Below are 72,089 nucleotides of genomic sequence, written 5' to 3'. Positions count from 1 at the left end.
GGCAAGGCTTGAGAAGCAAAGTTGGAGGCTGCCCATTGGTAATCTTGGTGTGGACAAGCTAGAGAGACAATACTTGGGGTCCTAGGTGCTTCCTAAATGTGCCAATTGCATCCATAGTGTATCAAAGAGGTTAGTGCTCAAACTCCTCTTTTAAACTAGGATTTAAATGAATTAATTTGTTAATTCACAATCTTGAATGGTAAACATAGATCCTAATACATATTAAAAGTGTTTTAATATACAATTGAGCATTGAAATTAATTAGGCACATAAGAGATGTGGCATGATGCATAAAACCCTAGAAAAAAATTTTTGAAATTCAATGCTCTAATGAACCAGTCACCATGCTTCCACTCCTTCAGGACCAAGATGTATAGAACCTTGAAAGAGCATTATTGGTGGAATGGGATGAAGAAAGAGATAGCAGAGTTTGTATCCAAATGCCTAACTTGTCAGCAAGTAAAGGTAGAACACTAAGTGCCAGCGAGATTAATACATCCATAGCCAGTTCCCGAGTGGAAATGGAAAAGAATAACAATGGATTTTGTGATAGGACTTTCGAAAACGCAGAAGAATCATGATCCAGTGTGGGTCATAGTGGACAGATTGATCAAGTCTGCTTACTTTCTGCCAGTTAGGATGGACTACAGTCTGGACAGATTTGCTAAACTGTACATTGATGAGCTTGTGAGACTACATGGGGTGCCAGTGTCAATTGTGTCAGACAAAGATCCAAGGTTCACTTCTAGATTCTGGGGTAATTTACAGAAAGTCCTAGGAACTAGATTGAACTTCAGCATGGCATTCCACCCACAGATAGACTGTAACACCCTCATTGTAACGATTCAGTACATTTTACTGTTCTGGTGACCGGTGTCGATCCGGACAGCTAGAACGTCTGGAAAAATATTTAGGCTAGAGTGAGGAGTCATAAATAGACCAAATAATAGTAAGAAAAATGTAGAAAAAATTTTTGAAATAAAATACAACTAAGTTAAATGAGCTAGTGCCCTAGCGATGAGTAACCCAGTGAGAAGTTGCGGTCCTTGCAACTAGGAGCCCTAGAACCTGGAGAAAATTTATAAAATAATTTTTGGGACTCCAGAGAAGAGTCATTGAGGGTTTTATGGCATTAGAATGCCAAGAAAAGGTTTAGAAAAAATTTTCAATTGGTACAGATAATTTTAGTCTATTAAGCCAAATGGAGGGCATTTTAGTCATTTCGTATTCAGAGATGATTTTTGGCCTACTTGTTTAGTTAAGTAAATAATTACTATGATTTAAAATATGAATAAATATTGCTAAAAATTGAATTGAAAATGAGTAGAAAAGAAAAGAAAAGAAAAATGAAGAAAATTAGAATTTTGACATCACATGATGTCATTAAGAAGGCCTCCACCAATCACAACACAACAAGTATATTCAAAGTTATTAAAAAGAGATAAAATGGGATAAAATGAAACAATAATCTGCATCTCATCTTCTTCATCTAGCCATTTCTCTCTTTTCTTTCCTCACACCATTTTCATGCAAACTTCTCACTAGAAATTCTCTTGAAAAATCACCATAAATCCCTAACTTGACTTCACTAAATTTGATTCTCACACCTTAGAACACCTCTAGGCAGTAAAAAAAAAAGAGAAGAAAAGGAAGATTTGGAAACTTGGAAGAGTGATCAATTGAGGTTAGTGCCTTATTGTTCTCTTTTACATCTTTATTTCTTGTTAGAACAACAAATTAAGTAATGAAATGAAAAAAAAAATTTAAGCAAACTATACATATTAGGGTTTGAGTTAATTTTGTTACCTTGGTGATATGGCTTGAGATTGATCTTGTTGAGGCTGTTTGTTGATCATTTGAAGTGTTATGAGTGATAAATTGTAGTTGGGAGTAAGGAGGATGGAATATTGGAAGTGATGTTTCATGTGCAGGAAATTTAGGCCTATGAGTCCAGGGTTTTGTTTGACCTATAACTGAAGTTGTGTGACTCCAATTGGTATGAGGCCAATTGTAGGTGAAACAAGATTCAAAATACCCCATTTTTCATGAAGAAACCCTGCCCAAATTATGTCCATAAGTTGACCAATTTGCTGGTCCAATTCGGAAATCCAAACACTGAACCCAGAAAATTGACCAAATGACATTTGGCCATAACTTCCTCTAGACATGTCCAAATGACCTGATTTTTGTGTCATTGGAAAGATTAGACATAGGACTACAACTTTCATTGAGAACAACAAGCCCAGAAATGCCTCTAACCAAATGCAATTGCTGGCCCAAGTGTGGGCACCAAACTAACTAGAACCATTCTGCCTAGAATTTCCTGGACTAAAGCTCACCCGATCAGTTTTGGCAAAATGGCCATAACTTGGTCTATAAATTCCAAATACAACGAAACCAATGGAAAACGTTTTATCAGACATAGGCCTACAATATTAGTCTTTTGGCCAAAACCCAAAACCCAAAGGAATTAGGTCAAATGCTTAAAAGAACTTGGTACATCTAAACCTATAAATTTGCTCAATTTTATCTGACCCCGGATTAGTTTTTATAGCATATCTTTCACTAGACAACTCCATTTGGGATGAGCCATACCTTTCCAGAAACATAAGACACAGGGCCCCAAGTTTGTTTTAGAAACCTTCCTCAAATTATGAATGTAAGAACCTTAAAAATCCACTTGCAGTCACTGACTTGAACCTGGACTAGGAAGACACAGGGTACGGGAGTCTAAGCCAAGTAAATTGGTATAATTAATTCTACAAAACTTGAAAAATTATAATTAAAATTTTTAAGTGACTATAAGACATAAAAAAACAAATTATATGAAGGATGCTAGGCCTAAAAGTAGCTACAACATGTCCAATTAAATTAGAAAAAGGTAATGCCAAAATCTGCCTAACTAAAGAGACAGAATTAGGAAATGAACCAGTTATGGTTATTTGGCCATAACATGGGTTGTGTAGGTTCAATTAGTGCAAGTCTAATTAGACATGAAACTAGACACATAATGGCATAACTTTTGTGTAGAAACCCTGCTCAGAAAATCAAACCAAATTGACCTAAAAATTGCCTTAATTCGGGTGACTTGCATTCTGCCTAGGCAAAATGACCAAATGAACAGTGTTTATTCATTTGGTCATAACTCAATGTAAAAAGGTCCAATTGACCTAAAATTTTACCAGAAGATAATTGAGATATAGACCTACAACTTTCATGAAGAAGCCAAACCTAAATTTTGATCATAACATATTCAAAAATTGACCTGCAATTAGTGTACAAAACATTGTAGATTTGGTTCTGTCTAGAAAATCTGAAAAATTTGCAATCCGGCCAATTATGGTGTTTAGGTCATAACTTGAGCTACAAAACTCCAAATGGAGTGATTCAAAAAAAGAAATATAACTAAACACAATAAGAAACAACTTTCATGAAGAAAATTTTGCCAAATTTCTACTGTACAAATGACCAATGAAATAGTAAACTTAGTTCTTGAAATCTGAAAATTGTAAAGTAACCAATACTAAGCTTTGAAATGGTATTGGCAACCAATACCAATAACTTTAGAATGCAAAATGTGGTATCTTGGTGAACTTAGGTTCAATAAATTTATTATGTATTAAAAAGTCAACAATTTGAGTGAATAGTAATATGAATAGTAATACAAAGACACAAAGTATAAGAACTATATTATTAAAGGGAAATTAAGGCCATAAATTTGAAATTCATGAAATGTTCATGGATTGCTTGAAATATGAAAAGTAAACCACCTAATTGATGTGAATAGGTAGTTAGGGCTTATATGCCCATCACAAATAGAATTCATAAAATGAATAAATGAGAAAGGAAAAAATATTTTGAATACAATGGTACATGTGAACCATTGTTTTGAATAGTGATTAATATGAATGACATAATGAATAAATAAATGAATCATATTAATGTATGAATGAGATATTAGTTCTCATTATTATAGAAAGGAAAAGTACTTTGAGTACAATGGTATAAAAGGATAATTGATGTGAATTGTGATCATATAAATGATCAAATGAATGTATGAATTATAATTGAAATTTATTATGAAATAATGAATTCATAAAACACAATATATCAATATTTAATGATATTAAGTGCCCTTGTATTGCCTAGACATGTGTGTCAGATTGAATAGTTTGACATGCCAATAGGGTATTGTTTTAGCAGTACTGAGAAAGGTTTTATGCCTGTATTCATGGCTTTATGCCCGCACTCATGGCTTTTATGCCTGATTATGTGTTATCATGGCTTTTTAGCCATACTGACTGTATACGTGGTTAACGTTCCGCGTCCCATGGTATGACGGCCCGAGGCACCGCGGTGTCCAGTGCCAACGACCCGTTATCCAGTTTAGTCAGCCTGTCATAGTTTACCTGAGCAATGTAAATTATTAAAATTATTTAAGAACATTAGTAATTAAAAATATTAGAAAGTATTAAATAAAATGAGAAAAAAAAAGATTAGCAATGGAAACATAATTAAATCAAGTAGGACAAATGAAATTTTCAAAATTGTAGGAACCGAAAATACAATACTCCTAGAATTAATCTGTATATCGAATATTATTACTGTATAAACCCAGTACTTCCAAAGAGGAACAAATTAGCATATAAGATAGATAATACTAGAAACATCATAGTAAATCAAATTGATTCCTGAATACTTAAATTATGCTCAATTTTTTTCTTTATTTGTATATATTATTTTCTTGTTATATTATTGCACCACTAAGCAGCAATGCTTAGCACGATGGATTTGTTTCCTCGCGCAGGTACTTTGACTGAGATTTTTGGAGTCCAAATCTGCAGAAGTGTCAGAAGTGTTCAAGTTGTCACCTCCTCAGCAATGCATGTAGATGGGCTCACAAAAGTTATTTTATGTATTTATAATTAGTTATCATGTTGAAATATAAATTATGAAATTCTAATTAATTTGTGTATTATGTAAATTGTAAATTATGTAATTAATGGAAATTTGAAATTTTTTATATATGAAATGAGCATGAATGAATATGCATGGTAATGAATAAGAATCGAAATGTATGGACACTGTAAGAAATGATGATGCATGAAATGATGAGATGATTATGAGAATTATTGATGAGATTTTTATTTTAAAATATTATTGAAAATTTCAAGTAGATGAATAGTGAAATACGTAAAACGTTAATAAAATAGGGGAAACTCCGTTAGTTTTCTGTCAAAAAATAATTAATATTAAAAGATAATAACTTGAAAATGATTAAAGGAATAAAGAAAGATAAGATAGGGTGCTCGGGCACCGAATGTAGCACACTTTGCTTGGCTACATTATAGTCAGGTAAGGGGTGTCACACAGACGGCCAGTTTGAAAGGGTGATTCAGATATTAGAGGATATACTATGGGCTTGTGTGATTGAATTTGAAGGTAGTTGGGATACACACTTGCCTTTGATTGAGTTTGCTTACAACAACAGCTACCAATCAAGCATTGGGATGCCTCCATATAAAGTTTTGTATGGCAGGAAGTGTGAACTCCTCTGTGTTGGGATGAAGTGGGTGAAAGAAAATTGATTGGCCTAGAAATTATTCAGCAGACCGAGGAAAAGATTAAACTTATCAGAGATCGACTCAAGGCTGCATTAGACTGGCAGAAGTCCTATAATTATTTTAAGAGGAGAGACATTAAGTACACAGTGGGTGATAAAGTATTCCTCAAGGTTTCCCCTTGGAAGAAAATTATGAGATTTGGCAGAAAGGGGAAACTAAGTCCTTACTTTATTGGACCATATGAGGTTCTAGAGAGAATGGGTCCTTTGGCATACCAACTAGCACTACCTTCAGAATTGGAAAAGATACATAATGTCTTTCATATATCTATGTTGAGGAGGTATAGATCCAACCCATCTCATGTTCTACTTGTTGAAGAGATGAAAGTAAATCCATACCTCTCATATGAGAAAGAACCCATAGAGATTCTGGCATATGAGGTGAAGCAGCTAAGGAATAACCAGATACCACTGGTAAAAGTGCTGTGGAACCATCATTCAGGCCAAGAAGCTACTTGGGAACTAGAAAAGGATATGAGAAGTCAGCACCCATAGCTATTCAGAAACTAAAATTAGGTAAAATTTCGGGACGAAATTTTTTTTAAGGGGGGGAGAATTGTAACACCCCTATGTTCATTAGTTCTATACATTTTACTGTTCCTGTAATTAGTGCCGGTCTGGACAGTCAAGAGGCTTAGAATCATATTTAAGTCCCCTAAAAAAGCTATAAACAAAAATTAATAGAAATTATATGAAGGAAAAATTGAAATGAGAAAAACAGAGCATAAAAGGTTAAATGAGCTGGGGTCACAACGATGGGTAACCGTACCGGGAAGTGTCTGCGAGCTCAGTCAAAATCCTAAATTTGTATGGGACATTGTGACACTGCAAGCCTAGGAATAATTGCGAAGCTAGAGGAAATGAGAGAATCACAGAAAAGAATTGAGAATTAGGTCAAATAATTAGGTCAGGATTTAGGAAGAAATATAGTATTCTTGGAAAATCGGATCAGACCGGTGAGGGACAATTTGGTCAATTCACCCTTAGAGGTGACTCTTGGCTTAAATGTCAAATAAAATGTAGGAAATTAATATTTTGAAAGGTGAATTTAAATTGAAGAGGTGAGTGAAAGAAAATGAAAAAGAAAAGAAAAGAAAATTGAAAAAAATAAATTATGACATCATCAAGCTTATGCAAGCATGACACCATTTACAAATTTAATTTCTAATTAATTAATTATGGGATAAATATAAATATGGATAATTACCATTTAAAAACATAAAAAAAAATTAAATTTTGGTCTTCTTCTCTTTTGAAAGCCGTCCCTCTCCTTTCCCATATCTCTTGTAACATCCCCACAGTACGTGTTCTGTACGTTCTGTTGCTCCAGTGGCCAAATAACAGTCCAAGTAAGTCAGGATGTCTGGAACTACACTTCAGTGATAGTGAACAGACATATAATGATGAAATAAATAAAAAGAAAATACAAGAAAAATCAAAGAAAAATAAAAGAGAGAAAATGAAGCTAAGTTAAGCAATGGCACTACAATGATGGGTGACCGCATGGGAAAGGTCATTCTTGACCCGAGATCGCGGGGAACCCTCGAAATTTAATTTCGGGACGTAAGTAAAGGTCTATTGAAATATAATTAACACTAGAATTATCAAAGAAAAATTAATAAATTAGTACAAAGAAAAAATGAAAAATCGAGAAATAGACAAAAATCGGTGTTATCGAAAAATTTGGAATGTAACCCGAAGTGAAACATTTTGATCATTTGACACCAAGAGCTACCTTTGACCTCAATGTCCATTAAAAATAAATGATATTGCACTTAGGAAATATCATGAAAAATTAAAATGGGATACAATATGTAAATAGTAAAAGAATTTAGCTAAATGTGCAAATAGTGAAACTTTAACTAATTAACCATTAAACTATTACCTAGTGCTCCACTAACTCCTAATTTGGGACAGCTATACAAGTCATTTGTGGATAGAAATCATCATCTTCAACCTTGAGAAATAACCAGCCGAGAGAACTCCATTGAAGTCCACCATGGCCAAATGAGTTCAATCACCATGCACCATTGATTTAGCCATTATTTCCACTTGGTTCCTTCATGAAACCTTGCATACTCAGCTTGGGGAAGAGAAGTTTAGTAAGGTTTGAGCAAGCTACAAAAATAGATAAGTGTTCAAAACCTCTCCCTTGCTTTAGTAAACCTTGTGTTTAGGTTGAGGTGAGCATTTTGGTGAAGAGAAATGAAGAGAATAGTGAGAAATGAAATGGTTTATTTTCGACAGCCATGAGTATGTATTGTATTTGAGTTTTTCTTACCTCTAATGGATAAAAATTAAGGTTGATTAACTCAAATGGGAGATGTAGTAAGTTAAAATCTAAGTATGTGCATATAGGGCTTGAATTAAGGGTGTGAAATAGAATCTTAATACTTTGAGCAAACTGCCATGTTTGGCAGCCCATAATAGCATGAATTTGTGTATGAATATGAAGTTTATTAATAAAATATGATAGTGTTAAATTGTGGGCAGCATGTGTAAGTGATATTGAAGTATGAGTATGTTGAAGTGTATGTGTAATATTGACATTGAGATATGTTGAATTTTGGTGGAAGTGAATGTTGAACTTAATGGTGAATTGTGTGCATTGAGCACTTGAAGGTTCTGCCCAAAAATTGTTGCTGGAATTGTGTACAATATATATATGGAAGTGTAATGACTTGAATATTGAAGTAATGAAGAGGAGAAGGAATATCAAATTGAAAGTGTATGTGTTTTGTGCAGGTTGTGTATTGATGGCAGTACTTAAATTAGGTCATAAATGCCAAACTGTAAACCCAATTGGTATGAGGCCAATGGGAAGTGAAACTATACACCAAATAAGCCAACTTTCATGTAGAAATGTTACCAAAATTATGCCTAAAAATTGACCTTAAAAATGACTAAATCCGGAATAGCAACCTTGCAACCCAGATTTTTGACCATATGAATAGTAATCATTAGGATGACCATAACTTACTCAAAACAGGTCCAATTGACAAGAAATTTTTTACCATGAATAGCTTAGATATAGAGCTACATTTCTTATGAAGACACCAAAGCCCAGAAATGACCAGAACCAAGTCAAATAGCTTGCACAAGTTCGGGTACCAAAACTGCCAGGACGAAAAGTGACATAAAATTGACCAAATTTTACACTAAATGTGCAATCTATCTAGTTTTAGTAAATTGACCATATCTTGGTCTATACTACTCAAAATAACCTGAAATTTTGCCCCACGTGCAATAAGACATAGAGCTACAATTTTGCTTCTTTGACCAGAAGCTAAAAACTAAGAGAAATAGGACTTTAAGCTAGACCAATCTAACACACCAAAAATTGAGAATTTCACATTTACATACAATGATGCTTGAAGCACTTTTGCAATGAATGCCAACTTGTAAAAATGATAAATTACACTATATTGGCAGCATATTGAATTATAATATGTGACATGTTGATGCTAGAAACCACTTATCCATAGTACCTAAAAAGGTCAACATATGCATTGACTTATAAATTACATAATAGTTAGTAAACTCTAAAAATTGAAGAATTAAATAATTAATTTATAATGTGTAATAGTTTGCCTAGTTGACTAGTTTGAATAGGTTGACATGCCAATAGGATTCTGACAGCTATTCTGTAAATGATTTCATGCCATACTGTATTTTTACGGCTTATTATGCCGCACTGTGACTTTAATAGCCTACGGCTATACATCTTGTGTATTTATTTTTGGCTTATTGCCAGATTGACTATATGGCTTTTTAGCCACGCTATTTGCACACCAGGAGACACTTTGTGACCGATGGTGTGACGGCCCGAGGTACTAGGTACCCAATGCCAGTATATCCGTTTATCCAATCTAGTCAGTATATAGGCTACACGGGCAGTAATTCAAGTACTATTAAATTCAAATACCTAAATCTAGTCTACCGACATATAGCACCACTAAAAATTCGTAAACACTTTATTTACTTTATTTTAGTGTATATTTTTTTATATTTGGCACCACTAAGTAAAATTGCTTAGCGCGTTGCTTTTGTAACGCGTAAGTATTGGAGACACAGCTGGGGAGCCCAATAGACCTACGACCGGGTGAGACATCAGATCTGCATAGGGGTCCAGAGTCATTTGCACTGCATTGCATACATGGTAGGACTTAGGATATCTTATTTTTTTATACTTTTGTTGTATTTTTGAAATTCGGCCCTGTATTTTGTAATATTATGAAAGCTCTAAAGTTTGTAATATCTTGTACATATTAAATAACATGGAGATTTTTTGGATATATTTGAATTATTATAGACTGCATTATAGAACTATTTAATGACTGTAAAAGTCTATTGACTTTACTGAGAAATAGAGATTGTGAAATATTTGAGATTTTGATATTATCATATTAAACTGTTTTCAATAGGTGTGGAAGGACAGTTTGTCTGAAATATAGACGGCACCTTGCCAAATTTTTATTACCAATCTTGAAACACTAATTTTATCAAAGTATGAAAATAGTATTAGTATGATATGAATATTACATAAAAGACTTCTTAAAATCAAATTGAGCTCAGGAAATGAAATAATCATAGACTAGGTGTTCCGGCACTCTGTGTAGCATGCCTTGCTCGGCTATTCTGTAGACGGGTGAGGGTTGTTACATCTCTCTCATCTCTCTCTCATAAAATCTACCATGAAAGCTTATTACCAAGCTTTCTAAACCCCAAATTAAATCATAAATCCTTTGTGAAAAATAGTAGAAACCTCAAATTGAATCTCAAGAAGAAGATTGAAGGAGAAAGTAGAAGGAAAATTTGAAGAATTTAGGAGATAGAAAAGCTTCACCTAAGGTTAGTGAAAAACTTCGCTATTTCTTTCTTTGAATGTGTAAATGGACATTTAAATTGAGTAGAACTTGAGGAAAATAAAATAAAATGATAGGTTAGGGAACTCCATGAAATTCGGCTGCTATGGTGGTTAAGGGAAATGATGTGTTTTGGTTTGATAAATCATGTACACAAGTTCAATTAAGTGTGTAGATATGAATTGTGCACTTTGATGTCATGAATGGAAGCAAGTGGTGAGTTAGGGTTCTTGACCCTTAGGAAAATTGGGAAAAAATTTGGGGTTTTTTGAAATTGATGTAATTTGACCTAATTGAGACTCAATTTGGTCAATTGGTGGGAATTAGAGTGTGATTGAATGATTGAATAAAAAATGGAGTTATGAATGATGAAGACCAATCTAGACAGCCTGACAATGGTCCACTTAAAGGACCAAAATTGAAATTCTGTTACTCCAATTGGTGTGAAGCTAATTGAAGATAAAAATTAAGACATAATGCAACAATTTTTATGTAGAAATCCTGTCCTAAAAATGACCATAAGCTAGTGTAAAATTAGGTTAAATCCGGATTAGACACACTAGCCCTGTACAAAACTGATCATATGAACAGTACTTATTCAAATGATCATAACTTGGTGTAGACAGGTCCAAATGACCTGATTTTTATATCATTGGAAATCTATGACAGAGTAGAACAACTTTCATGAAGAATACAACTCAAATTTTGACCATAACCAAATCAATTTGTTACCCAAACTTAAGTCACAAAAACTACCAGAACCTAGAATTTTGCCCAGAATTATGGAATTGGTTAATCTAGCCAGTTATGGTTAAATAGCTATAACTTGAGTTACGAAACTCCAAATGAAGTGATTCAAAAAGAGAATTAAAGTTAAGACATTAAGGAACAACTTTGATAAAGGAAAGTTAGCTAAACTTCTACTGTAGAGGGTCTAATGGAACGGTAGAAGTGAGTGACCCAAAACTGAAAATTTGCAATTTCTCCTAGGAAACTTTGAATTTAGAGTGGCAATCAATGCCAATAAATTTGACACTCAAAATGTGGTATGTAAATGCATTTAGGACTAACATACCTATTAAAGATGAAAAAGTCAACATTTTGACTTGAATAGTACAATGAATAGTACCTTCATAAATAAAAATATAAAGGATCCGAATTTATAAATCGTAGTGGGTAGAATAAGTCTGCAAAAATTTAATTGTTGGAATTTCTTATTAGAAATTATTTAAATAAGTACTGAAACACTTTAAATTATGGGTTTTAGTAGAAAAAGACACTGGAAAGGACAAAGAAAAAGTGAGTCAAGGCCAAGAGGCAACTTATAAAAGGTTTGTGCACAATAGTTACTTACTTTTTGATTTTCAATTGAAATTTTGATTGGATTGTGAATTAAATTTATGACCTTCTTTATATCCAAAACAATTTTGAATGACACAATTTGTATGCTATTAGTTTAAATATTGGGAAATTAGTTTGAATGCAATTTGATGGATACTTAATGCTTGGAAAAATTGCAAAATGGTTTGAAACCACAAAAATCATAAATGTTTGATTGAATTCCTCACTAGCTTGTCTAGTGGGATGAATTGATTTTGAATTCCTTCTCTAGCTGAAGTGTTGAGGTGTATGCCAGTTGAGGACGAATAGGATGAGTACTCAAATATTTTGCTAGCTAGTTATGGTATTCCTCATTAGCCTTTGGCTATTGGGATGAATTGAACATTGGTGTCATGATTAAGCTGTATGACTTGTTAAAAATATTATTTGATGAATTATGAAGTGAAATTTGATTTCTTTAAGAAATTTTCTGTCTTTTGAAATTAAGTATGATTTTATGTGTTAACACATCAAGTGGTTTACTTGTGATTTATTTGTTGTTTAAATTATCATTCTCTTAATGTTGTGTACCACTAAGACATTGGCTCAGCGATGGCTTTTCATTACTGTCGCAGGTAGAGAGACAGATGAAGCAGCAGAGTAGGCTGCTTGTGGCTAGAAGTGACTGCACTTTTGAATTTTGTCTGGTATATAGATTATACCCCTTGTAAACTTTTTATTTTAATGTATATGAACTGTATGCATGTACTGTAACTGGTATTGAGCAGTTGTATAATAAAGTTTGCAAATTATTATAATCTGTAAAAATGTTATAATATAAGCCTCTTATTTTAATTTATGAAATGCTCAGTTATGTTGAGGTTTGTTTTTATAAATTGCTGGGAATGGTATTGAATTGAATTTGAATTGTGTTGTTGAATTGAGTTGAATTGAACTATATTGGAGTTTGGGATTGAGGTAAAAATATTAGGAGTGCTTTTACAGGTTTTTGGAAGAACTGTTTTTTAAAATTATAGACGGCACTCTGCCGAAATTTTTACAAAAATTACAGAGATTTTAAATTAATCAATAATTTTGATTTTGAGATAAATTCCAGTTTGAGGATACTAATAATCAAGAAATATGAACCACCATTTTAAATTAAAAGGAAAAAAAAGGTTTAAAATCCCTTGTAGTGTATTTAATTGGTTAACGGTATGGTATATTAGGTATATTACGGGATAATGTTATGCCTTAAAAAGAGGTAAGGTGTGACACAACGAGTAAAATTAGTTCTATCAAAATGCTCCAGTTTGAAGACATTAGAATTGACAATTTTGTTGAAAGCAAAATTAGAAACACTGGTACTAGAAGCTTCCATTATTAATTAATTCTCTTAAGATTGTTATAAAAATAACAATAACAATAGGAATAGACTTCGATTTTGTAGTCACTCTCCTTAAGAAAATTATGCTCCCACTATGTTGCTGTTGGGTAATTTAAGCGGATCCCTCCAATATAACAAAATCAAAACAGAATTCTAGACAATAATTCTAGAATCTCCCATGAACGAATTAAAAAATAATAATATTAATTGTTAGTAGAAATAAAGAGAAAAGATAGAAGAGAAAGAGATAATAAATATTTATGCTAAAAAAAACTATCGCTATTTTCAAAGCATTTATACTTCTTTTAAGTAGATATAACAGTTCACCTTATATCTATTAGAATAATCATATCTGTTTATTTATAACTTTTATAATATATATAATAATTCACTTCACATATCTTAGAAAAATTATATCTATTCACTTATATATTTTAAAATAGAATAATTATATCAATTCATATATACCTCTTATAAAAGATACAATTATTAATAATGAATAATTTTTCTTGATGCTTTTTAATGAACATATATAATTATTTTAATGTGAGATAGTTTTTATATCTAATGAAAATAAAAATTAATATATTATTATTAATAAAATATTAATAAATAAAAATTGTACGTACTAATACATTTTAGATATAAATTTTCAAAGCAGGAAAATAATATATTCTAAAAGGAAAAAGTAGGAAAATAGTAAACCACAAAGGTTATATGTTTAATCTTTTCCTTTGAAATAATTATGGGGATAATAATAACGTGGCGGCGACTTTGGTGTGTATATGGATGGACCGATGGAGACATACAATCATTTCTCCGAGAACAAAAACCTTCTCTTTCTTCTTAAGTCCCACTTTTAGGTCTTTGCCCAGAAATTCCTGCAGCATGTTCCTCTGATTCTAGCTAAAGGAGCGGGCTGTACCCTACAGATCATTCAATCCGATCCTTATTTTGTCTTCGATATCTTGAAGTCCTAATTTTCTACTTCCTAACCCTAATTTCCCAATATTTTTTTCAAGCTCTGTCATCCACTAGGAAGGCATATCGGATCTCAAATCAGGAGCGGATCTTTTGGAGTTATGGAAAAGGTTTGTCGTGATCTTGGTACATTTAATCAGAAAGAAATTCGATTTTTTTAGGAATCGGGGTTTTATATCTGTGTGGTTGGTGTGCGATAAAATTGTTTTCTTGGCTTTTAGTGCAGAAATTTTAGCTATGCTGTTTGTTTCATTTCGCTAATCGCTCTTTGTTATATTGCAGAGGAGGATAACCTTATTCTCCTAGTTGCTTTATTCATGATTTCTTTTTCTCCTTTAAAAATTTGCTTTGAGAAGTTATAATAAAATTTTCAGGAGATAAATGTTATTTGTATTTAATTTAGAGATGAGAGAGCCTATTGTTTCTTGAATTTGATAATAGCTTCAATTACTACTGCTTGGAATGCTTGTGTTTGTGACATTCATTTTGGTATTCATAACCATTCAGCAGTTTAACTTGTTTCATTGTAACTTTGAGATTTCTAGGCTCATCATTGAAGTTTCTAAATTTCCCATCCTATTAAAAACTTTCAATTCTGAAAATGGTTAATAAATAGTGGAAGCACTTATCTAAACTCTTACTGGGGAGAAAAGAGCAACACTCTTTTCTAGGATTTTAATCTGCCCCTAAAGTTGAAGCAAAGGATACATAATTTAGAATATTGGGCTATGAGTTATATTTTTATTATGTGCCATTTGTTTGCTAGGATCATAATGCACGTGTGTCATTGAATGACACTTCTCCTAGGGCTAGAACTGTTAGATTATTTGCTTCTAACAACAATAAGCTCATTTTTTGTCTTTTACTTTCAAATTCTTCTGGGGTATGAAATACGCTGTGATGGCTCTGATACTTCTTTTCTTTCAATTCCAGGATGTAGGCTTAGAATGTTTATCAGACATGGATGATCTGGCAAGTACGTTTGCAAAGGTCAGGTTTCCTAACTTTAATAATTGTGTGGAGTGTAAACCTTATGAATTTTCCATTTGTTTTGCTGATGTTTTTTACATTTGCTTGAACTGGTCATTTTTCCATGTGTGCTGTGTGTGATTCTTTGTGTTTTCAACTTTTGAGTATAGTTCTTTTTATAAAAGTTATAACTTGCTAATGAGAGTAATATAGCCACTGTGTATATAAAACACAAATAATCTCTTACTGAAAAAAAAAAAAAGAAAATATAAATGAAATTTATAGAGAAATTATTGAAATTAGTGAAATTTCCACTTTATGTTTTCTTTTGGAAATATAATAATATTTATAATATATTACATAAGCAATTTTTTTTATTACTTGGCATATTAACTGCAGAAACTAAATAATATTAAATATTTTTAAAATAATGAACTGTGTGAAGAATTATCTTTGTATACATGCAAGATTGATTTTCATTGAATTAAAGGGAAAAATCCTTGAATGCAATAGGACAAACCTGCATTTGTGGTACTAGAAATAGTCATATTCCAGTTGTCAAAACAAAACTAAGTATTTTGATTGTGTTAGTCCTCTTCGAAACTTAATTTTTGGAATTTAAGAAAGTTTTAAATTTTCATTCTTCATTTAGTTGAAAGTTTTGTGTTTAAGGAATTCCAATTTAGGATTAAGGCTAAACTTTTCATTTATTTAATAAAATTTTATTTTAATTTTTTTGGGTTAAAATTAAAGACGTGAACATTTTTAATGATTTTTATGAACTTGTGAAGGTGGTTCATGTTTCACATTATGATATATATGATTTTCTATGGTTATTGTTTCACGTTATGATATGTATGATATCTATCTTTCTTTATCTTGTATTCTAAAGGTTTATCTTCTGGAATTTTTACTAACTTATGAAGCTTAGTGTTTCACTTTATGATATAAATGATATCATGTTTTAAGGGTATTTTAGTAACGTGTGATAAGTTTAGGTTTTTCTGTGGAAGTAGGATGTCCAGTATGTAGATATTATAATTTAATTATGTGTTTTGCTGTCCATTCATATGTTCCTTCCTCCGTTATTTCCTTTAAATGTATTATAGATATATAAATATCACTTTACTGATAATGTCTGATTTTCAGTGTGAATAATTTTGCGATTACTGGTATTTCGCAATTAAGGATGGATGAAATCTACCCATTATGTAGCCGAATCATTTGGATGGATAGGGCAAAATTGCTGTAGCATGTATTAGATACTGATAGGAATACTATAGTCTGCACTCCATGTTGGTTGCTGGGCTTGTTTAGTTGGTATTTGCTTTAAGCTTGCAGTCTATGTGCAAAAAGGTTGATCTTTTGAGGTATTGAATTTTCATCTTTAAGAACTTAGTATTGAAATTTCTCTGTAGCATATAGTGTCAAATGCGTGGACAAAAAGAAAGATATAGAATCATTAACATTTTTAAATTTTGTTAATTTTCTGGCTATGAATTTAAGTCATCTGAATTATCTAAAGAAACATGCAGATTATAACTAATAGTTGCAGAATATTATAATTTCAGGAGAGTGGGAAAGAACATGATATGAATTTCATTTGAATTTGTTGAGACATTAATGGAAGAAGCAAAAAAGATATATATATTTTTAAAATGTATATCTTTTATCAGTGTTCAATAGTTTTATTGACTTGAGCACTTTTAAATTCGGTTCTAGAATGGAAGAGTTTTTAGTTTGTACACAATGTTGATGGGATCTCAGCATATGATTTTAAATATTTTATCTATTAAAGGCGCCCTAATTCCGGCCCAAAATGATTTATGGGTTCATTTGCATCAACATAAGATTAAGATTAGCTTTGCTGTGGAAGGAATTATCACTAGAGGTGGATTTGCTAAGATGAAATCCCCCTCCTTCCCCCCTTCCCCCCTCCCCCTTTTATCTATCTCCGAGGCTTTTGCTTGCAAGCTCATGGTGATGATGCCATTATTGATCCAATAATTCCTATGTATTAGAAGTAATGCTACCAATATAGAAGTCATTTAGCTGCTTTCCTGATTCCTTCGCAGCCTAGGTTTCTTTTGGTGTTGGTGGTCTTCTTGTTCAATATAGAGACCACAAATTCTCTTTTCTCTGTACATGTCTGCATGCTTGCCTTAATTTTGCTGTTGGCAAAGTAATCCTGGAGTATTTTAGAGAAAGGAAATCCAGGAGTTAACTGATTATCAAGTTCTATTTTTATTGATTGTGATGGTGACCTCTGGTTTTTATACCGAAGATGCTTAAACCCCGAAAATCAATTTTCATCAAATAGTATCATAAGGATTTTATAGTGATTGACTATATGGCCAATCTATGTATTTTCTCTATAAAAAACTCTAGATATCTTTAGTATTAATTTTATGATGTGAATTACCAAATGAAGTGAATATCTTTGCTTGGACATTTATATTAATCTTGTTCTTTCTCATGCTGTTGCTTCTGCTGTTCTTGTTCTTAATAGTTCTTAATTTCTACACTTCCTTTGTCTAATAGTAGAAGTTCGGGATGCTTTATAAAACTGTTCTGATAGTCTTTCGAAATTATTTTTCTTCTGCACAGTTGAACAGAGTTGTCACTGGACCAAGAAATGTTGGAGTTATTGGTGATAGAGGATCTTCATCCTTTTCAAGGGAAAGTGAGTTATAATTTTTTTTTTAAATTTTACAATTGATACTATCTCATGGTTGTGTATTAAAATTTCCATAGATTATTTTTCGTGGGAATTTTGGTTATATGTCTAAATGAATATGGTAATTGCCAAGCATTCAGTGCTATCACAGCTAGTTCTTAAATTCAAATGGTTTCCAGTCATCCAAAACCAAATATACCTATAGACACTGTACCCTTATGTAGAGAAAAATAGAAAAAGAAGAAGCTCAAAGCTTGTGAGTAGGTCCTTTTTCCTATTTTTGACCAAAGATGGACTAACACTAATGTAAGTCACTCATGGTCAGACCAATTCCCTAATCAATTTGCTTTTGAAAAGTATTGACATGAATTAAGATGATCAAGTTTCTAGTGAATTCTTTGAAGCTTTGTTTTCAGAATTAGAGTGGACTGGCTAATCCAATTGGTTTAACTAGGAGTTGGACCAATGGGTGGTTTGGTTTGATCTGATCAGTAAATTCCGTTTCTTACAAAATTGGCTTTATCTGCCAAATCGGACCAAGTAATTGCTGAATTGATTGATTCGGTTTTGGTTTTAAACAATTAGGCCAATGGTCATGGGAGTTGAATCTATGCACTGTTAAAGCACTAACTGTAGGGAGTTGAATCTATGCACTGTTAAAGCTCTAATTGTACTTTCTTCATTTGCACTAGCCATTGAGATGAAATTATCTATCAAAAACTTATTTACTTTCTTAAAATAATAATTTTAAGTCTTTTACATTTCTTTGTAATACTAAAATTTTTGCTTACACAAATTTATCTTATGTAAAATATGTCAAAGACATCTGAATATTAACTTTTGTCAACCTAAATAAATTTTATTTACAGTTTTTTTAAATATTTTTTTCTTAATAAATTATTATTTAAAAATTTTAAACTTTGATAAAAATCTTCAAATTTGTTAAAAGAAAATTTATATTGAAATTGAACTATAACTATCTTAATATTTTTATAAAAAAGTAGGCAAAATGAAGTAATATGGCATTGAAAATCAACTTTATCATATGACCTTGTCATGGCATTGAAGTAATACTGTTTCCCTCTTATGGGAGTATCTGGTATGTTTGATAACAAAGGTAGCGTTTTAGAGCCTCTAAATACTTTTGCTTGGGTGTTTTTTTTTTTTTTTTTTTGGGGGGGGGGGGGGGTGGGGGGCTTACTGGTGGTAATAAGGATTACAATAATGTTGGAGTGTGCAAGTTCCAAAAATAGGTGGATTGGCTAGGGACAAACCCAATGAGTATATTGTTGCTAATGGTGGCAGCTGCGACAAGCAATTCCCATAAGGGTGGGTTTTGACTTTGATTTTAGTGCTGCTTCCCCACTAGTTATAATCATTTCAGTTGACATAGTTGATATGTCAATACATAACTACAAGTAGGGGGTCATGGAATAGGTGCAACCGTGTAGGGCTTGTAAAGGAAGAAAGGTAATACTAGTTTTTGTTATTCTCAATCTTCAAAATATATCAAAATTAATGTTAAAAAAAATGTTTCATAGGACTTGTATGGAGTAATAAAAGACTTAGTGTTATTAAGGTGAGAAGCGACACTAAGGTTACAGGGTACCTTATGGCCTTAGGTGAGAGGTGAGGATATATATATATATATATATATATATATATATATATATATATATATATATATATATACACACACACACACCTAACTAGTTTAATAAGTAAAAAACATATTGAAAATAAAAAAATATTATTTGCACTATATGTAATATAAGAGAAATAGAAAGTAGAAAATAATAAGGTTATAAAGAGGAAATTAAATTTAAACAAAGATTAATTAACTCCACTTAGAGGAGAGGAGGAGAGAAGAGAAGGAGAGAATAGAATAGGAGAGGAAGAGGAGAGAAACCCTAAATAATAATAATGATAAAAAAATTACTTTGAAAGAGGCGTGGCGCACCTAGCGGCTCAGTGCCTTGGCGAGGGAGGCGCTTGCCTCTTGGGATTGGGGTGCACCTCACCAAGGCGAGGCAGCCCTTTAGGCACCTTTAATAACACTGAAAATACCCTTGATCCATACTAAGTTGAATACCAAAAATATCTTAAATAATTAAAATGCTAAAAAGTTTCATAAATTTCTTCTTAAAATATGTAGACCTTGTAAATGTTCCAGTATCACCTAGCACACAGACCTAAAATTTGAGGTTGAATGCATAACTTAGCTTTTGTATTTGCTAGTAATCTAGCGGCACCTTCTAGTCAACGCTTTCTACAAATACACCCATGATAGGGCTAATTATTATAGTGCAAACAACACATTTAAGTTATTTAAAAATTGTTATTTTTCAAGTTAAATAAAATATTTTTTACTTGCTCACCAATGCTTTTCTCCTTGTTTCTTTCTACCAAAGACAAAGCATGACCACTAATTGACACTAATCAATGTTGTTAAAGGCGAAAAAGGGCTCCAGGCAACACGAGGCGAGCCCCTAGCACCTTGTCCATAGTTATTAAAGGCTTAAGGTGCACTAAGGCGCCGAGAAGTCCTGGAGCCTAGGCGCAAGGTGCAACTTGTAGGTGCGCGCCTGAGCGAGGTGAGACGCAAAGCAAAAGTTTTTAAAAATCCATAAAAATCAAATAAATTTGATACTTTTTCTTTTTTTTTTCTTTGACATATATCTTGAATTGGGTTTGCTGGTTTGAGTTTAAATGGTAGTCCTTTTTGCCAATAAAAGTGTTCGCTAAAGATGGAAATAAATAAGGCATGCTTTTCTAGAACCTTGTGTCTGGAACAAAGGCGCACACCTAGGCGGATAAGGCGCTAAGGTTCGAGCTTGGTGAGCCTTGAGCTTGAGGCATGCCTGAGGCGCACCTTTAATAACTATGGCCTTGTCTAGTTGAGGCGAGTCAACTTGAAAGAGGTGAGCGCATGAGAGTGTTGAGGCGAGAGGCGTGAGGCGACCAAGGTGATGCCTGAGTGAAATAACGTCAACTTTTCCCTTTTTTTTTTTAGTTTTTTAAATTGCATAAAAATAAAAAAAAATAAACCGTAAACTAACACTTCAACTCATGCCACCGGTAGACTTGAAGCATACGAGGTATTTTTTCCTTCCTTTCTTTCCTCTTCAGCTTCTTTTCTCTCTCTCGTCTATTCTTCTTCGATACATCTTTTGCCTTTTCACACGTGCATCCACTTCTTCTCCTTTCTTACCTGCGCATTTAGTCACACTATTTTTTCTCCTCTCTTACTCATTTTCCTGCGTTTTCCTTTTTTTTTCCCACTTTTTTTCCTTCTTCTCTCCTCCTCTCTTCTTCTATGCCATCTTCACTATCACGCCATTTTTAATTATACAACAGCAACACTTTTTTTTTTTAATTTGTTGTTTCATTGTTTATCATATGGGTATTGTATTGTGATGTGCATTTTGTTATTGTCAATTGTGGTATGATTTTAATTAAATGGATATTGTGAATCTCATTTAGAATGGTTATTTAATTTAATTTTATAATGGTTTAGATCCTATTAATTGGTGCGTTGATATGCTCCATTTGGTGTAGGATAAATGGGTATTGTGTATTGTCAATTGTGGTATGATTTTTATTAGAGAGGTATTGTGTATTTGCAAATGGTTATTTAATTTTAAAATGGTTTAGCTTCTCTTGGTTTGGGATGAATGGTTATTGTCAATTGTGTTATGACTTTTATTAAATGGGTATTGTGTATTTGCAAATGGTTATTTAATTTTAAAATGGTTTAGATCCTATTAATTGAAGGAAGACAATGCAAATAATATATATATATATATATATATATATATATATATATATTTAATTTTAATATGCTTTTTTCCTTTATTAAACTAGTTAAAAGTATAAATTTTTTACATTAAGAGTGTGTGTCTATATATAATAAGGCAATTTAAGCTATGATACCTCGCTTCAAAAAGGCCCTTGCTTCTCGCCTAGGGCCATAGGGTACCCTGTCGTCTTAGTGTCGCCTTTCACCTTAACAACACTGAATCAATACAATAACTTCTTGTTACCTCCTGTCTTTCCCCTCTCCCCGTTCACCACTTTCTTTCTTGATCTCACCCTTGGTTCCTCTTCCTTGTCTTTAATTCCAGGCTGAGCAAAGCCCCCACCAATTACTTACCCAAATTAGCCCTATTATGCAAGAGAAATCAAAATTGACTTTTCATTGCCCATTAGTTGAATTGTATAGATGATCTGTTTCCACAAATAATTTTTAGCTTTCTGTGATGAAATGAATGGAATGCCCTAAAGCATACATTAACAAAAGAAATCAGTGTTACAAGAAAATTTGTGCAAATTGTAGACAAGAAAATCTGTGCAAATTATAGTATTGATTTTTCCACTCCATCAATATAAAGGCCAGAAATGCAGGGAAAGCTAGTGTACAACATTTACATGACATTGATTTTAATTTGCTATAAGAATTCTTGTCGGTAGTGAGCACTCCTCCCAATTGAACAATACCCTTGAAAGAAATCCATCTCTTTTATCTATGTTGATTCCGGGGATAATTTTTTTTTTCTTTGTAAAAGAAATGACAATTTGTTTCTTTTGATTCTCACGAGATTAGATCTTGGATATGTTCCATCTGTATCTGTCATTTAGAACATTTAGAGGCAGATGAGAAACCGCGTAAGAGAGGGAGGGAGAGACAATAGTCAATGGTTGAGAGTCAAAGAGAGAAATGTGAAAAGGCAAGTAAAAAAGAAACCGACATGTTGTACCATATTTAATATAACCTTGCGTGTAACACATTGATAGAGGAAGGAACCTTGAATTGAGAATTCAGAAATTGTACGGAGAGCATGAAACTAACTTTCATTGATGGACCTAGAAATTTAGGAGAAAATTACAATAAAGCAAAATTCAGGAAGAAGAAAACATTACAAATCAACAATTCCCAATTCCCAGCAGAGAAATACCTTTACTCTTATTGCAAGCTATAACCAGCTTATTCCCATAACCCCCTATTCATCTGTTTTCTCCTTTGTAGCTTATGCTGCTCCTTTTGGCCCATGTGCCTCTTTTATGCTAGCCTTTTGTTCCAGATAATCAGTTTACTGAATATTGCTTGGCTGGCCAACTACTTGATCCCTTTCTAGAACCTTCTTTGATCTTCTAGAATAAGCCAACCAGCCTTGTGGATTCTTCCTTTCCTTCTTTGTTGGCCTTTCTTAACTTGAATCCCTATCATTGCTGCCTTCTGAAGAAATAGTCTTGTCCTTAAGGCTAAAAGTAGGAAATTGGCAAGCAATATCATTAGAATCCAATCAGGTGGTAAGTTGGCCAATGCTGGATGATCCTCCACTACATTCTTTAGTTGAGAGACATGAAAGATAAAGTGAACCTTGGCTGTTGGAGGCAGATGTAGGCGGTATACACGGGTCTAGTTACACAGGCCATGTAACTTAAATATTCAAGAAATGGTTTACACATGTCCGGTGTAATCTTCTATGAACTCCAAAGCGGCATTTTAATGCTCCCACTCCTGTCCAATTCTTGGATTATCAAAGCATACCTATTAAGTCCAAAAAAATGAGATCAGACCCAATGTAAACAAATCTCAAAAGATAACTAAAAATATATAAAAATAAAATAACAAGTAACTAAATATGAACAAAATGCAATGGATATGATTCCTAAATGCTTATATGATGTGACTACATCAAATATCTTCAAACTCAATCTTCTGCTTGTCCTCAAACAAAGAGAAACTAAATGCATGTGAGAGGTGTTTTCCTTTTTGGTGTAACAAGAATAAAAAATTTGGACTTCTTAAAGAAAATCTCAAAAAGATCAACATGTCAATAATTCCTCAAAATACTAAGAATTCAAACATCCATTGTATGTACCAATATTTAGCCAAACGCAAAATACCAACCCAAAACATATGTACACATACTAGTTATAAGAAGTTACTTTACTTAAATAAACATATGTACACTTAGCAATCTCTTATGCGTATATATGAATGTATTGAATTCATAGGTAGACCTTTAATGTAGCACACACTATCAAAAGATTAAAAGGTCTTTTCATAAGATTGTAATGGGGTTAAAGAATAATAATGTGACAATCAAAGCAAAAGGATATAAAGTAATCAAAGAATGAGAACAATTAATCTATAGAAGATCAAGACACACTGGATTTTTTTTTCTTAGTGCTAGCATACTTTTATATAATTGAATAGGGACTATATTTATAATTTTTGGGTTTAGTACACTTATTCCTCTTTGGTTTTAGTTCTAAACTCGTTCTTTGAACACTAGAGTGGATTATTTGTTTGTAATTTATTTTTGTATACTAACACTTTTAATTTATTTCTTTCTTTATATTTTCTTTTTATTTATTTATTTATTTATTTTATCTAGTGTACCTCTCACTTCAACAGATAACCTTTCTCATAAGAGTAATTTAAGTGTTTGGGCTAAGAGTTAGGTAAATAATGTGGTTAAATAAAGAATGGATTAAAGGATAAAAATATAGGCTCAAATTGGCTACAAATGATAATTTAACTAAGGGTGGCTAATGCTATAATAAGGCTAAAATTAAAGAATGCCTAAATAATCTCTTCATTAAGTGTATGCTAAGATTTCGTCTCGATAAGTTTAAAAAATCTATTCTAGGACTGGTGAGACAATTAGAAAATTACATCTATGCACATAAACTTGCTCTAAGAACTCACAATTTTATTATAATGGAATGATGTATGTACGCTTAGGAAAACTAATTTACAGAAAGCTAAATATCAATTCCATTATGAACAGTCTTTTACTTATTCTTTTCTGAGCAATCAACACATTAAACCTCTTAAAGTCACTTTAATCATCTATTAAAACAGTTATTATTATATCAAAAGAGATGAAAAATGCAAAAAATTTATTGATTTTATTACTGGAATGCAAAAATACAAAAATTATCTGCCTAAAATGCAAAATCTGAAGTGCAAATGCTATTGAATCCCCCAAATTCATATTTGACATGGTCCTTAATGTCATTAAGATAGCACATTTAGCTCAATAGCAATGTCATAATGCAATAAGTAAGTAAAAGCTAATGAATAAAGAATACTCTCCTTTGAAGCTTGCGTTCTCTCGAAGATTTGTATGCTTGATTTTCATTGCTCATTTCAAGTGCTTTTGGAGCCTACAAAGTGAACAATCATCAAACAAGCTCGGAGGGTCATAAAACAAAAGAAATAAACAAATGCAAAAATTAAAAGTAAAACTTGAAGTCTCCCGAGAAGTGCTAATTTAGGGTCATTAGCTTGACTCATTTTGCTTATCATGGTGGCTTCAATATGGAGAAACGAACCACACTTGATAGGTGTTTCAATGTATTTGGATGTCATCTTCTTCCCATCAATTGTGAACACTTTTTATCTTGTTTGGACTTCAATTATGCCTTGAGGAGCAACTTTGGAACCCTTGGAGGAGCTAGAGTGTTCATGTTTTGTACTAGTTGCTGTTTCTTTATTGTCTTCTATAACATCCATTTTAAAACAAGAACTTAAGCTGTTTGATTAGGAGTGTCAAATAGATTGAATTTTGTTTCCTCCTCTCCAACCCTCAGAATTAACATCCTATTCTTCACATCAATATTAGCTCTAGCATTAACTAAGAAAGGCTTTCCCAATATGATTGCGATTTTCACATCCTCTTTTATATCAAGCACCACAAAATCAATTGGGGTAAAGAACTTACTAACCTCAGGCGGAATATCCTCCAGAATTTCTATAGGGTACTTTATTAATCTATCTGCCAATTGTGGAGAGATAGTGGTTGGGTTGAGCTTTCCTCATTTCAGCTTCTCACATATTAATAAGGGTATTAAGTTCACGCTAGCACTAAGATTACAAATAGCCTCATTAATATTTAATTTGCCAATAGAACAAGGAATTGAGAAACTATCTGGATATTTAAGCTTTGGAGGAAATTTGTTTTGAATAATTGCATTGCACTCCTTAGCCAATGCTACTATCTCATACTCCTTAAGTTTACTTTTGTTAGATGGGACCTCCTTTAAGAATTTTGCATAGGATGACATTTGGGAAAGAGCCTCTGTGAATGAGATGATATAGAGCTTTTTGAGCACCTCTAAGGACTTCCCTAATTGAGCATCAAACTTCACCTTTAATGCCCTTTGTGGAAAAGGCAAAGATGGGATATATGGTTTGAGAGGTATGTATTTGGCTTCCTTCTCTTCAACACCTTTGTCTTCATGCGTTTTCTCCTCTTCTACTGGTGGAGCCTTTTAGCTTCATCTGCTCCCTCTCTTTCTTGTACACCATTACTCGGTTGATTCTCTACTAGCCCTGCACTTTTCAATGTAATAGCATTGCAATGCTCTTTCGGGTTCATTTCTAGTTGGCTAGGTAGTTCATCAAGGGCTTTGCTTGAGGAGTTGGCTTACTGAGCAATCTAATTCCCAAGTATTTTATTGTGAGTGGCTAGTTGATCCATTGTGGAGGTGAATTGCTTAATCATCTCATTTTGCTGCTGTTGTGCTATCAAAAAGTTCTCTGCCATAGCTTCCATGGATGATTTTTGCTTTTGAGGTTGAGGTTGAGGTTGAGGCTGAGAAGGAGGTAGTAATGGGATGGATTCGGATTTCTTTGCTAAAATCGCAGTGGTGGTGGTTTCTACCCTTACTGTTGGTTGATAGGCTGATTTTGCGGGTTGGACTATGAGAAGTTTAGGTGATTATTCCATCCAGTATTATAAGTATTAGAGTAAGGGTTCCCTCCAGATCTCTAGTTGAAATTCCCATTGTTGTTTACATAGTTTAATTGCTTGGAAGTAGGATAATTGTAATAATTGTTTTTGAACTTTGATGTCCTCCCCCACACTGATCACTGACTAAGTTACTAGCTCCAACAACATTAGCACTCAACCTATCTAACCTCTTTGTCAGTTGATCATGCTCAATGCATCTAGTTCAATTACTCGAGTTGATATTCTCGTCTCCTCTTTCATTGACCTACTTAAAATTGTGATAGGCAACCCTGTTTAGGAGATCAAAAGCTTTAGTATTGGTTTTCCCTATCAAATCTCCACCACCTGCTGAATCAATGGTGCTTCTTGTTGTACCGACCCATTATAAAAATTCTGAATAAGTAGCTAGTTTTGGATGCCATGGTGTGGGCTCACTCTCTTAAGATCTTCGTACCGTTCTATGCATCATAGAGAGATTCATTGTCCCTTTGGCAGAATGTATTAAGTTCAGTGCGGAGTTTAGCTGTCTTCCCAAGTGGAAGATATCTAGCTAAGAATGTTTGTGATAGATCTTCCCATGTGGTGAATGAACTAGTAGGCTGAGATAGTAATCACTTCTTTGCCCTGTCCCTAAGAGAATGGAAACGTTTTCAGGCGAATAGCATCTTGAGAAACTCCATTAATCTTTAATGTATCACATAAAGCAAGGAAACATTGGAGGTGGAAATGTGGATAAAAAATGGAGAATCCCCAAACTGGCTTTGTTGAATTATCTGAAGCCATGTTGGTTTCAGCTCAAAGTTGTTAACAGTCACTATAGGTCGTGTCACATTTAATTGAAATCCTTGAATGTTGGGTGCACCATAATCTCTCAAAGGCTTAGTATCCTGCTCTGCCATTGTTGAAGATTCAGCCTCTTATTACTTCTTCCTCTTTTTAATCACTTTTAGAGTTTTGTCTATTTTTGGATCTAATTCAAGCAGTTCCTCCTGTAGTTTATCTTTGGTCATAAAAATAGAAATTCTTGAAAAGTGATCAAACAAGCCAAGTGAGGTATAAGAATTAAAATAAAATAAAATAAAATGGCTAAACTAATTAAATTACCAAAAACTTATGCAAAATCTTGTAAGTGCACGGATCGTTAACAAGCAATAAAGTGATTAGTGAGTATTGTTCTCATGAGGACTTTGTTGAGTACTAAATTATGCGGCAATTATAGTTATCTAGATGATTGAATTATAGAGAAATGATAATTAAATCTAAATTAAATGAAATAAAATTTAAAACAATTAACTAAACCTGAATATTAACTTTGCCTAAGTAGTTTGCGCTTAGCCGGTCCCAAGCTTGGACATGATGAGACACGAAAAGGAGTCAATAGAAAGCTAGAGCTTTGGAGAAGTACTCTAGAGTCAAAGGGCTTTAAATTAAGTAGAACGAAGACAGAATACATGCATTGCAAGTTCAGTGAAGGTCAAGCTGGTGATAGGGAAGGAGTTAGTTTGGATGGAGTGATACTGTCCCAAAGTAATCACTTTAAATATCTCAGCTCAGTCCTTCAAGTAGATGGCAGATGTGAGGAGGATGTTAGTCATAGGATTAAAGCCGGATGGTTGAAGTGGAGACATGCCACGAGAGTTTTATGTGATTGCAAGATTCCCAATAAGTTGAAAGGAAAATTTTACCGTACAGCCATACGACCAGCCATGTTATATGGTAGTGAGTGTTGGGCACTGAAGGAGTCGTATGCGTCTAAGATTAGAGTTGCAGAGATGAGAATGTTAAGGTGGATGAGTGGCCATACTAGACTAGATAAAGTCCGTAATGAGAGTATTAGAGAAAAAGTAGGAGTGGTGCCAATTGAGGATAAGTTGAGAGAAGGGAGATTGAGGTGGTTTGGTCATGTGAAGCGTAGACATACGGAGGCTTCAGTTAGACAAGTAGAGCACATTAGGTTAGATGATAGAAAGAAAAAAAGGGGTAGACTTGAATTAACTTGGAGGAGAGTAGTACAACATGACCTAGAAGCATTACGCATTTCTGAGAATTTAACCCAAAATCGTTTAGAGTAGAGAAAATGAATCTGTATAGCCCACCCCAAATTTTTGGGATAAAGGCTTAGTTTAGTTTAGTTTAGTTTAGTTAGTTGTAACAAAACATGAATGTTAATTAATGAAAGTATTCCAAAGTTAGGGGTTCACCGTTCACACTTCATTTGACTAGAGACCTAATCCAGTTCATTCAATAAATGAAAATTTATTACTGTAATATTAATATTAAGTTATTTAAATCATTTCTCAAGGCACTCAAGTTGTACTTAATTAACTTAAATCTTATTTTCGTGGCGGTTAAATAAATTAAAACCCATTAAGTTTTTTGACTAATTGTTAGATCCATATAGAATTCCAGTCTATCTCTAGATCAAGAATTCGAAGTTCAAAAACCTGTTATTCCAATATTAATATTCATCTTTCAATCCTTCAAGTAATATTTAGAATCAATACTAAGCGAAGCTCAACATATAGCATGCATTAAGAACATAAGAAATTGAATCAAAGAACAAAATACCCAGTATATTAAATAAAATCAAAACAGATTTATAATTGAATCAAAAGTGCTACATCCCTAATTTTAAAATAAAGAAACTACTCACACATGATGAATTTGACAATAATGTTCATAAAATAATAAAAAAATGACATGAAAAGAAAATAGAGTGCAAAAACCCAGATGGAGAGTCGCAGCTTTGGCTTTTTGAAACTTTAGCTGAAAATCCCTCGGAAATTCTTGCAGATCCGTTTCTCCTCTTGCCTTCATTGACGGTAATGTATTCTCTTAAAAGTAAGAAGGTCCTCTCTCGTTAAACCCTGACTTATTGTCTTTATATCTAGTGTAAAGCCTTTGTTTCAGAGTCCAAATAGGCTTGTAAGTCCTCTTAGAATGAGTGACAAAGAAAGGAAAGTCGAATTGAGATTCTTGTCTAGAGTCATTACATAGCCCGTGTAGTGTTGCACAGGTTTGCCCATTAAACTGCCTAGACCTCAAATTTTCAGCTTTTTTGTTGCTCAGAAGTTTATACAGGGCAAGGAACATTGCTCGAATCTAGTTACATGGGTTGTGGAACTTAAAATCTTTAAGAATTGGTTTACACGGGCCATGTAATTTGTTACACGCCTCGTGTAATCTTCAATGAACTATAAAACTGCATTTTAATGCTCAAACTCCTCTTCAATTCCTTCCACACCTTACTGGACTTTCAAAATATACTTAATGAAGTCCAAAAACATGGGATCACACTCAATTTAAACAAATCTTAAAAGATAACTAAAAACATATAAAAATAAAATAATAAGTAACTAAATATGAATAAAATGTAATGAATATGATTCCTAGATGCCTATATGATGTGACTACATCAAGTAACCTCCTCACTAACTAATTCTAGCTGTGTGCTTCTAACTGTTATTTCTCCTCCATAATTTTCTGTCATTCTTCTAGTTCATCTATAACTAACCTTCAATTGCCTTGTGCCGAGTCTCTATTTCTTGGGACTTCTATTAACTGCCCTCCATGCAAACCAATGCTAAGGCTGTTCGAAGGTCTGGGCGTGTTCCATTGTTTTCGAAATATTGCTTTGCTTAGGCAATTCATCCAATTGGGTCAGAAACATCAAAGGAGGGTAAATCCATTCATCACGTAGCCAGCTACCTCCTTTGAATGTTATGTGTGTGGTGGCGTTTGACAGGGAGAACTGATAGCTGTGGTTTGTGACCCATGGGTGTCTGAGTAATAATGTCTCCTTTATCAATGATAGCTATTCCCCTAGCAGTCATTGTAAGAAGGCCTTCCATGGTCGTGAGTTTGGAATGAAGTTTGGTCATTATCCAGCTGTACCTTAGCAAAACCATCATTAATAAGCGCCAGATTCCTTTGTATTGATTATACTCGAGATTCCATTCTATTATTGGGTTAGGCATTCGGATGGTGGGTAGGTTGGACCACTTGATAGAGTAAGGAAGCTTGAATTGAGAATTCAGAAATTGCAGAAGGAAAAATAAGGATAGGTTGAAACTTACAATTGAATATTCTGTTATGTTCATGAATCAGGGATCGAGTCACGGGACGATGAACTACGAAGTCTTCTCCAAAACTTGTAGCCTTCCCTTTGTTGCGATTTTTCCCTCTTGATGGACCTATGATGATAGGAAAGAAAAGCAGGACTCGTTGGAGAGAGCCCAAGACCTCAAGACTCGTTAAGAGAGAGTCCCAAACCTCACGTGGCGAGGTAGTAAGCCGTTGCTTAAGCAAATATTTCAAGCTATAATGATCAGTTCGGATAAGAAACTGCCTTCCCCACAAATAAGGGCGCCAATGAACCACCGCTTTGGCCAAACCAATTAATTCTCACTCATAAGCAGCCAGTTTATGGTGTTGGTCAGCCAATTTGCGACTAAAAAAAAGGAATGGGGTGGCTGCTCTGTTGAAGAACTGCACTGATTCCTAAACCCGAGGCATCACATTCGACTATAAACTCATCATCAAAATTAGGGAGTTGAAGAACAGGGGCTTGCGACAATGCAGTTTTAAGTGCATCAAAGGAAGTGGCAGCCTCAACAGTCCAGTGAAAGCTATTCTTTTTTAACAAACTCATCAATGGGCTAGCGAGCTGTCCATAATTACAAATAAATATTCGGTAATATCCTGCTAGCCCAAGAAACCCCTGTTGTGCCTTAATAGAAGTAGGTTGCCAGTCTAGGATGGCTGAAATCTTGGAAGTGTCAATTGTAACACCAGCGGCGCTAATGACATGACCGAGATAGGCTAGCTCTTCACCAAAAGAACATTTGGATCTTTTAAGGAATAATTGGTGAGAACGAAGTAACTGAAACACTATACGGACATGTTGCAAATGGTCTCCCCACGTTTTAGCTGTAAATCAAAATATCATCAAAGAAAACCAGAATGAACTTGTGTAAGGCTGAAATACCTCATTCATTAATGCCTAGAAGGTGGATGGAACATTGGTGGGGCCGAACGGCATAACCAGAAATTCGAAGTGCCCATGATGAGTGCGAAAGGCTGTTTTCTCCACATCTTCAACCGCCATACGGACTTGGAAATATCCCGATTTCAAATTTAATTTTGTTAAGTATCGAGCCCCATGGAGTTCATCCAATAACTCATCCACTACTGGAATTGGAAACTTGTCTTTAATTGTTTTAGTATTAAGCTCCTGGTAGTCGACACAGAAACGCCATGTGCCCTCCCGTTGTTTAACAAGTAAAACTAGTGATGAGTAAGGGGAATGACTAGGACGGATGATTCCTTGGCTAAGCATTTCCTCACATTGCTTCTCAATTTCTTTTTTCTGAAAATGAGGATATCGGTAAGGCAGGACTACCACAGGCGCTGAACCCGGAAATAAGAATATACGGTGATCACATGAACGAATGGGAGGTAGCCCCTTGGGTTCTTGAAACAAATCAGCAAATTGTTTAAGAATTCCCTCCAATTATTCTGCTTGCTGTTCATTCAGAAGTTGTAGTCTTGGTCTATGGTTAGGTTGGAGTCCCTGCAATGTGACCTGTCTATTTCCTAATTCGAAACACAAAGTGAGAGTTGAAAAATTCCACTAGATAGGACCTAATGTCATCAGCCATCGTACACCTAAAACCAAATCAAATCCGTCTAGTGAGATAACATATAAATTGACAGGGAAGTGTTCACCTGATACTTGAATAGTCTCCTTGCACGTGCCCATACTACGAATCTTTTCTCCATTTGCCACTGCCACTTGTAAAGCACTTTGAGAATCTAGGGTTGCTCTCAATTTTTGTGCCGCAATTTTGCTGATAAAGTTATGGGTGCTACCTGAATCGATTAATACTGTGACTAAACAACCTCTGATGTTGGCTATTAATTGCATAGTCGGGGAATGCTGGAGGCCGGTGATGGCATTGCAGGGAGATAGCTGGTTCTGCAACTGCGACATTCTCACTTGCCTTTGTCTCGGTTATAGCTCCCTCTTCCAATTCAAGCCAAAACAATATTTTGCATTGATGGCCGAATGTGTATGGCTCATCACAATTATAACAAAGTCCCTTTGCCCTCCGATCAGCCATTTTAGTTCTGGACAGCCTTTTGACGAAGGGTGTGGTTACACTTTCCCCCCTAGAAGCTGGTGCGTTATTCCCTCCTGAACCTGTTGGTTTTGTTACAGATTGAGCAGGTGTAGTAATTCTGGAATTATTCCAGAAGTTGCGTCGGCTGTTGCTCATACTTGCTAGTTGCTGCTTCTTCTCAAAGGCCCTCGCCAAGTTCATTGTAGTCTCCAAATTGGGCAGATTTTGCATCTCCACATCCAAATGAATCACCTCACATAATCCTGCAGTAAAAAAATTGACCTGTTGATTTGTACGAACTGAATCAGCACGAGCTAGCAAGCTCTAAAACTGTTTTTGGTATTCCTCCACTGTTCCTGTTTGCTTCAAGTTGATCAGTTCCCCGAGAGGATTACCTTTTAGTAATGGCCCGAACCTTAGATTGCAGTATTCTTTAAAAGAATGCCAAATCAGGCCTGCTTCCTCCTGTTCCAACTTGTAAAACCATAATTCCACCTCCCCGGTCATATGAAAAGCTGCGAGGCTGACCACCTCTGTTTCTAGTGTCTTCTGATTAGAAAAAATTGCTCACAACGATGGAGCCAGATGAGGGGATCATAATAACCATCATATGTTGGAAATTCCAGCTTGGCTTACCTTGGCACCATGCCTCCAGTCTGTCGCAGCTCTAGTCTTTCTTCTGGCCCTGTAGTAGTATTCAGACCTGATGAACTGCTACTGATTGCAGTGTCCATTCCCTTTCCATTGGTCCCACCCATGACAGATACGAATTCTCTCAGTTGCCGAGTTAGATCTTGAACCTGCGCCTCCACCTGGGCAACTCTCTCTGCATTCTATTCTGACGTCTCGCGGATAAGAGCTCACAGTTCATTGGAATCCCCCATGTCAGGCTCTGATGCCAATTTGTTATGTTTACGAATTAGGGATCGAGTCACGGAACGATGAACTACGAAGTCTTCTCCAAAACTTGTAGCCTTCCCTTTGTTGCGATTTCTCCCTCTTGATGGACCTATGATGACAGAAAAGAAACGCAGGACTCGTCGGAGAGAGCCCAAGCCCTCAAGACTCGTTAAGAGAGAGTCTCAAACCTCACAGAACAATTGAGATAGTTTTTTTTGCTTGCTTTATTTCATGATACTCAGCCTGTTATATAGGCTTTACATGGCATAAAGAAATTCCATAAATAAGTTTCTGCTAAATAGGAAATAAAATCATCCTAATATAAAGGAAATTACTAATATTAAGGAAATTAGTTACTAAAGCTAATCCCCTACTTTTTGCATAGAAAAATGACAACTGAAATAAATAAGAGATACTGGATCCCAAAGAATCCTGCTGCAATCAAATATCCTTGGTGCTGCTGGTTCCTTGTCCACGTCTGCAGTATTGCTGTCCTACAAAGGCATCCACAACATATTCATGGTAAATTTCATTGATGGACCTGGAAATTCAGAGAAAATGACAATGAAACAAAGTTGGGAAGAAGAAAACATTACAGATCAACAATTCCCAATTCCCAGCAAAGAATCACCTCTGCTCTTTTTCCAAGCTATAACCAGCTTACAGAAACCACTGAAATACTTCCCATACCCCCTACTTCTCTGTTTTCTCCTTTTATAGCTTATGCTCCTCCTTCTGGCCCATGTGCCTCTTTCCTGCCAGCCTTTTGTTCCGGATAATCAGCTAATTGAATATTGCTTTGCTGGCCAACTGCTTGATCCCCTTCTAGAATGGTCTTTGATCTTCTAGAATAACCAGCCAGCCTTGTGGATTCTCCCTTGCCTTCTGTGCTGGCCTTTCTTGTCTTGAATCCCTATCGTGCACACACACACCATAGATATGGACATGCAAGGTTTATTGATGATAAAATAAAATTAGAGGGGTGTAATGGGTTCAAATAAAAATTAAGGTTGCCATCAGGCTTTTCAATAAGAGTATATGAACCTCCCTGATATTCTTTCCACCATTATTGGACAAGAGAAGCAGGTGCTAGCCTGCTCTGAAATGTGCCTTCTGAGTGAATGTAGGATTAGGACCTCCCATATGAAGAAAAACCAACCCCACTGATATATTTGGCCAAACCTTAGATCTGGTTGTGTTATTTGAATTGTATTAACAGAAGTGATGCCACCAATTTTCCTGGCATAGATTTTTTTCAACCACGTTGATCTAGTTTCTGATTCCAGATGAAATTCTTGGACCATTTCGTGAGTGTCAGTATCATCAACCATTTTTTTACTTTATAGATATTGAGGTTGAGGAAAAGCTTCTGCATCGTTTTAGTGAAAAAAATAAAAGAATAGATTAGTTTTTCTTTTCTCCTTTTTTTTTTCTTTGGTACATTGGAAAATTTTTGAAGGGTTTAGCTGTGCTAGAAATAGAACCCATAACCTTTTCCATTATGAGGTAGACATTGAACCACTTGGTGCTTGGAAAATATTTACTTTCTGTTCTTACCTAGCAGATAGACTCCACTCATTGCTTGTATTTATTCACTGGTAGACTCGTTTTTCTGTTATCAACAGCTTTTATTATTCATTAAATGGAGGAATCCTGCAAAATTATTTCAACATTTGCGTTATACGCATAGCAGCAGTAATTCCTTTGTGTCTAATGGTTCTGTACCATTTTATTAAGTGAAATATAGTTTGGGGACTAAGTTTTCTGAATATATTTTTTTTTAATTTCAAGTTTTCTTACTTGCGTCGGGACCCAGTTGCTAATTCTGACGTCAAAGTTGAGGAATTTTTTCTTTCCAATGGGTTCACTAATTTTAATTCCTTTCTTTGATCTTAGCCCATCTCACAGCATGTTGTTTTCAGGTTCATCTGCGACTGATTGGGCAGCAGATGAAGAACTTGCAAGCTGGTTAGATCAGCAAATGTTTGATATTGAAAATGCTCAGGAAGGCAAGAGATGGTCATCACAGCCTCAATCTTCATCTGCTTGTTTCTCAGAATCAAAACTTCTGCACAGAACTTCCTCATACCCCCAGCAGCAACTGCAGTTGCACCGCTTCTCAAGTGAACCAATTCTTGTGCCCAAATCAAATTTCACATCTTTCCCTCCTCCAGGTGGCAGAAATCAGCAGGCTTCACATGATTACCTGAATAATCCCTCTCTTACTAGTGGACCACAGCCCTTCTCTGCTCCAAACCTCTCTCCTTTGTCCAACTCTAATCTTCATCTGGCTAGCATGCATCATGGGTTACGCTACCATGGAAATATGCCCACGATCACCTCTCCTGGCCATTCTTTTAATAGCAGGTCGCAAAATCATTGGGTTAACAATGCTGGTTTATTGCAAGTAGATCACTCTAGCCTCTTACAGAGCATGTTGCAGCAGCAATTATCCCATCAAAATGGCCTAATGTCTGCGCAGCTGATATCACCACAGCAGCAGAGACTGCAGAGTCCAGTTCAGCCATCCTTGTCTCATTTTGCAGCAGTGCAATCCCACCTCTATAATGCCCATCCTTCATCAGCACATAAAATGTTCTTTGGATTATCAGATCAAAAACACAAATCACAAAAGGGCAGACAGAATACGCGTCTTTCTCAACAAAGTTCTGATGCTAGCAGTCAGAAAAGTGATAGTAGTTGTTTGCAATTTAGATCCAAGTACATGACGGCTGAAGAGATAGAAAGTATTCTGAAAATGCAGCATGCTTCCACGCATAACAGTGACCCATACATAGATGATTATTACCATCAAGCTCGTCTTGCCAAAAGATCTGCAGTAGCCAGAGCAAAACAACATTTTTGCCCATCTCACCTGAAGGATCACCCTTCTCGAGGTCGTAACAGCACAGACCAACAGTCTCATATACATGTTAATGCCCTTGGGAAGATTCCCTTCCCTTCCATACGTAGGCTACAGCCTCTTCTTGATGTTGATCCTCCTCCTGGTGCTGTTGACAGAAACTCTGAACAAATATCTGAGAGGTCTTTGGAACAAGAACCTATGCTTGCAGCTAGAATTGCTGTTGAAGATGCACTATGCCTTCTTCTTGATGTGGAGGATATTGATCGGTTTCTACAATTCAATCATCCCCAGGATGGTGGGGCTCAGCTCAGGTATAAGCGTCAGATTGTGCTTGAAGGATTAGCAGCGTCCCTTCAGCTTGTTGACCCACTTGGCCAAAGTGGCAACACGGTTGGACTGGCATCCAAGGATGACATTGTATTCCTGCGGATAGTTTCTCTTCCTAAGGGTCGAAAGCTCATCTCTAAGTTCCTTCAGCTTCTTTTACCTGGTAGCAAACTCACCCGAATTGTCTGTATGGCTATTTTCCGTCACTTGAGGTTTTTGTTTGGTAGCATTCCTTCTGATACAGGAGCAGCTGGGACAACTATGAATCTTGTGAAAACGGTTTCAGCATGTGTTATCAGCATGGATCTACATGCACTGAGTGCTTGCCTTGTTGCAGTTGTTTGTTCTTCAGAGCAGCCACCATTTAGACCTCTTGGTAGTCCTGCTGGAGATGGTGCCTCTGTTATTTTGAAGTGTCTTCTTGAGAAGGCAAGTAAACTATTAAATGATCCCCAGGCAGCAGCCAACTGTGGTGTACCTAATTTTACTCTCTGGCAGGCATCATTTGATGAATTTTTTGATCTTCTTACCAAGTATTGCCTGATTAAATATGACACAATACTGCAGTCACTTTATGCAAAGAACCCACCTAACGCAGAAGATATTGATTTAGAGGTACGTAAAGCTACAAAAAGTGAAATGCCTGTGGAACTTTTACGTGCATGCCTTCCTCATACTAATGAACGCCAGATGGAGCTTTTAAGACATTTTGGGCAGCAACGCAATCCTATTACTGGATTGAATGCACATTCAGGGAATAGTGGTCATATAGACTCTGAATCAGTAGGGAGTTGACAGGAACTGAAGATGTCTCGAATGGGGTAGTTCTCTGCACATCCCTCTAGGATTATTCTTTGGTGGAATGAAATCAGTTAAGATGACGATTTACTGGGGAAATCAATTTAAGGCTGTTTAATTATTTTTCCTGAATGCTCGTCGAGAATGTGTTATGATGAAAAATTATACCTCTGGGAGTTGGTGACTAGAAGTTTCTTTTCTTGTGGGAAGCTTTATTTTGTCTATAACCGCAGGAAAAATTAGATGCACAGAGGATTAATGTACAGGATGGTCTTAGAGAACCATCAGAAGCCCTCTTTTTATCTGCCATATCAATTTGAAGATGCTTCTGATTCAAAAATTGCAAGGACGTACGCTCATAGAGGGATGTAATAATTGAAACGATTGTTGGGTTGGGCATTAGCGGAAATTGATGATCTTCAATTGCATTAGCCCGTTACTTGCGTCCTCAATTGCGGGGGTAAATTCGTCGTCGCAATATAGTACTGTGTTCTTTAAATTTCAATTTATTTATTATAGAACTCCCGACTTTAATTTCTTTTTAACGTTTGATAGTCGGTTTTGCAATTAAAAAGCCAAGTAAAAAGCTAATGTGGCGTTTTCATTTAGGCCTTTTTCTCTTTCAAGTCGCCTTCTCCTCTCATTCTTACAGTTCCAGTGATCTGTCTCATTCCTCTCCCTTTCCCTCCTTTTGCATGCACTTGTCCCCACCACCTCTGACTATCATCGCGTCTTTTATCTACTCGTGTCTTTCACTACTTCCACTTCTAACCCAGAAGAGATTGTCAGCAAACTACTTTTTCTACAAAATTTCACACCTTTTATAAAACTCCGTGCCTGTGCTTCATTATTTTCATCAACTCCATAACAAAAAGTCGTCCACTCATCAGCCAAACCCTCCCTCGCTACCCAACTACCTCTTTCTATAACGTTATCCACAGCCTTTTGATAGGGACCCGTGTCCCCTCAATAACAAACACAAAATATGTGGAAAGTGAACATCGGTTAACTAATGATGTGCTTTATTATTCAATTAATTATAATTATATTTTTATTATTTAAATTAATTATAATGTTTATATATATTTAAAATTTTTAATTTTATAATTTATATAAATTTAAGATTTTTAATTCTATTTATTTTATATTATAATACTAAAGGACTAAATATAATTGATTATTAAAAATTGATATATTTTAAATAAAATAAAAAAATCTTAAAATTTTGAAAAAAGAAAACTATAGATTGAAGTTTATTTTACAATATGATTCTATTATAATTTGAAAAGTAATATAAATATATTATAAAATATTAAATTAAAAAAAAAACCAGAAGTTTTGATAGGATAATTTTTTTTCTTGAAATAGAAAATTTATTGTTCTTTATAAATAATTAATATTTATAAATTTTTATTTGAATAGAAGTTTAATTTTTCTTAAAAAAAGTCTAAAATAAATTAAAAAAAGAAATAGTTAGAAAATAAAATAAAAACAGATAGAAAATAGAATTTTTTTTTGCTTTCCTATCTTGCCTTGGAAATCTTTTGAGCATAATCTTATTTTAATATTTAAAAGTAATTACCAGAAAAATTGTAAAAATTGTCTTTTTTAGTAAAAGATTGTCTACTAATCCATTATATATTAATATTATTATTTAATATTAAAATAAATACTTTTTATGTAATAATAATATTATTAAAAATTAATGAAGAAATAAATTTAATTGATTATTGACAATTAATATATCTTTCATAAAATAAAAATATCATAACATTGAAAAAGAAAATAATTAAAAAAACTCTATATATAGTATTAGGAGTTTAATAGAATTATGTGGTAGTGTTTAAATGGGGTTATAAGTGTTTGATGTTGGGTTGTATAAGATTGTGGCCCTGTACAAGAAGAATGTCATGACCTAAATTATGGGTCAGACCGGCACTAGAACTTGGGTCAGCATAAGGCCCCCGAAGCCTGTAGTAAACATAACTAAACTCTAACCATTATTAAGCCCATATCGAGCCCAATTTCAAGTGATCAACCAGACAAAGTCCAATCATAAAATGGACCATCTAACGGGGAGCTATTAACTCACCCGACCTGTAATCTCAATAAAATACATTTGGAGAGCTCAGCTCACCCATCAATCATCCATAACTCCAAAATAAAATTAATGGGAGCACAACTCCCTCAACCACTATAAGTAACCAACTACACAATTACACATATGTAAAGTTCATAAATTGCAATTCCAAATTGATAAATATTATAGTCCAGCTAAATATTATGGTCTATACATGCGGAGGTCTAAAATTCAAATTTAACCTTCAATATATAAAAATAGTAGCAAGTGAACCTGCAATGAAGAAGGCAGGTTGATAGCAAAAAAAGAAAACTCTCTTGTAACCTGGAATAATAAGGTTAATAGGAGTGAGCGTTCGACTCAAAGAGTAAATATTTATTTTACTTACAATTTTTATAACTATCTAATTCTAATGTATCCTTAGAAATGAAATGCATCATCTTCATACAAATCATACAAATAAGTCATGTCACATCAAAAATAATCTGGAGCACTCATGCACCTATGTCATATTCATACTAATACATACATCAAAGATAATATGGGGAGTTGATCCCCCTACCCAGCTCTCTTTTAGTTCCAACTTCTGCCAGCAAGATTAACTCAAAGCTGGATTTTCTCTTATTATCCAAATTCAGGGGCCAGCGAGATCAACTCAAAGCCGTGCCTACCCCGACTTATCTATAATAAGAATTGGATCCTAGTGAGTCAAGCTCCAACCGTATCTACCCGTCTTACCCATATCCATATACTCCATATACACACCAACTCATACACACATCTTCAGATTATCAAACACAGCAACCGAGGAAATATAATCAAGTATAAATGCAAAATAGAGCATGCCTAGTATTTAACTACATAAATATAAGTATAAATGATGCATGAGCATGCAAAAAATATAATAATATTAAAATTATAAATAAAATAAATATTTACTCACAACATTTTAAAGGTCACTGTGGTGGCTGGATTGAAGAAGAAGGTTGTCTCGGCTTACATAAACAATATATCAAAATTGATCAATAAATAACTTAAAACAAAGCTGTAGAGAATCAAAAGACAACCCTAAGGTTTTGCTAAAAATCCGGCAGAGTTCTCCGTGTACTTAGGACCTACCCATCCAAAAAAAGTTCAAATAACACTTCTAATTCTCAATTTTCCACAACCACAACACATCAATAACATATGGCCCCTCCTGGGCCCTCTAAATAAGTCAAAACTCACAATCTAGGAAAATTACATTTTAGTCCCTAAAGTTAACTTTTTAGCAAAAACCACCTAAATGAGCTTTAAAAGTTTTAAAATTTTGCCTTGTAGTTCTTAGTAGTATTACTAAGCTAATACAAAAGGAATTATAATTTTCTAACTTACCACGAATATTTTATGGATTTTTAATCTAATTCAGGCAATCAATAATTAAGCAAACTTAGGTTTTGGGTTTACCTACTCCAATTCTGATGCTTGGGATGCGTCTTGGGCATTTGAAAATGGTGGGATAGCCTATAACCTCGACCTAGTTCTGAAGTATTTCCGGTAGTCTATTTATTCGGCCCAAAATTGCAGACCCAAGCAACTGTAGAATTTTTGTGAAACGAGGGTACCTACGTGAAGTTCACAACACCAGGAGTTAGAAAAAAATATTTACGGAATTAATTAAGCTTAATTGAAGCTCGAAAAAATACTACAAAGTTTGTGGGACCCATTGAAATTTTGATGTAGAAAAATTTTGAAATTTATATTCTCACGTAGCTCTCGTCGTATAGAGCACGCCGGTACTCTCGGAATTCCCGTGGGGTTCTCGGTTTGAGAGAAATTTAGCAAAAAAAAGTCAAAATGGCTAAAACTTCCTAAACAAAAATTAGACAAAATACTTAACGAAAATTTATATTTTTGGTGTCTATGGAAAGCTCTCAACGAGTAAAAGGTGTTTGGGATAAGATCTGATCTACTTAGAGGCTAGATAGGCCGAATTTTGGTTGAAAAAGGAGCAGTGCAGCGTGCGCATGAAGGGAACTTTGGGTCTCTTTTCCAGCGACTTGGAGGGCAATCGACAGCGGGGAAGGGGCGGGGAAGGTCGTCGGTGAGCTGGGGAGGGGAGGGGAGGCAGTGGCGATAGGGAGGAGAGAGAAACAGGAGGGAGAAGGTGGCGTCAGGTAAGAGAAGGGAGAGGCAGAAAAAGAAGAAAAGGGACCGGTTTGATTCGACCAGTCCGATTCAGTCCGATTCGATTTAGAATACTCGAAATTGAATTTTTATTCTACCCTGGGACCAAAAATGAGGCCCAAAAATTTTGAAAAAATTCTAAAAAACTCAAAAAAATTTATGGAGTCTAAATATATTTTTAGTTTTGCCATGCGGTCTTTAAATTAATTTTTAAAAATTAATAAAGTTTATTGACTTTGAAAAATCAAACCCAATTTTTAAAATTCGAAAAATTTCAAATAAATTTTCAAAATTTTTATACAATAAAATATCAATATTTACATATAAAATAAGTATTTTAAAAATTAGAGGTGTTACAAAGAAGGTGATATAGTAGCATATAGATATTCATCAAATGATTCAATGTAGGCTTGATGAAGAGATGTCTTGTTTTCATTCAAAAATTCTTTAGAAATCTTCTCTTTTTATTTAACAATGCAGTCACTAGAAAGCCTTTGTTGCTTGTGAACTTCGAGCTATAATTCTAGGGGAAGAGATGCTAGAGGAGAGCATGGAAGAGAGAGGAGTTGGAAGGCCCTAAAAAAGTAGGCAGAGAGTTCATTGAAGTCAAGTGGTGGAACATGGATGAGAGGAAGAGATAATGAAGGCTCTAATGCAGAGGTTGGGGGTAGGAGTTTGTGACACCCCTTACCCGTCTACAGTGTAGTCGAGCAAGACATGTCACACTCGGTGCTGGAGCACCCTATCTTATCTTACTTTACTCTTTTAATAATTTCTTCTCGTTATATTTTAATATCAATTATTTTTCTAGCGAGAAACTAGCGGAGTTTCCCCTGTTTCTAGCGAGAAACCAGTGGAGTTTCCCCTGTTTCTATTACCATTTGGCGTATTTCACTATTCATCTGCTTGAAATTTTCAATAACATTCTACAATAAGAATCTCATCAATTATTCTCATAATCATCTCATATTTCAAATGTCATCCATATATCTCAATTTCATATTCATTTCCATACATTTCCACTCATGCACAATTTATATGTAGAAATTCTCAAGTTTCATTAATTTATATGATCTACAAATTAATTACAATTTTCTAGTTTACATTACAACATAAGAAATATTTATACAATACAAAATACATAAAATGACTAATGTGAGCCCTATTTACATGCATTGCTGAGAAGGTGATAACCTTGAATACTTCAAACACTTTTGTAGATCTGGACTCCGAAAATCCTAGTCAATTGTCCACTGGATTTTAACTTCAGTTCCTGCGCGAGGAAACAACCCATCGCGCTAAGCATTGCTGCTTAGTGGTACGATAATATAACAAAAAAAAATAATATACAAAATACAGATGGAAATAAAACATAGTTCATTGTAACATTTATCTAAATTATAATTCTATTACTAATCCTTTGTATCACTTAATTCAATACTTTCTAGGTTATCTTTGATTATTTCATAATAACTAAGGCTCTTAGAGTCATTTCATAATAGATAAATTTTTAACATCAGTCCATGTCATTTCAATTCTTTCTGCTAAATAACTAATCTAATTTATTTTAGGTCTTCTTACTCATTTATTTAATTTTTAATATTTTTAACTTATTTCAATAAATTTCATTGCCCAAGTAACCTATGACAGGCTGACTAAACTGGATAATGGGTCGTTGGTACTTGACACCGTGGTGCCTCGGGCCGTCATACCATGGGACGTGTAAGCTCAGTACGTTAACCACATATGCAGTCAGTAAGGCTAAAAAGCCATAATAACATCTCAGTATGGCTAAAAGCCATGATAATAAGTAATCAGGCATAAAATCTATGAGTGCGAGCATAAAATCATGAATACAGGCATAAAGCCTTACGCAGTATTGCTAAAACAATACCCTATTGGCATGCTAATCTATCCAATCTGACATACGTGTCTAGGCGATATATGAGCACATAAGTACCATTAAGTGTTAATATGTATTAGTATATCATTAATTCATTATAAGTTTTAATTATAATTTATATCATTTAATTCTGTTCCCAGTGAGAACACAAATTTTCTGAATCACAATTATACATAATTTATGCATTTCTCATAATTTATACATTCATTTTATCCTTCATTTTGATCACAATTCACAACAATGGTTCTCATGTACCATTGTACTCAAAATATTCTTCATTTCTTTCCTAATGAGAACTAAAGTTCTATCCACACATTTATGTGATTCATTTATACATTTCAAAATTTATATGAATTATCATTTGTAATTTAAGAGATATCTTTACTTACGAGGTATTTATAATTCTCTTTATTTTCTCTCATGTACCATTTAATATTAATGGGTCTATTATTTCATTATATATTCCATTATATATATATATTTGTTGTAACATTTTAAACTTTATTTCCTAGTGAAAATAAAATATCTATACTCATTTTCATCTAATGCATATATTCATGAATTTCATTTATATAATTCACAATTTATTAATTATATCTATTTTTTCTTTATAATTCCTTATCTAATTTATTTCATCATTTTACATGTCCCTAGGTTCAACATTTTCATTTATATTAATTTCCAAACCACATTTCAAAATACATTAACAATGTCTCCTAAGTTCTATTTGTGATGAGAATACAATTCCCATCTACCTATTCTCATAATTTAGGTATACATTAAATCCTTTAAGTGGGGTACCATTGACCCCATTAACAACTTAAGTTTTTTAGTAGTTACTATTCACTTGATCATTTCCCTTCAAATGTTGACTTTCTAATTCATAATAGATTTGTTAAGCCTAAGTTCACCAAGATACCACATTTTGCATTTTATTTTTGTTGGCATTGATTGCCAAACTCAATTCCTAGCCTCTTAGGTTTTATTTCAAATTTTCAGAATTTGAAATTCACTATTCCATTGGACCTGGCTACAGTAACAATTTGACAAAACTTTCTTCACGAAAGTTGTTCCTTTATGTGTCTTCTTTAATTCCCTCTTTGAATCACTCCATTTGGAGTTTTCTAGCTCAAGCTATGGTAATTTTAGCAAGGCTGGCCAGATTGGTATGTACTCAAAATTTCTGGGCAGAATGTGTTCTGGCAGTTTTGGTACCTTATCTTTGGCCATTATTTCAGATAGTTTATGGTCAAAATTTGAAGTGGTGTTCTTCATGAAAGTTGTCCTAAATTGTCTAAGCTTTCCATTGATGTAAATTTCAGGTCAATTGAACATTTCTACAGTGAGTTATGACTATTTGAACAAACACTGTTCATTTGGTCATTTTCTAGTGACAGCTTCTGTGTTACCCGGATTGGGTCAATTTTTAGGGTATTCTAAGTTTGTTTTCTGGGAAAAGTTTCTTCATCAAAATTGTGCCATTATGTGTCTAGTTTTATGTCCAATTGGCGTTGCACCAATTGAACCTACACCTCTCAAGTTACAGCTGCCCAAACTTATTGGACTCACATCTAGCCCTGCAGGTCCTATGAGGCAGCATACCCAACCTCAAATCCAAAGCCACAATTCACTTCAATTTCTCATCAAATACAGCCAAATGGTCACTAATTGACCATTAGGACTTTCATTCACCAACACATGAGAAAAACCAAAAATTTGCCCCAAACCCTAACTCCAAAATTCCAATTCATAGCATACACACACCAAACTCATACCAATCACTTTATCCATCATCTATACTTATCAATAACATAAATAGCCACTTAATTTCAGTAAAAACCAACAATTCTCAAACTTTCTCATGGCTGCCAACATTTAGAGGTTCCATTTATTAATGGTTTTCTTTTGATTTCATGCAATTTCTACTTAATTTAGCATGCTTACAAAGATTAAAGAAGGAAGAGAACTTGTTTTATGCACTAACCTTGTATGAGCAGAATTTTCTCCTGGTTAATCCTCAATTTTTCTTCACTTTCTTTCTTTTTCTAGGCTGCCAAACACTCTCCCAAGAGGAATTGACAAGGTTTAACAAAAGAAACTTAGGGTTTTGTAGTGAGAAATTAAGGCTTAGAAGAGAGAGATTAGAGAGTTTTAATGGAGGTTAAGAGAGATGGGAGTGACTGCCGAATTTAGTTGAGGAGATGAGCAAATTTATTTTTCATTTATCTCTTTTTAAATTGATTTATGAGTGCTTATTGGTTTGTGTCGACACCATATTTTGGCCGACCTCCGAAGTTAAGGGACTTTAAAATCAACTTCATCATCCACTTTCAGCCGATGTCCTTCGATTATAAATGACTTTTCCGAACTCACTGATTGCTCGATCATGGAATAAACCGATCCCGTACTTAGTTAATAGTTTTTCGATCTCTTATCAAAAGGTATTGAATAAAAAATGGATCTCCGGACCATCCAGTCTTGCTTTCGTTCTCTTCTTACAAATATTGTGGAACTTCATTTGGCTAATATCAGGATTGGGTTCTCACTTGAATGCCCCAAATATTAAAGTGAAGTTAAGGTCTCTATCTGGTCTAATGACGATCCCGATCTTTAGAATTCAAATCAATGTCCAATCTTTCCAATTCTAATGTTTTAAAGTCTTACCTGGTGTTTGGTCGTGGCTTAGTCCAATCTCAAGCTTATGTATAATGTTTTTCCGATCTTTTATACTTAGGTTAATGGTTGCTTTTAAGTTTACTGTCCAACGCGTTCAAAATAATTAAGTACTCATACAATTTGGAAACTTCCCAATCTCATCAAGAAATTGAACAAAAAGGACTTCATTTCATCTCAAAATAAAATTTACAAGTCATTCGGTTGGAGGGTCTCCCCTAGCCTATTCTCCAGGTACATCGTCTTTTCTCTCATTTTCTCTCTCTCTCTCGGGCTCCTCCTTGCTACCCTCTTCATCTCTAGGAGCAAGATCAACCATCTAGGAGAAGTCTTCCCCAGGATAATGCCTTTCAAGCTCGGCCAGAAGATCGCCATGTGCATTCACATAAGCGCCAGCATCCCTTGTCACTGCCTCCTCTTCTTTCACTTTGAGCTCTTCAGTGAGGCGAGCGACATTGGCAGTTCAGCAGGCCTGAGCTTCTTCTAGTTCACCCTCTAGTTCGGCTATCTTGACCTCTTAAGATTTTGTCTGACCCTCAATCTCGGTGATATAGTCTTGAGCAGACGAAAGTTGAGCTCGGGAGGAAGCAGCGTCCTGGACCGCCTTCAGAATTTCTTGCCTCAGGAGATGAGCTTTTTTCCCTGATTATGTGTTAGTTCACTAGGCTCTCTACGCTCAAGCTCATCATTTGAGCCAAGAGATTATCAAGGCTATCAGGGGTCAGCCTGTTTTGATCATCCTGAAGGCATATGGTGACACCCAAAACTTTGGCCAAGCCCGGATTCCCCCGAACTGAGTGGTTCTTCTCGAGAGAGTGAATGAGGACTTGGGCGCCATGAGAAAGGGTCCTTACAGCAGGTTGAAAAGATCCTCCCTCGGCACTTGAGGAAATAGGCAGAGGTGACGGTTCTTCCTGTCGAGAAGGGGAAGGAGCGATCTCCACCTCTGGGATTGGTTGTTCCGAAGGGCGGGACGAAAAGCCCGGCACTTCTCTCGAATATCGCCTTGGTGTTTGGGATGGTGCGGCGATCTTTATTTCTCGCACCTTCTGGGAGACCTCTCTTTTCCGCTTGTGGCTCTCCTTTGCACTTTCGCCTCCAGCCATTACTGTTTGGAAAAATAAGTTAGTGAGATCACCTGAGTCAGGAGGCTAAAGGTTTAGGTTATGCCGATCTCGGATCCGAGGTCAGAGAGCTGCAGTTCATAATCTTCATTGGCAATCACCCTCATAAGCCACCACTTCAGTTCGGCCATTACGGCAAACGGGCAAGAATACTTTTGGGTGGCCGCCTGCTCCTTCAGTTCCTTTACCATGGCGTCCTCGTCTCTATTCAAAGTGACCTTTTTTGGAGCCGAGGGGACCAGGTATTGCCAGCTGCGTGGGAAACCTTTGAAGCCATTCGGGATCTTGTTCCTCAATATAAAGAATCGGTTCTTCCAGTTCTTCAGTGAAGAGGGGAGGTCGATAAAAAGCCCAAAGTGTGGCTTGGCTTAGAAGAACCAGTACTCATCATCCTTCCGGTGAGAAAGTCTATGCAACTCAGCAAAAACCTTCACTGTAGGCTCGAGCTTCTTGGCTTGGCATAAGCCTCTAAAAGCCACCAGAATCCGCCATGAGTTCGGATGCACTTGGGCTACACATACATGGTGGAACTTCAGAACGGCCTTAAAGAAGTCGTCAAGTGGGAACCGAAGCCCGGCTTTTAATTGCTCTTCATACACCATGATCGCATCATTTTCTTCAAAGAAGTGATCGGCTCGGAGATCGCCATGGCATCTGATAAGCTCATAAGAGTCAGTCCGAAGTTTGTACTATTGACTAATGGACTGCAGATTGATTTCCTGGAGGACCGACGATAACTCATCCACCGGAAGATTTTCTTTCCCCGAAGTAGAGGCCCGTTTGGATTGAGCCACCAGACCGCGAGCTAGGACGAAGGTTGCAGAAGGTTCAGGTCGCCCACTTGGCCTAATTACCTCAACTTCGTCCGATGTCCACAAGATGTGAACGGAAGGAGGGCTAGCAGCTCTCTGATCCTCGGCGTCACTCATTTTCATAGAAAACAAAAGAAGTTAACCGAGAAGAGAATAAAAAACCTTACCGGAATGTGATCGATGCCGGGAAACTTGAGAAAATGAGAGGAAATGTTGAGAATGCTAAGGAAAGTTTTAAAAATGACATGAGGAAATGACTGACTCACTTCACCCCTATTTATACCAGTTTGGGCATTAAATGCTCACGAAGTCCCAAGTGACGCATCGTTTAGTGGAATCGGTTTGCTTCCTTGACACGTCGCAAGAAGATTCTAGAAACATAATAAAAATTCAAACAAATGAGATCGGCTTACTAAAGTCAATTTTCAAACTCAGGGACCGGCAAATAGCGAAGAGATCGGATGCACTTATTAGAGATCGGAAAATAAATAGTGCGATAATGAAACAAGATATTTAAATAAAATTTCATTTCATTTCAAAAGATCGGATTACATCAGTTGGGCGATCTCTAAAGATCAGCACTACATCTTACCTAGTAGCGGCCTATGTCAAAGCCTAGTCTTGTGGTTGAATCAAAAGACGTGTTTCATCAGAAAGCCAGCCATAAGTGTTGGATAGATGTGCAGCTTAGATAGGGTGACTATGACTCTCATGATATTAAGTGGAGTCATCGCCGATGTCATCGACCAGAATCGAACTGCGGTTGGAACGCCCGATATGGTGAGGGGCCAAATGAACTTCAAGAAGCGGTCATCGACATTAAGATTGAAATTAGCAGTCCTCTTGCCCAAGATCGGCCCACCAATTATACCGGTAGATCGATTCCAGATTAACACGATCGTCACTTTCGATCTTGATCGGTAAATTAGTCCGATTCCCTCACTATCATCAGATATTGTCCTCATGGTTCTCCGATTGCCGGGATCGTAAATTTTCAGGTGAAGGGCAAAGAAAATAGTCAGAAAAAGATCAAAAGCAGTCACCATTGTCAGAATTGTTACCGGAGAAGCTAGAATCAGAGAAATAGAGAAACTGAAGGAGGAGAAGTGAAGTGTGAAGGAGCTTTCTCGCTAGTGCATATATATAGGGCCTGAGCATTTATTGCATATAGAAATCAAAGCGGATGCATCGGTAACTGAAGAATTAATTGCTTTGACCAAGGCAGGTCGGATAAAGAGGAAAAATCTAGAATAGGAGAGATTGGGAAGCGATGAGGGACCCGATATGAGAAAGATTGAAAAAGGAGAGGGTCTTAATAGGGAGACCGGAAGGAATAGAGATCGGAAAGCACGAAGAGGATAAAATGACTTGCAATCAACTCTCTTCATAATCAGTGCCGAGTTAGTAAAAGCGTTGCAGGCGGATCAAATCTTCACTGAACGCCTCATTTGCAAAAAAGCCCACCTAGCTGATAGACGCCAAAACAGTTATGACAGTCCTGTACACCTTGATCTCCACCATTGATCATACTTGTAAGGACGGACCTGGAGCCCTTGGATCAAAAAGCAGATGACATGTCCGACGCTTTTTATTCCCAGCCCTCGGATCCATCTTGTAAGGTAAGACCCTGAGCCGTTGGATTAAGAGGAGAAAGGATGAATATTCTGAATAGGATCCCAGCCGTCCATTTTGATTCTCTTTAATTCTCAGACATCGGATCATGTCCCTTTGAATCTAAATCCACCGTCTCCCCTGCGGAGATCCTAACCCTTCATTAAGAGCACCCGCTCCCTATAAATATATGCATACAATATTGTAGAAGGGACGGACGAAAAAGGTAGTGGTGATTATAGTGGAAAGGCTCTAAAATTTAATTCAGTCTTGCTACTTTGCCATTCTGAGCTTTCAAGAAACTTTAGAAACTAGTTTTCTTAAGTATCTTCATCGAAGGAGTTTTGAACCCTGAAATCTCTATTTTCAGTGCCTGTTCATTGCTCCGAAAGGCCATTTTCTTTACTCAGTTTCATTCCCACTTCCCCGATATTGATATATTACTCCCCTCATCCAACTTTATTCTGACCTGGTTCCTGCTACGTCGAATAAGTTTTAGTCTTTTGGCCGTCAGTTTCCACCTCCACAAGGTTTGTGGATACCAGAGTTAGCTCAACAGCCTCAACCTCCCACAGGTAAGTGTCTAGACTGTCATTTTGCCGAATGCTCGTGTTTCATTTTGTCTATTTTTATTCTTGAAAGTTCCACTATGCTCAGTCGCATTAAAAATCCCAACGTAGATTATTCAGGCTGATAGTTTTTTCCTGAGTCTACTTCTTCTATTCATTTGTAAACTTTATTTATTTCTTCTTAGCTTTCATTTCCTTTGAAAATACGTGTCCTGGTTGTGGGCAACTCGTAGGTAACTTAAAAGATATTGGTAGAAGTATCTTGACATGAAAGTTTTTCGAACAAATAAAAATAATAAAAGGTCAAATAGTAGGTCAGAGGAATAAGTTATAAGGTCAGGCTACGAACCAGCCCAGGAGATAACATAATAGAGCGGGAATCGAGATGAGATCAGGTCTCAAACTAGTAACCAAAAGAGATTGGATATCGCTAGCCAAAGAGTTCTGACAAGGCGATCACATAGGAGATCGGCGAAAAGTCCGGTCTTGTATCCACCCTCTTGTTAGAAGGCATCAGTGGGTTAAGAGAAGCTTTGTGTGGGTTTCTGGCTCCTTCAGGCACTAGAATCCTTAGTTCAAGGTCCTTATGATATGCGATCATAACAAACACTCTAAGAGATCGAGGGAGAGTTCTTACCTGATTCTCATTTAAATAAAATATGGAGATTGGAGGAGAGTTCTTATCCGAGATCCTCTACTAAAAAAAACTTTAAACCGAATACTTTAAGAGATTGGGGGAGAGTTCTTACCTGATTCTCATTTAAATAAAACATGGAGATAGGAGGAGAGTTCTTATCTGAGATCCTTCACTAAAAAAATTTTAAACTAAACACTCTAAGAGATCGGGGGAGAGTTCTTACTTGATTCTCATTTAAATAAAAACACGGAGATCGGAGGAGAGTTCCTATCCGAGATCCTCCACTAAAAAAAAACTTTAAACCGAATACTTTAAGAGATCAGAGGAGAGTTCTTACCTGATTCTCATTTAAATAAAACATGGAGATAAGAGGAGAGTTCTTATCAGAGATCCTCCACTAAAAAAAATTTTTAAACCGAATACTTTAAGAGATCGGGGGAGAGTTCTTACCTGATTCTCAACCAAAATTTTTAACAAAGTATGTAAAGATCGGAGGAGAGTTCTTATCCGAAATCCTTCACTTAAAAACTCTAAACGAAATACATTAAGAGATCGAGAGAAAGTCCTTACCCAAATTCTCTTAACTAAAGCCCGAATTAAGATATCATAATATACAAAGCAACCCCTAAACAAAGATCCGCTACCTGACGCCTACTCGCTAAGGGTCATCTCATGCACTCATGTTCTTGGGCAACCCTGAATAGTGAAATATCAAACATTCCTTTTATCCATACAAAGGATTAACATTGTCATCCCAACCCCCTAATTATCAATTTTAATTTATAAAGAGCATAATATTAAATCTGCTTACCCTCATTAAGGGACGAGGTGGGGTGCCTAACACCTTTCCCACCCGTATACGGACCTCGAACTTAGAATCTCTGTTTTCGAAGTGGTTTTCTTTTTAAATTTTTATTACAAATGGTTTTCTTTAATTTCCCTCAAAATTAAAGTAGCGACTCCTCACTTTTTTCACTTCGGTGAGTACTCGTCCAGGCGATCGCAAATTACCTTGTGACAGCTTGGCAACTCCACTGGGGACTTGTCGCCTTAACCCTGGTTTAGAGGTCCAAAAGCAGATTTAATTTTATGCTTATATAGATTAAAACCATGATTAGGGGGGGGGGTTAATTTGCAAAATTTGAAAATCTTGATATATTGATTTGTTATTATTCTTTTTATCTTTTTTTTTTTTCTTATTTTGATTGTCTTATTTCCCACAGCAACTTTTGTCAAAAAAAATGTAAAAAAGAAAACTCCCTCACAAAGGGAAGAGGTAAATGTGTCCCTTCACATACCAATTACTTACACAATGTCCTCACACACTTCAGCCCTATACCCGGGCTTTCTTACCCTTTAGGGAAGTAGGAGGGAGTCATGTGGCGGTACCCGTGGGTTTTACCCCGTTAATATCCGTGAAGGCTTCTGCTCAGATTGAAACTTGTTCCATCTACTGCGATACCCATGGAATTCTCCTGTTAGTATCATGGTGATAGAATGGGACTTTACTGTTTATAGTAGGGGCAATTTGGGAACCAGTGGCTTTTAGAAAATTAGACCTTGAGCTAAACTATCACAGTAGTAGGAAGCTGTAGCAAACTACCTCATAAGATAGAATTATTCAATTAGATAGCACTTATCCGGTACTAAGATTCTCCCTATTTTAGGACAAAAGGGACATACTTGCTCTCACCCTACTCTATTTGTGTCTTCTTGTGTTTTTTTTTTTTTAATTTTGAGGGTAATTTTGAATCATACTGTTAGGATGATCTACACATCTTCCTACTTTGATAGATGTGTAGGTATCACCCCGCTAATGGTATAATTCGAAATTACCTGAATTTGTCCTGCTAATGAGTTTTCTCCACAGGCATTGCAGAATTAGGGTCTATAAAAGAATAAACGTCAATTTTAACATGGCATCCTCGAGTCAGTTGATGGAAGAAGTTCCTAGACAAGAACAGAATGCTAGACCATGGTCCAGACCGCCTCATAGTTCAGAGTCCCCACAAAGTGATGTCACCGGGGCAGATACTGGCCTGTTACCTCCATTAGACCCAAGCAAGGTCGAAGTCAGAATGACCGGTCTCGAGGGTCTATCCAGTAGTTGGAAATCGCTTCCCGATCACGTCAAGGCAAAGTTCAAGGAAAAATATGGAAGGATTGCGACCTTGATACGGGTCAGAGTCCAAGTTCCGGCGCTAAAGGCCATGCTGTCAATTTGGAATCCCAAGTATGGGGTGTTCTCTTTCAACGACATCGATACGACCCCCACTATGGAAGAATATTAGGCGCTGCTAGAGATTCCTTATGTGGCGCAGAATCGGATCTACCTGCACCTCGAGCATAGGCAGACTTGGAAACGATTCGCGCATATGTTGGGGATCCCTCCAGAGGAAGCAAAGGCAAGAGAAACTGTCAAAGGGAACACACATGGTTGGTATTGGACCTACCTCAAGAAGCAGTTGGATCTGTACATCCAGAACAAACAATGGGAGCTGTCACACCCTACTCCCCCATAAGATGTAACATGATCCCATAATACACCTAATGAATTACCGTACTTTGCCTACCGATAACCCATTAGATATACTACAAGGGATTTTAAAATAATTTTCGTGAAATTTACATCATCAATTAAAATCTAGCGTTATAAAATTTTTTCAAAATTTCGGCAAGGTGCCGGCTGTGTTTTGAGAAAACAGTTCTTCAAACCTGAAAAGGAAAACACTTCCAATATATTTTCTCAAATACAACTCTAAGAAACTTCATTTCTTCTCACAATTCAATCTCAATAATCAATCATATCATTTTTAAACCAACCTCATCATAAAAGAAATATTTCATTGATTACAAGACTCAAAAATTAATATTACAAAACTATTCAGGTAAATAAAACCTCAAATTTATATTTATAATAATTTACATTTAATTACATACCAAAATATTTTACAAGAGTTTTTATACAACTGCTCAAATAATTTACATGCATATTATTATGTGCATACATCGAAACCCGTGTACATGGGTAAACCTGGAGCTAATATGAATGTCTCTTCAAAGAAGCTTACTCAATTGCTCTATGCTCTTTTCACCTACGATAGCATACAAAACTATCACTGAGTGGTGAACTCAGTGGTGCACAACTATAATTTAAAACATAGTATAATATACCTTAACAAAAATTATAGCAAATAATTTGGAAATCTGGATACTCATCAAATTCCAAAACTCAAAATATTTATTGCCAATAATATAAATCATTTGTATAAAATGACTTTGATCACAAAATTCAATTTATCAAATCATAACTAACCATTTAAGGTAATTCCAATAATTCATTGGAAATAAAGATTAATTGCAATAAAATCAATTATACATAAATCATAATTGAAATCACAATTCTTTACTATTCAAAAACCATTCTGTATCTCGAAAACCATTCTTTATCTCAAAAGCCATTCTTTATCTCAAAAGCCATTCTTTATCTCAAAAGCTATTCTTTATCTCAAAACCATTCTTTATCTCACTAACTATGCAAGACTAATCCGAAAGGGCCATCTTCGGGGTGATTCTAACTCCCTATGGTCGGGGAGGTTGAATCGAATTCTAACTCCCTATGGTCGGGAAGGTCGAATCATCGTGCACAGTACACATCACAATAATGAATCTTCCGAAAGGGCCATAACATAAAACTTAGATCTAACCTCTAATAAGAGAAGAATCTAAGGGTGTGCACATACCATGGTAATCAAAACACACTAACTCTATTGTCTTCTCAACAAATGAGAGAGACGGGTTATAACCTAGTCAAGCATCTATAGTGAGATATAAAACAATATCACAATCCTTTTAGTGAGCATAAATTACAATACAATTCGATTCAAAGTCAATTCCAATATCTAATAATTTTTATGCTCATCACAATTCAAATCATAAATTTACATTTTTCCATGCAAATTGCCCATCACAATTCAAAACATGTTCTATCACAATTTTTCAAAACATAATTTATTAAATCCACAACAAAGCTTAATACTTGTGGAAATACCATTTCATAAAGCTAAATTCATATATACAATAACAATTTCAATAATCATTGAATTAAATCCAATGCTTGTTAAACATAATACATAAGAAAAATAACGTCATTTAATCATATGAAATTTTCAGAATAAAATCAATTAAAAACTAGTTGTGCACAAACCTGATTTGAGTCACTCCTAGGCCTTGACTCAATGTTCTTTATGTTTCTCAATATCCTTATCAACTGAAACACACAATTTAAAGTGTTTCAATACTCAATGAATTTGTTTTCAACCATAAAATCCAATATCTAAATTTTCTTAGTACTATTCCCTTCAATTCATTTCATTAGTCAACTTATACTATTGACTCTTGATGCACTCTAAGTGAGTCAATTCTAATGTTACAAATATATCACATTTTATAGCCCTTTAGTGTTGGTATATGTTACCAATTTCATTTTCAAGTGTATTGCATTTTATTGCAATTTATCGGGTTTCGGTGTACTATTTTGACCTAGCTGGATGACCTAGTTCCCTACGTTTTCGAGTTTCGGTCCAAACTACAAACTTGTAGGTCTATGTCTTATTGCACGCGAGGCAAAATTTCAGGTCATTCTAAGTTGTGTAGACCAAGATATGGTCAATTTATCAATGCTGGACAGAATGCACTAAAATGGTAACTTTAAGTCATTTTTAGGTCACTTTTGGTTTGACCAGTTTTAGTACCTGAACTTGTGCAAGCTATTTGGCTTGGTTCTAGTCATTTCTGGGCTTTGGTGTCTTCATAAGAATTGTAGACATAGATCTGAAATTTTTACCATGAATAGTTTAGAGATAGATCTACAATTCTTATGAAGACACCAAAGCCCAGAAATGGCCAGAACCAAGCCAAATAGCTTGCACAAGTTTAGGTACCAAAACTAGCTGAACCAAAAGTGACCTAAAAATGAACTAAGCCTATCATTTTAGTGCATTCTGTCCAGCATTGGTAAATTGACCATATCTTGGTCTACACAACTCAGAATGACCTGAAATTTTGGCCCGCGTGCAATAAGACATAGACCTACAAGTTTGTAGTTTGGACCGAAACCCAAAAACTGAGAGAACTAGGTCGTCCGGCTAGGTCAAAATAGTACATCAAAATCTGATAAATTACAATACACTTGAAAATGAATTTGGTAACATATACCAATACTAAAGGGCTCTAAAATGTGACATAGTGGTAACATTGGAATTGACTCACTTAGAGTGCATCAAGGGTCAACACTATAAGTTGACTAATGAAATAAATTAAAGGGAATAGTACCAAGAAAGTTTAGATATTAGATTTTATGGTTGGAAACAAATTCGTTGAGTACTGAAACACTTTAAATTGTGTGTTTCAGTTGATAAGGATATTGAGAAGCAAAAAAAAATATTGAGTCAAGGCCTAGGAGCGACTCAAATTAGGTTTGTGCACAACTAGTTTTTAACTGATTTTGTTCTGAATATTTAATATGATTAAAAGACATATTTTTCTTATGTATTATGTTTAACAAGCATTGGATTTAATTCAATGATTATTGAAATTGTTATAGCATGTATGAATTTAGCTTTATGAAATGGTATTTCCACAAGTATTAAGCATTGTTGTGAATTGAATAATTATATTTTGGAAAATTGTGATAGAACATGTTTTGAATTGTGATGGGCAATTTGCATGGAAAAATGCAAATTTATGATTTGAATTGTAATGAGCATAAAAATTATTGGATATTGGAATTGACTTTGAATCAAATTGTATTGTGATTTATGCTCACTAAAAGGATTCTGATATTATTTAATATCTCACTATAGATGCTTGACTAGGTTATTACCCTTCTCTCTCATTTGTTGAGAAGACAATGGAGTTAGTTGTGTTTTGATTACCATGGTACGTGCATAGGCTTAGATTCTCTTTTTATTAGAGGTTAGATATAAGTTTTATGTTATGGCCCTTTCGGAAGATTCATTATTGTGATGTGTACTGTGCACGATGATTCGACCTCCCCGACCATAGGGAGTTAGAATCCGATTCGACCTCCCAACCTTAGGGAGTTAGAATCACCCCGAAGATGGCCCTTTCGGATTAGTCTTCCATAGTTAGTGAGATAAAGAATGATTTTTGAGATAAAGAATGACTTTTGAGATAAAGAATGGCTTTTGAATAGTAAATAATTGTGATTTCAATTATGATTTATGTATAATTGATTTTGTTGTAATTACCTTAAATGTTTGGTTGTGATTTGATAAATTGAATTTCGTGATCAAAGTCATTTTATACAAATGCTTTATATTAGTGACAATGAATATTTTGAGTTTTGGAATTTGATGAGTATTCAGATTTCTAAATTATTTGCTGTAAATTTTGTCAATGTCTATTGCACTATATTTTAAATTATAGTTGTGCATCACTGAGTTCACCACTCAGCGATAGCTTTGTATGCTGTCGCAGGTGAAAAAAGCATAGAGAAATTAAGTAAGCTTCTTTGAAGACACATTCAGATCAATTCCAGGTATATCATAGGTATATCCATGTACACAGGTTTTGATGTATGAATGTAATAATATGTATGTAAATTAATTGAGCAGTTGTATAAAAACTCTTGTAAAATATTTTGGTATGTAATTAAATGTAAATTATTGTAAATATAAATTTGAGACTTCATTTACCTGAATAGTTTTGTAATATTAATTTTGAGTCTTGTAATCAATGAAATGTTTCTTTTATGATGAGATTGGTTTGAAAATAAATTGATTTGATTATTGAGATTTGAATTGTGAGTTGAAATGAAGTTATTGGAGTTGTATTTGAGAAAACATATTGGGAGTGTGTTTCTTTACAGGTTTTGAAGAATTGTTTTCTCAAAATATAGTCGGCACTCTGCCAAAATTTTGAAAATTTTTTATAACACCTGATTTTAATCGATGATTTAAATTTCACAAAAATTGATTTAAAATCCCTTGTAGTATATTTAATGGGTTACCGGTAGGCGAAGTATGGTAATTCATTAGGTGTACTACGGGATCATGTTACATCTTACGGGAGAGTGGGTTGTGACATGTTTTGTGATATCAGAGCAATGGTTTTAAAGTAAATTTTGAACTGTGAATTTGAAATCTTTTTGTCGGTAACTACAACTGCTCAAATGTTTGATACATATAGTACATTTACATCATAAATATGAATTAATGGAGAGGAATCTCCTTGTGTTGATTGTATAAGAAATAGAAAATCCTGTGAAAAGATATGGAAGAGAAGAATAAGACAATAGAACAGTTTGTGACAGCAAAAGTACAAGGTGAGGCCCCAGCCCCCCAGAGAGTTGGAAGTCTAACTTTATCAGCCCCACCTGTACAAATTACTGCCTAATTGGCCCAGCAAATGGCCACTTTCTTTTAGCAAATGGCTGATACTCTGTCATCCTAAGCCCAAGTACAAAACCCCACAAGGGCAACGTGAAATAGAGAAGAGGGAGAAACCTATGAGTCAGAGCTCGAATAGTCTTTTGGGAAATAAAAGCAAGACATAAAAGAACAATTTCCTTTTAGGAAATGGGGCCAAACAGTGGCCACAAACTGTCCAAAGTGATATATATGCAAAGTGAAAATCTCGAAATTGAATCTAAAGAAAGGTTTTTGAAAAACATTATTGGCTTATCCCCACTAAGTCACTATATACTAAATTACTTGAAACAAGTATGTGGGACCCACTTTCCCACCATACATTGACATGGAAATTTCGTTATCACTACATGCTAAATCACATGAAATAGTGATGTGGGACCCACCTTTTCCATAATACATGGACATGAAGATTTTGTTAGACAATTGATAATGCTTAATTGCTCAAAGTAAACCTAGGCTTATGTATATTGTATGGATCGATTGGTATACCAATTAGGGATTACAGATAGAAGTACTGCCTACATGGAAAGTCATGGATTGCCAACATATGGTTGATATGATTTTAAAAGACAATGAATATCGGTATCAGGGTTCTTGCAGGGATGGCGATACGTAACGCCTGCAAAGTGCTATGATAGGTACCACCCAAGGGCTTGCAGGGACAGCAATACATAACGCCTGCAGGTGCTTTGATAAGTACCCTTAATTGCCACCAAAGATAGAGAAGAGGCTTGCGGGGACGGCGATACGTAACACCTGCAAGTGCTTTGATAGGTTACTTGAGCATAAATATAAGTAATGGGTTTTAAATTTAAATAATTACATGAAGAGACCATTGATATGACTTTAAAAGACAGAGAAGGAAATAAGTGTACAGATAAGATGTTAGAAAACCTAGTCCATGAGGTTATAACGTAGTGACTATGTAATGTTCTCGATGTTTGTATTGTAAGCTGCAGATTATAGTACCGACACGGGATTATTGTGTAGAGCTATGTGCTTCCTCATGCTACAATAAAATAAGAATATTTGTAAGTAATCTATAAATTGATATAGTTACGCCCGAATAGAGTGCTATTACAGGAAATAAATGTGAAAATTTTAGTCAGAAATTTAAAACTTCAGAACTAGCCTGTCGAAAGACTACACTTGTAAGGTAGCTAGAGTCCGTAACTCGGTTACAATAATGTGAACTACCTGTACCACAGTAATTGCTATAAGTTTAGAGATATCAGTACGACTTATCATCCTCAGACGGATGGACAGTCGAAACAAGTAATTTAGGTAAATTCTGAAACTCATTGAGTTTCTGTAAATAATGAAATGAAATGATAATAATAACCTATAAAATGTAATAAGCCCTCGAGAATATATTGAGAACTTGTGCCCTTGAATCCGAAGGGAGATGGGACAGATACCTGCCACTAACAGAATTTGTATACAATAATAAGTGTCAAGCTAGCATACAAACGACACCCTATGAAACATTGTAAGGGAACGGATAACTATGAATTTTGTAATGAGACTTCTGAGGACACAAAATAGTCATGATGCAGTATGGGTCATAGTTGATAGACTAACCAAGTCTTCTCACTTTTTGCCAGTCCGGATGGACTATAGTTGGAGAGATTAGCTAGATTGTACATAAATGAGATTGTAAAACTGTATAGAGTGCCAGTATCGATTGTATCAGACAGAGATCCTAGGTTCACTTCTAGATTCTAGGGTAGTCTTCAGAGAGCCCTAGGAACTAGATTGAACTTCAGCACCGCATTCCACCCACAGACAGATGGCTAGTCTGAGAGGGTAATTCAGATATTGGAGGATATGCTATGGGCTTTTGTGATTAAGTTTGAAGGTAGTTGGGATACACACTTGCCTTTGATTGAGTTTGCTTATAACAATAGCTACCAATTGAGCACTGGGATGCCTTCATATGAAGCTTTGTATGGCAGGAAGTGCAGAACTTCCCTATGTTGGGATGAAGTAGGTGAAAGAAAGATGATTGGGCCAGAAATTGTTCAGCAGACATAGAAAAAGAACAGATTGATCAGAGATCGACTCAAGGCTGCATTAGACCGTTAGAAGTCCTATGTTGATCTGAAGAGAAGAGATATTGAATATGCAGTGGGTGATAAGATATTCCTCAAAGTTTTTCCTTGGAAGAGGATTATGAGATTTGGTAGAAAGGGGAAACTAAGTCCTCGTTCCATCAGATCATATGAGGTTCTGGAGAGAGTGGGTCCTTTGGCATATCGGTTGGTATTACCTCCAGAGCTAGAAAGGATACACAGTGTCTTCCATGTGTCCATGTTAAGGAGGTACAGATCTGACCCATCTCATGTACTATCAGTTGAAGAGATTGAGGTAAATCCAGACCTCTCATATGATGAAGAACCCATAGAAATTCTGGCATATGAGGTGAAGCAGCTGAGGAGTAAATAGATACACCTGGTTAAAGTGCTGTGGAACCATCATTTAGGCCAGGAAGCTACTTGGGAACGTGAAGAGGACATGAGGAGACAGCACCCACAGCTTTTCAGAGACTGATGCCAAGTAAAATTTGGAGACGAAATTTATTTAAGGGGGAAAGAATTGTAACACCCCTATATTCGGTAGTGCGTTCTATTGTTCTGGTGACCAGTGTCGGTCCGGACAGCTAGGATGCCTAGAATTGCATTTAAATGTTAGTGAGAAGACATAAAATAATGAAATACAAGAAAAGAAAATACAAGAAAAATAAAGAAAAAAATAATAGCAGTGAAATGAAACTAAGTTAAATGAGCCAGCACCGCAGCGATGGGTGACTGCACGGGAAAGTTACAGCGTAGGCAATAGCCAACCCTAGGATTACAGGAAACCCTCGAAATTTATTTTTAAGACATAATTAAAGACTTATTGAAGTATAAATGTCATTAGAAATATCAAAGAAAAATTAATTAATTAGTACAAAGAAAAACGAGAAATCAAGAAACCGACAAAAATCGGTGTTACCGAAAAATCGGGAATACAACCCGAATAGGGGCATTGTGGTCAATTAACACCCCGAGTTGCCTTTTGGCCTAAATTTTCATTAAAAATAAATGATACTAAACTTTGAAAATATCATAAAAAAATTAACTTGTGGTACATAATATAAATAGTGGAAGAATGGTGATAAAATTGCAAAATTAGAAACTTTGGATTAATTAATATTTTAACCATACTTAGTGCTCCACTAAGTGAAGTTAATGGACATATAATATAGTATATTGGGACAGAAAATTTGTCATCTTCAACCTCCCAAACAAACCAGCCAAAAATCCTCCCAAGCTTTCATCAATGGCCACCCACTTCCCAAGCTCAAATCTCCATGATCAAGCCATGCTTTCCACAACTTGTCTTCATTAAAGTTAATCCTCACCTTGCAAGAAAGATTTTGGTAGCAATTTTAAGGAGGTTTGGTGAGGTTTTGGTTAAGCTTCAAAAGTGGTAAGTGAGTATTTTCAATTCTTGTTTCATTAAAAGTGTAACCAAGATTGTGGGTAGTTGATTTATGGAAGAATTTTTTAAGTTTGATGTTTTAATGGAGATGTACATTTTGGCAGCTATGGAAATTCAGTATATGTAGCTTGTTTTTAATTGTTTATGGTTGTTTAAGATGTTGTTATTGATGGCAGCATGGATATGTGTATAAGGGTTTGGAATTGGGTATGTAAATAGGGTATGTTCATGAGGTTAAATGATGTAAATGGACTTTGGAAAATTCTGTATTATAGTGTGCACATTGAGAATAGTTACAAGCTATCCAAAATGAAAAAAAATGTGTTGTTAAAGGTGTTAATGGTAAGGTACAAATCATAATTGGCATGAAGGAAGTAGTTTGGTAAGTGTTGAATATGTAATTGGTAAGTGATGAGAAGTGTGTAGTAGGGCAGTGTGTGTTTTGGCTTAGAACCTTAAGTGTGTGACTCTAATTGGTATGAGACCAATTGGAGGTGAAACTAGGCACAAAATGTGCCAACTTTCATGAAGGAAGCTTACCTAAATTCTACCTAGAAGGTGACTTGAAAAATGACCAAATCAGGATTAGTGACTTGAAAGCCTGAAAATTGACCATTTGGGCAATAGTTAGTGTTTTGATCATAACTTACTCAAAACAGGTCCAATTGACCTAAAATTTTTACCATGAATAGTTTAGAAATAGATCTACAATTCTTATGAAGACACCAAAGCCCAAAAATGGCCAGAACCAAGCCAAATAGCTTGCACAATTTCAGGTACCAAAACTGGCCGAACCAAAAGTGACCTAAAAATGACATAAGCCTACCATTTTAGTGGATTCTATCCAGCATTGGTAAATTGACCATATCTTGGTCTACACAACTCAGAATGACCTGAAATCTTGCCCCGCAAGCAATAAGACATAGACCTACAAGTTTGTAGTTTGGACCGAAACCCGAAAACTGAGGAAACTAGGTCGTCCGGCTAGGTCAAAATAGTACACTGAAATTTAATAAATTGCAATATACTTGAAAATGAATTTGGTAACATATACTAACACTAAAGGGCTCTAAAATGTGACATATTGGTAATATTGGAATTGACTCACTTAGAGTGCATCAAGGGTCAACATTATAAGTTGACTAATGAAATAAATTAAAGGGAATAGTACCAAAAAAATTTAGATATTGGATTTTATGGTTGGAAACAAATTCATTGAGTACTAAAATACTTTAAATTGTGTGTTTCAGTTGATAAGAATATTGAGAAGCGTAAAAAAACATTGAGTCAAGGCCTAAGAGCGACTCAAATCAGGTTTGTGCACAACTAGTTTTTAACTGATTTTGTTCTGAATATTTCATATGATTAAAAGACATATTTTTCTTATGTATAATGTTTAACAAGCGTTGGATTCAATTCAATGATTATTGAAATTGTTATAGTATGTATGAATTTAACTTTATGAAATGGTATTTCCATAAGTATTAAGTATTGTTGTGAATTGAATAAATTATGTTTTGGAAAATTATGATAGAACATGTTTTGAATTGTGATGGGCAATTTGCATGGAAAAATGCAAATTTATGATTTGAATTGTGATGAGCATAAAAATTATTGGATATTGGAATTGACTTTGAATCAAATTGTATTGTGATTTATGCTCACTAAAAGGATTGTGATATTGTTTAATATCTCACTATAGATGCTTGACTAGGTTATTATCTGTCTCTCTCATTTGTTGAGAAGACAATGGAGTTAGTTGTGTTTTGATTACCATGGTACGTGCACAGGCTTAGATTCTCCTCTTATTAGAGTTTAGATATAGGTTTTATGTTATGGCCCTTTCGGAAGATTCATTATTGTGATGTGTACTGTGCACGATGATTCGACCTCCCCGACCATAAGGAGTTAGAATCCGATTCGACCTCCTCGACCATAGGGAGTTAGAATCACCCCGAAGATGGCCCTTTCGGATTAGTCTTGCATAGTTAGTGAGATAAAGAATGGTTTTTGAGATAAAGTATGGCTTTTAAGATAAAGAATGGCTTTTGAATAGTAAAGAATTATGATTTCAATTATGATTTATGTGTAATTGATTTTGTTGGAATTATCTTAAATGTTTGGTTGTGATTTGATAAATTGAATTTCGTGATCAAAGTCATTTTATACAAATGCTTTATATTATTGGCAATGAATATTTTGAGTTTTGGAATTTAATGAGTATTCAGATTTCCAAATTATTTACTGTAAATTTTGTCAATGTATATTGCACTATGTTTTAAATTATAGTTGTGCACCACTGAGTTTACCACTCAGCGATAGCTTTGTATGCTGTCGCGGGTGAAAAGAGCATAGAGAAATTGAGTAAGCTTCTTTGAAGACACATTCAGATCAGCTCCAGATATATCATAGGTATACCCATGTACACAGGTTTTGATGTATGTATGTAATAATATGTATGTAAATTATTTGAGCAGTTGTATAAAAACTCTTGTAAAATATTTTGGTATGTAATTAAATATAAATTATTGTAAATGTAAATTTGAGATTTCATTTACCTGAATAGTTTTGTAACATTAATTTTGAGTCTTGTAATCAATGAAATGTTTCTTTTATGATGAGATTGGTTTGAAAATGAATTGATTTGATTATTGAGATTTGAATTGTGAGTTAAAATGAAGTTATTGGAGTTGTATTTGAGAAAACATATTGGGAGTGTGTTTCTTTGCAGGTTTTGAAGAACTGTTTTCTCAAAATACAGCCGGTACTCTGTCAAAATTTTAAAAAATTTTTATGATACCAGATTTTAATCGATGATTTAAATTTCACAAAAATTGATTTAAAATCCCTTGCAGTATATTTAATGGGTTACCAGTAGACGAAGTACGGTAATTCATTAGGTGTACTACGGGATCATGTTACATCTTACGGGGGAGTAGGGTGTGACAGATTTGTCGCTCCAAATCGGTGCATGCACTTTTAACGTCACATTCCAAGTGCACCATGCTGCTAGGGAGACCTTGGATCCATTCAGCAAATGTTGTACCTTCGACCCTGCACCAGAGAATTAAATACATCATGGGCGGCAGGATCATCACAGTAAGGGGGGGAAGAAGCCATGCTGGTCACAAGCCGCAATCAGTTCCTTATGTGGAAACAACTGAAATGTCCTTGGAAAGTTCTTTCCAGACACTAGAGTTACAGGAAACTACCCTGAGAGAAGAAGGGGCTACGGCTATGGTTGTGAAGGTAATGATTAAGAGCGGATACGAAAAGGGCAAGGGATTGGGCGCTTCGTTGCAGGGTATTATTGAACCCATACTGGCTATTCAAAAGATTGGCCGCTTTGGCCTAGGATATGAAGAAGATGCTCTTATCGATGGACGATTCTGGATGAGGAACACGCTCCGGGATCAAAGGTTTGACCGGAGAATAGGGAAAATGTAACACCCTCCCGGTAGCACTCCGTACATTCTACTGTTCCGGTGACCGGTGTCGGTCCGGACAGCTAGAACGTCCGGAAAAATATTTAAACTAAAGTCAGGAATCATAATTAACTCAAATATTAACAAGAAAGATTTAGTAAAAATTTTAGAAATAAAATACAACCAAGTTAAATGAGCCGGTGCCCTAGCGAGGGGTAACTCAGAGGGAAGTTGCGGTTCTCGCAACGAGGAGCCCTAGACCCGGGGGAAAAATTATAAAATAATTTTTGGGACTCCAGAGAAGGGTTATTGAGGTTCCCATGGCATTAGAATGCCAAGAAAATACCTAGAAAAATTTTTCAATCGGTACAAACAATTTTGACCCGTTAAGCCAAACGGAGGGCATTTTGGTCATTTCGCCTTCAGAGGTGATTTTTGGCCGACTTGTCCAGTTAAGTAAATAATTAATATGACATAAAATATGAAGAAACATTACTAAAAATTAAATTGAAATTGAGTAGTGATGAAAAGAAAAGAAAAATCAAAATAAAGCAATTTGTGACATCATAATGATGTCATTTATAAATTACCAACCAATCACAAGCTAATAAGCTTTCTTAAATACTTAAAAGAGACAAAACAAAGACCAAAGGAAAAGAAAAACGTGAGCAGCCATCTCCTTCCCCATTTCAGCCGCACCATAGCCAAGAAGAAAACTTCCATTTTTCTTCCTCACTCAAGCTTGAAGATCTCTCAACCCTCACCCCAAAACCCTAAGTTATCTTCACAAAAAGTAACCTATACACCCTAAGGAAGCTCTAAGCAGCCACAAAGAGGAGGAATTCTAGAGTTTTCCTAAGCTCAATAGGTTGAGCAAAGAGGTTAGTGCATATATACACCTAAATCTCTTGATTTCTATGTTAAGGGACTTGAAATAAGTAAGGAATTGTAATTAAAATGAATAAAAATTATGTGTATGAATGCCATAAATTTCGGCAGCCCTATTGAAGGAATAGAAATGAGTGTTTTGTTGGACTTAGAGTGGATTAGAAATGATGTTTAAGGTACATATACACAAGTATAATGAATTGGTATGCTAACTAAGGTAATTGGTGTAACCCTTGAATTTGAGCTAGGGTTTTAAGAGTGAAAATTTGACTTGGCTTAGGAAATTGTTAGAGAACATTTTAATGGTCAATTAGTGACCATTTTAGGTAAGTTGACCACAATTTGGACTGAAATAATGCATGGCAAAGTGAATGTGTAGGTCGCCTAAAGACAAGCAAAGAAGGTGACTGAGATTTCAGTCCACTTATACAGCCATAACTTTGGCTGTGTAGGTCCAATTGGTGTTTGGCCAATTGGACATGAAACTAGGCTTATAATGGCACATTTTTGCTGAAGAAACCATGCCCAAAAGACCAAAGTAAGAGGACCAAAAGTTGGCCCCAATCCGGATACCCTGCAACAGCACCTGTAGAAATGACCAAATGAACAGTAAACTCACTGTAGATATGGTCAATTGACCTGAAATTTTTACAGAAACAATTTAAGACATAGAAAAACAACTTTCATGAAGAAATCTACCCCAAATTATGACCATAACCTAACCCAAATGGCAGTGGCAGTCACTGTTCATGTTACTATAGATATGGTCAATTCTGCAGTTTGGCAATCCGGCCAGCTGTGGTTTTTGGACCATATCTGGAGCTACAAAACTCCAAATGGAGTGATTCAAAAAAGGAAATTTAACTAGACAAAATAAGGAACAACTTTCATGTTTACCATTTCCTCAAATTCCCACTGCAACAGGGCTTAATGAAACAGTAAATTTGGGTCACAAAAACTGAAAATTCTGCCCTCTTGGTTTTAAGTTTGGAAATGGTATTTGTGACTTATTCCAACAAGTTTTAAATGCAAAATGTGGTATCTTTGAGAACTTAGGTTCAATAAATTTATTGTGTATGAAAAAGTCAACATTTTGGTTGACTAGTAAGGTGAATAGTAAATAAAATGACACATATTACATAAGTAATACAACTTGAAATATAAAATGTAATTAACACAAATGGATTGTTTAGAGTATAAATGAGATAAAGTTATCATTAGGATATACGTCTTTGTTTCAAATAGGATTATAATACCTTGTACAAAAATTGGTACATGAGAGGTAATAATGTGAATACTAATTCATATAAATATTGTAACGATTAGATGAATCACATGGATGGGTAAATGGGTTAATTGCTCTCATCATGAGAGAAATGGAAATATTTCGATGTACAAATGGTACATGAAAATCGATTGATGTAAATTGCAATTAACGTGAATGGTATGATGAATGCATAAATTATATAAAAATGAGATTTGAAGATTTATGCTTCTACTATAAATAAAATTAAAATACTATGAACGATAATTGGAACATAAAATGAAATAATAAAACTTATGAACATTTAATGATATTATGTGCCCTTGTATTGCCTAGACATGTGTGTCGGATTGGATAGTTTGGCATGCCAATAGGGTATTATTTTAGCAGTACTGCGAAAGGCTTTATGCCTGTATTCATGGCTTTATGCCCGTATTCATGGCTTTTATGCCCCGTATTCATGGCTTTTATGCCAATTATGTGATATCATGGCTTTTTAGCCATACTGACTGCATACGTGGTTGACGTTCTGCGTCCCATGGTATGACGGCCCGAGGCACCGCGGTGTCCAGTGCCAACGACCCGTTATCCAGTCCAGTCGTCCAGTATAGGTTACTTGGGCAACCAAATGAATGAAAGTGGACAAAGTTAATGAAAAGAAAAAAATAAAAAAAGGGATATACAAATGCAAACCAAATAAGGCATATACATTAAATACACATTTATTTTCTGCTATTTTCTTTTATTTTATTATTGCACCACTAAGCTTTATGCTTAGCGCGTCGCTTTTGCAACGCGTAGGTACTGAAGATTTGGACAGAGGGCCCAGTAGACCACAGATTGGGTAAGGCCGTTCACAGTTCTGCATAGTGTCTGTGTCACCTCACCGTCTGCAGTGCATTGGTAGGACACTAGGTGTCATTTTGGTATTTTGTAATTGATTTTATTTTCTCATGTGTAAATGAACTTACGAAATGTAATTTGATATTTATGTAAATAATGAGAATTGTGTTTATAAATGGAAAAGTGAATGTTTATCTGTAATTTATATATGATTATCACATGTGATGAATGATTGAGAAACAAAAGGTTGAAAAATATTGAGATCTTGATATTGGAGTTTGTGAATGGATGAATATGATTATTAGAAGTGTTTTTCACAGGTTCCGAAGAACTGTTTTCTCCATTTTTAGCCGGTACTCCGCCGGATTTTCTTTAAAATTTTTGGAACCTCAAATAAATTACAATTTCAATAAATGAATTATATTTCACAAGTTATATTCAAAACTACGATAAAAATGAATTAAGATAAAATAGAGTGCTCCGGCACACTGAGTGGCATAACTTGCTCGGCTATACTGTAGTCGGGTAAGGGGTGTCACAGAAAATGAAAGTTGTCCCGAAAATCTCAGATGTTTTCACCAAATGAACCATTGAGAATCTGGAGGAAGGTGAAGAATTTCCCGAAGAACCATCCATTGATGTCATACAACTGGACTCCCTATATGAAGCCCTGATCTCACCAATGGCTGAGGGGCAAGAGCTGGATAATTGGATAGCAGAAGACATTCCTGTGCTCAATCTCGAGTAAAGTACATTTTGTTATCCACACTTGATCATTTTGTCCATGATGACAAGTGTAATGTTGTAAATGGACCCTTTTTTTTATGATAAACAAATTAATGAATTAACAACACATTTTGCATTCAATTCTCTTCTTTCTTAAAATCCATTCTTATAATATACTCCGCTTTCATTTCTTCAGGACCATTCATCAATTCACGCCTAATAATTCAATTGACTCAGAAATTACTTATGTTAATTTCGAAATCCCCGTAAGTGCCATTACTTCAAGTGATTTTGAAGAAGAACTTGCAGAAGAAAGGGGTGAAAAAGATGAATCTTCCCTAGTGCCTTATGGAGATGAAACACACACGTTAAATCTAGGTACTGAAGAATAAAGAGGGAACTCAAGGTTGTGGAAAGTGGAGAATTAGAAGATATGGTCAGTTTGATCAAAGAATTCTTGGATGTATTTTCATGGAGCTACGAATATATGCCCGGATTGGACCCTCAGATAGTGACACACAAGATTCCCCTAATTTCCAAGACAATTCCAGTAAAGCCGAAGTTAAGAAGAATGAATCCCGACACCCTACTCAAAGTTAGGGATGAAGTCAAAAAGCAGTATGATACTGGATTTTTGGAAGTGGTCAAGTACCCTCAATGGATAGCTAATGTTGTCCTAGTAATGAAGGACGGGAGAGTCTGGGTATCTGTTGATTATAGGGATCTCAATAAAGCGAGCTTGAAGGATGATTTCCCTCTCCCACCTATAGACGTGCTGGTTGATAGCGCTGCAGGATTGCGTAGATGTTCGTACATTGACGGGGCATCCAGGTACAACCAAATCCCCATGGATGAAGAAGACAAAGAGAAAACTACTTTTACCACTCAGTGGGGGGCGGGGGGGTATTCTATTATCGGGTCATGCCATTTGGGTTAAAGAATGTTGGAGCTACCTATCAACGCACTATGGTCACATTATTCCATGACATGATGCACAAAGAAGTAGAGGTGTATGTGGATAGTATGATCATCAAGTCTAGAGAGGGAGAAAGTCATGTACAAATGCTGTACAAATGCTAAGGAAAGTATTCGAAAGACTCAGAAAGTATCAGCTAAAATTAAACCCAACCAAGTGTGTGTTTGGGGCTAGATCTGGAAAGCTATTGGGATTCATAGTAAGTGAGAAGGGAATAGAAGTGGACCCAGACAAAGTTTGAGCCATTCAAGAAATGCCATCCCCAAAGACAGAAAGGGAGGTGCGCAGTTTCCTAGGAAAACTGAACTACATCTCGAGATTCATTTTCAACCTCACTGCTAAAGCTGAACCCATCTTTAAGCTACTTAGAAAGAACAACACCACTCAATGGGATTCAGTTTGTCAAGAGGCTTTCGAGAAAATTAAACAATACCTGTCAAACCTGCCGATATTGGTCCCTCCAGTGGCAGGAAGGCCATTGATTCTGTACATAGAAGTCCAACAGAGTTTAATGGGATGTGTTCTAGGACAACACGATGACACAGGGTGAAAAGAGAGGGCCATCTATTATTTGAGTAAGAAATTCAATTATTACGAGACAAGGTACTCATTCCTAGAGAAAACTTGTTGCATGTTGGCCTGGACAGCAAATTGGCTCAAACATTACATGTTGAATCATAAGACATGGCTCATCTCCCGAATGGATCCCATCAAGTATGTATTTGAAAGCCCGTTCGTGCCAGGAAGGATAGCAAAATGGCAAGTCATACTCTCTCAATATGATATTGTCTATATGACCAGAAAAGTGGTAAAAGGGAGCGTAATTGCTGATCTCCTAGCAGAAAACCCTATCCAAGATTATGAAACCCTGGATTTCGAATTCCCTGATGAGCATGTTAATGAGGTCGGCGGTGAAGATAAGGAACCAGCTGATTTATGGGAAATTACGGAGTTGTCAATTTGTCTGGTAATGGGATTGGAGCTGTGTTGGTATCCCCTGACGGAAAATACTTCCCGATAGCTATCAAGTTACGATTTGACTGCACTAACAACCTCACGGAATACAAAGCCTGTGTGATGGGTTTACAGGCTGCCATCAAAATGAAAGTTGAAAGTTAGAGGTGTATGGAGATTTGGCCTTGATCATTTATCAAGTCAAGGGAGAATGGCAAACCAAGGACTTGACGCTAATCCCATATCAAAAGTACCTATTGGAATTGATTAAGAAATTTGAAGAGATTTCTTTCACTCACCTCAATAAGGACAAGAATCAATTCGCAGATGCCTTAGCCACTCTGGCTGTCATGGCTCAAATGGAAGAGGGGCAGATGAATTAGGTATTATAGATCAAAGCAAGGGGTGAGCCAGCTTATTGTTTCATGGTCGAGGAAGAAATCGATGGCAAACCCTGGTATCATGATATTCAGGTCTACATCAAAACCAGGGAATACCCTCCGAGGGCAAGCAAAAACGAAAGGAAAATAATTAGGAGATTAGCTTTGGGATACTTCCCTAGCGGTGAAATTCTGTACAAAAGGAGCTCCAATGGCGAATTGTTGAGATGTGTAGATGCAAAAGAAGCAAGGAGGATCCTTTTCGAGACACATGAGGGTAATTGCGCAACCCACGCTAATGGACATATGATGGCCAAGCAAATCATGAGTCGGGGATACTTCTGGACTATTATGGTGAAAGACTGCATCGAGTACTTTTGAAAGTTTCATAAATGTCAAATCTATGTGGATCCGATAAATGTTTCACCTCATCAATTGTTTAATTTTGTCTCACCTTGGCCTTTTGCAATGTGGGGCATCGACGTAATTGGTCCTATTACTTTGAAGGCATCCAATGGGCATAGGTTCATCTTAGTAGC

At 35.4% G+C, this 72,089-nt stretch overlaps 1 protein-coding gene across 1 annotated transcript; it reads left to right on the top strand.

Moving 5' to 3' along the window:
• Window positions 1-13,944: 13,944 nt before the first annotated feature.
• On the top strand, window positions 13,945-38,127 carry LOC131179933 (protein PAT1 homolog 2-like). Its single transcript, XM_058147176.1, has 4 exons — window positions 13,945-14,286; window positions 15,110-15,166; window positions 17,753-17,828; window positions 35,514-38,127. Exons 1-4 carry the CDS (start codon window positions 14,278-14,280, stop codon window positions 37,577-37,579), a joined length of 2,208 nt encoding a protein of 735 aa, XP_058003159.1. The 5' UTR covers window positions 13,945-14,277; the 3' UTR covers window positions 37,580-38,127.
• The last annotated feature ends 33,962 nt before the right edge of the window (window positions 38,128-72,089 follow it).

Source organism: Hevea brasiliensis, chromosome 5 (genome assembly GCF_030052815.1).
Source record: "Hevea brasiliensis isolate MT/VB/25A 57/8 chromosome 5, ASM3005281v1, whole genome shotgun sequence".
NCBI classification, from domain to species: domain Eukaryota; kingdom Viridiplantae; phylum Streptophyta; class Magnoliopsida; order Malpighiales; family Euphorbiaceae; genus Hevea; species Hevea brasiliensis.
This window is presented reverse-complemented; position numbering and strand designations above follow the sequence as displayed.

Coding starts and splice junctions, on each gene's coding strand:
- LOC131179933 (XM_058147176.1), top strand. Junction 15,167..17,752: donor TGGCAAGTACGTTTGCAAAG/GTCAGGTTTCCT, acceptor TCTTCTGCACAG/TTGAACAGAGTTGTCACTGG. Junction 17,829..35,513: donor TTCATCCTTTTCAAGGGAAA/GTGAGTTATAAT, acceptor TGTTGTTTTCAG/GTTCATCTGCGACTGATTGG.